Source organism: Meriones unguiculatus, chromosome X, assembly GCF_030254825.1.
Source record: "Meriones unguiculatus strain TT.TT164.6M chromosome X, Bangor_MerUng_6.1, whole genome shotgun sequence".
NCBI classification, from domain to species: Eukaryota; Metazoa; Chordata; class Mammalia; order Rodentia; family Muridae; genus Meriones; species Meriones unguiculatus.
The window spans coordinates 158,475,688-158,547,776 of record NC_083369.1 but is presented as its reverse complement, the minus strand read 5'-3'; the positions used below and the strand labels follow the sequence as shown (position 1 = coordinate 158,547,776).

Below are 72,089 nucleotides of genomic sequence, written 5' to 3'. Positions count from 1 at the left end.
ACATTGTCTACATCATTTTAAAAAGTGGCCCCATGGAAAGGCAATGAAAAAAGTAACACTACTACTCAATTTTCCTCTCCTCACAAGTGTAGCACTGGCAAAGGGCAACCACTGGCTGCCCCCTCAGACTGCATTCAGTCCCAGCTTCTCAAAGAGCAGGGTACCGGTTTCCCTCAAAATTAAACATTCATAGGCTACATGATCCTAAGGGAAATGAAGAGCACTGCCTGGCTTGATCTCCCCAATCTCTCTTGCAGGCTTCATATTATGGCAGAATACAAGACACCTGTGAGGAGAAGCTAAGGGCCCATGGGAAAAAAGGTTTAGAGCAGCCCGGACACTTTCTGTAGCTGCATCCAATTTGAGGGATTGCCAGCCCCACGTGCAAGGGAAGAAACAGGGCTGACAGGCTGTTTCCTCCAAGCATCAATGGCTTTTAGCTCTGCCTTGCTTCCAAGACAGGGTCTTGCAAGGTAGTTCTGGCTGGACTACCAACTCATGGCAATCCAACTGCCTCAGTAATGTGCATGAGGCCTGATTCCCTCTTTAAGTTCTGTTAAAAGTTAATGGGAAAATTCAAGAATATTCACAATAAAAATGTTTTGGACACCTGATTTTTGACAAAGACGCCAAAACCATTCAATGGAAAAAAGATAGCATCTTCAACAAATGGTGCTGGTGCAACTGGATGTCTACATGTAGAAAAATGAAAATAGATCCATACTTATCACCCTGCACAAAACAGAAGTCCAAGTGGATCAAAGACCTCAACATAAAACCAGACACATTAAATCGGCTAGAAAAACAAAAGTGGGGAATACCCTAGAACTCATTGGTATAGGAGAAAACTTCCTGAACAGAACACCAACAGCACAGGCTCTAAGAGCAACAATCAATAAATGGGACCTCATGAAACTGAAAAGCTTCTGCAAAGCAAAGGACACCGTCATCAAAACAAAGCGACTGCCTACAGATTGGGAAAGAATCTTCACTAACCCTTTATGTGATAGAGGACTCATATCCAGTATATATAAGGAACTAAAGAAGCTGAAAAGCAGCAAACCAAGTAATCCACTAAAAAATTGGGGAACGGAGCTAAACAGAGAATTCTCTGTAGAGGAATATAGAATGGAAGAGAAGCACTTCAAGAAATGCTCAACCTCATTAGCCATTAGGGAAATGCAAATCAAAACAACACTGAGATTTCACCTTACACCCATCAGAATGGCCAAGATGAAAAACTCAAGTGACAACACATGCTGGAGAGGTTGTGGAGAAAGGGGAACCCTTCTCCACTGCTGTTGGGAATGTAAACTTGTACAACCACTCTGGAAATCAATCTGGTGTTTTCTCAGACAAGTAGGAATAGCGCTTCCCCAAGATCCAGCCATACCATTCCTGGGCATACATCCAAAAGAGGCTCAAGTACACAAAAAGGACATTTGCTCAACCATGTTTGTAGCAGCTTTATTTGTAATAGCCAGAAGCTGGAAACAACCCAGATGCCCCTCAACTGAAGAATGGATGCAGAAATTGTGGTACATCTATATAATGGAGTATTACTCAGCAATGAAAAATAAGGAAATCATGAAATTTGCAGGTACATGGTGGGACCTGGAAAGGATCATCCTGAGTGAGTTGTCCCAAAAGCAAAAATACACACAGTGTATATACTCACTCATATAGACATACAACTTAGGACAAACCCACTAAAATCTGTGCATCTTGCCATGGACCAGCCCAGTCGGGCTCCTGTCGTCCACGGGAGAACAAGGCTTTAGACAGGAAGACACGGTTTCGGCGAAGAATTGACAGACAGAGACACCTTGATGGTTTTGACTCTGCTGCAACTTTACTGAAAGCAAGCTAGTATTTTTATAATGATTTCACAAAAGGCACCTTAAAATTGGCATACTTCCCAGAACATTCAGACTTTTACCAAGAATACAAAGTTTACATTTTAACTCAAAATGCATTCAGACATAAAGCAGTACCCACAAGTAATCTTGGCCTAAAAACCTTTTGATCAGAGCAAACAAAGGAAAAGAAACCTCAAATATAGTTTCATTATTGCTAACCAATGAAGAGGAAAGTCAGGAGCTAAGTCAGATGCCTGCCAAAGTCCTCTCTATATCAAAATCTAACTACACCTTTGTTAACCCTCCTCCCATATGTCCTGCCCAAGATTTATGATCTTCCTTAGGAACAAGGCACTGAAGGGAGGGGAAACTCCCGTCAGCTGCTCCTCTCATGCTATTATTTCTTAAGAAGGAGCCTATTATTATATCACTATTCTTAATGCCTATTAATACTAAATCTAATTCATTACTTTTTTTAAACTTATTTTTATTGAAGCCTTTAGCAATCTACTAATGATAAATTTCTTTATAAAGTTAGTTGTGCTGTTTCAGGTGTCACAGAGAAAGATCAAAGAATTTATTATTCCAGCCCCAGAGCCACAACTGAAGAAGCATAGAAATCTCAGAACACGTCTCTTTTCCAAGTGGGATGAGTTTGCCAGGGACCTTCCAGGGGGTGTATTTCTGGGGAAATCAGATCCCCCGCCCTGTAGCTTATGCTACTATGGCGACACTGGCGTGGGTGTAACACATCTAAAGAAACTAAGCAAGAGAGAGGACCCTAACTAAAACAGTCAATCCCCATCCTGAAAGGCAAAGAGGATGGACATCAGAAGAAGAAGAAAACAGGAAACAACCTAGGAACCTTCTACAGAGGGCTTCTGAAAGCCAGAAGAAGAAAACAGGAAACAAACTAGGAACCTACCACAGAGGGCCTCTGAAAGCCTCTGCCCTACAGACTATCAAAGCAGATGCTGAGCCTGATGGTCAACCGTTGGGCAGAGTGAATGGAATTTTACGTAAGAAGTGGAAAATAGTAAGAGCTGGAGAGGACAAGGTCTCCACAAGGAGAGCAAGAGAACAAGGAAATTTGAACACAGGGAACTTCCCAGAGACATGATCATACTCCAACCAAGGACTATTCATGGAGATAACCTAGAACCCGTGCAGAGATGTAGCCCATGGCAGTTCAGTGTCCAAGTGGGTTACATAGTAATGGGAAGAGGGACTGCCTCTGACATAATCTGATTGGCCTGCTCTTTGATCATCTCCCCCTGTGGGGGGAGCAGCCTTACCAGGCCACAGTAGAGGACAACGCAGCCACTTTTGATGTGAACTGATAGACTAAGATCAGAAAGAAGGAGAGGAGAACCTCCCCTATCAGTGAACTTGGGGAGTGGCATGCATGCAGAAAGGGGAGGGAGGGTGGGATTGGGAGGGGAGGAGGGAGGGGCTTATGGGGGGATACAAAATGAATGAAGTGTAATTAATAAAAAATGTTTTTCAATTGTCCTCACATACTGCTACATGTATCTATTTCATAATTGACTGTCCTCCCAATGCGCACACTCCAGAAGTTGTGGGGGTAGAACACCACAGAATTTCTATATCCAAAAAAATGAAAAAAACAAGAACAACCACAAACCCTCAGACATTTTGGACATTTAGGTAGGTTTTCCAAGAAACAATGTACAATGAGATCTGAAGAGCATGGAAGGCTCTGAGGGGTCTCCATGGAAAGAGACAGGTGGTGGAGCATATTTTACCAAAAAACACGGGCACTTGATACCTCCCTGCTTGTCTCATAAGGCATTTTGGGCCTTTTTCATCTAATCTTAGTCTCAAGCAGCCTGAAAAAATTACTCACAAGATTGTGGTATCTAAGAGCGACTCCTGATTTGGAGGGACCTTTTGACTGGGAGAACAAGCAAGCAGTGACCACATCTCAGCACTCTGAGTCTGAGGCACCCAGGGATTCTGGCTGAAATGCAGGTTCACCACTTCCCAGCCATCATCATCATATGCCATGGCAGAGAAAGAAAGGCAACTCCATGGCAGTGGGATCATGAGGTAGCTACATGTTTACCTCTCACTAGACAAGGAAACATAGATCATGCATCTCACCTGCACCCCACACTATAGATTCATCTCCTCCAGGAAGGACCTACTCTTGAGAGGTTTCACAGCCTCCCATTATAGTGACACCAAATGGGGACATAGTGTTCAAACATGAGCCTGTGAGGGACATTTTACGTCTAAATATTCACTCTCTATTCTGAACTCCTCTCAGGCAGGTTTTGTGGCCCTGTGTCTGGATCCCTTATTGATTCAAGAACTCACACAGTGATAAGCAAAAGTTTTCTAAGACTATCTTTGGCCCTCCCCTCAGCCACCTTGTGCCAAACTCACATCCCATTAAATGTACCAAGATACAAGCATGTTCCAACATAAACATTATTTAGTGGTGGAAATAGTTCTGAATGGGCTTCCTGATGTTGTTTGGAAATGAAATAGGATGCCTGTCTTCATCTTTACTCAGTCCTCAGGCCTTGTGTATACCTAGGGGTATGAGGGAAAAATCCTTAAAAATTGTTTGCAAATGCAACACTGTTACAATGTCACTGCAATTTGTATATGGTTGACGGTGCATTATTTTCTGCCTATACTTAAACACTTATTTGATTTTGTCATTATTTTTAATATTTTGAGCATGCTTCTCTCTGGAGTAGAAAAGGTTGTGGGTCTTCAGTTCTTTCTTATGGTGCCTAAAAAATCGTTCACACACTTATACACCTACATTCACACACAAATATGCATACACATAATACGCACATACACATACATATTTACATACATACTCACACGTATATACATACATATACTCACACATACACAAATATACCCACAAGTACCCTGAGTTTTTCTAGATTTGGTTTTGTTCTATTTTCTGTCTGGGAGTAAACTTGTTTTTTTTTTTTTTTTTTTTTTTTTTTTTTTTTTTTTTTTTTCTAGGACACAAGAAACCATTTCATTAGTAAAATTTAATTAGTATAGTACTGTATATTTCCAATACATTTTATTTTTTTATTTTTTATTTTTTTATCCATTACATTTTATTAACTCTGTATCCCAGCCGTGTCCTGATCCCACATTCCCTCCCATTCCCTCCCTCCCTCCCTCATCTCCACCGTGCCCCTTTCCAAGTTCACTGATGGGGGGGACCTCCTCCCTATTCATCTGATCCTGTTTTATCAGGTACCTTCAGGACTGGCTGCAAAGCCCTCCTCTGTGGCCTAACAGGACTGTTCCTCCCTTCGGGGTGGGGAGACCAAAGAGCCAGTCATTGAGTTCCTGTTAGAAATAGTCCTTGTTCCTCTCACTTTGGGAAACCAATTGGTTACTAAGCTACCACAGGCTACATCTGAGTGGAGGTTCTAGGTTATATTCATACATGGTCCTTGGTTGAATGTCAGTCTCAGAAAAGACCCTGTGCCCAGATATATTTGGTCCTTGTGGAGCTCCTATCCTTTCCCCATAAGACTAACTCCCCTTCTTTCTTATGATTCCCTGTACTCTGCCAAAGGTTTGTTCATGAATCTTTGCTTTGAAAACACTGCTAGTTAGAGTCTTTCAGATGCGCTCAGTAGACTCCTGTCATACGTTCAATGCACATCCCATCTGTCTTTCTAAACTAGGATTGATCGTCTTACCCCATGTCCGCTCAATTGATTATCTTTTTTAGGTGTATAGATTTCATTATGTTTATCATATCTTATAGGTCTATATAAGTGAGTATATCCCATGTTTGTCTTTCTCCTTCTGGGATATTTCACTCAGAATGATCTTTTCTAGATCCCACCATTTGCCTGCAAATTTCATGATTTCCTCTTTTTGATTGCTGAGTAGTATTACATTGTGTAAAAATACCACAATTTCTGTATCCATTCCTCCGTTGATGGACATCTGGGTTGTTTCCAGGTTCTGGCTATTACAAATAAAGCTGCTATAAACATGGTTGAGCAAGTATCCCTTTTGTGTACTTTAGCAAACTTTGGGTATATACCTAGCAGTGGTATAGCTGGGTCTGGAGGAAGCACTATTCCTAATTGTCTTAGAAAGCACCAGATAGCTTTCCAGAGTGGTTGTACCAGTTTACATTCCCACCAGCAGTGGAGGAGGGTTCTCCTTTCTCCACAACCTCTCCAGCATGTGTTGTAGCTTGAGTATTTCATCTTGGCCATTCTGATGGGTGTAAGGTGATATTTCAGGGTTGTTTTTATTTGCATTTCCCTGATGGCTAATAAAAACAGAATTAGAATCAATAAAGCAAACACAAAATGAGAAAACCCTTGAGCTGGAGAACTTGGAGAAAAATCAGGAACCACAAAATTAAGCATCACCAACAGAATACAAGAGACAGAAGAGAGAATCTCTGGAGCTGAAGGCACAGTTGCAGAAATGGATACTTCTCTCAAAGAAATTGCCTGCAAGAAGAAACTCGTAACATCACATACAAACAACTTAATGGCCCAACAGAAAAACCTAGTAAAAAAAGAAGCAGATACACCCAAGAGGAGCAGACAGCTGGAAATAATCAAACTAAGGGCTGAAATCAATCAATTAGAAACAAATAAATCTATCCAAAGAATCAATGAAACAAAAAGCTGGTTCTTTGAGAAAATCAACAAGATAGACAAACCCTTAGCCAATCTAACTAAAAAGCAGAGAGAAAGTATCCAGATCAGCAAAATCAGAAATGAAAATGGGGACATAACCACAGACATTGAGGAAATCCAAACAATTATTAGGTCATACTACAAAAGCCTATATGCCACAAAATTTGAGAATCTAAATGAAATGGATAGTTTTCTTGAAAGATTCCATCTACCAAAACTAAGTCAAGATCAGGTAGAAAGACTGAATAGCCCTATATCCCCCAAGGAAATCGAAGCAGTCATTAACAGTCTCCCCTCCAAAAAAAAGCCCTGGACCAGATGGCTTCAGCGCAGAATTCTACAAGACCTTCAAAGAAGTGCTAACTCCAATTCTCCTCAAGCTATTCCACAAAATAGAAACAGAAGGAACACTACCAAACTCATTCTATGAAGCCACAGTCACCTTGATACCTAAACCAAAGACCCAAAAAAAAAAAAAGAGAACTTTAGGCCTATCTCTCTTATGAACATTGACACAAAATACTCAATAAAATACTTGCAAACAGAATCCAAGAACACATCAAAGATATCATTCACCATGACCAAGTAGGCTTCATCCCAGGCATGCAAGGGTGGTTCAACATAAGGAAATCCATCAATGTAATCCACTACATAAACAAACTGCAGGAGAAAAACCACATGATCATCTCCCTAGATGCCAAAAAAGCATTTGACAAAGTCCAACACCCATTCATGTTTAAAGTCTTGGAGAGATCAGGGATTCAAGGCACATACCTAAACATAGTAAAGGCAATATATAGCAAGCCTATAGCTAACATCAAACTCAATGGAGAGAAACTTAAATCAATCCCTCTGAAATCAGGGACAAGACAAGGCTGTCCATTGTCCCCATATCTCTTCAACATAGTACTTGAAGTCCTAGCCAGAGCAATAAGACAACTAAAGGAGATCAAGGGGATACAAATTGGAAAGGAAGAGGTCAAAGTCTCACTATTTGCAGATGATATGATAGTATCCATGAGCGACCCCAAAAATTTAACCAGAGAACTCCTTCAGCTGATAAACACCTTCAGCAAAGTGGCAGGATACAAAATCAACTCAAAAAAAAAAAAAATCAGAAGCCCTCCTATATACCAAAGACAAAAAGGCTGAGAAAGAAATTAGGGAAACAACACCTTTCACAATAGCCACTAATAACATAAAGTACCTTGGTGCGACTCTAACCAAGCAAGTGAATGACCTGTTTGAGAAAAACTTCAAGTCTCTGAAGAAAGAAATCGAAGAAGATATCAGAAGATGGAAAGATCTCCCGTGCTCATGGATTGGTAGGATTAACATTGTGAAAATGGCCATACTGCCAAAAGCAATCTACAGATTCAATGCAATTCCCATCAAAATACCAACTCAATTCTTTACAGACCTTGAAAAAAAGATTCTCAGCTTCATGTGGAGAAACAAAAAACCCAGAATCTCCAAAACGATCCTGTACGACAACAGATCATCTGGAGGTATCTCCATTCCTGATCTCAAGCTGTACTACAGGGCAACAGTAATAAAAACTGCATGGTATTGGCATAGAAACAGAAAGGAGGATCAATGGAACCGCATAGAAGACCCAGAATTAAACCCACACACCTATGAATACTCGATATTTCACAAAGAAGCCAAATCCATTCAATGGAAAAAAGACAGCATCTTCAACAAATGGTGCTGGACCAACTGGATGTCTACATGCAGAAAAATGAAAGTAGATCCATATTTATAACCCTGCACAAAACTAAAGTCAAAGTGAATCAAGGACCTCAACATAAAACCAGATACCCTAAATCAATTGGAAAAAAAAAAGTGGGGAACAGCCTAGAACTCATTGGCACAGGAGACAACTTCCTGAACAGAACACCAACAGCACAGGCTCTAAGAGCAACAATCAATAAGTGGGACCTCATGAAATTGAAAAGTTTCTGTAAAGCAAAGGATACCGTCATCAAAACAAAACGACTGCCTACAGATTGGGAAAGAATCTTCACTAACCCATTATCTGACAGAGGACTAATATCCAGTATATACAAAGAACTAAAGAAGCTGAAAAGCAGCAATCCAAGTAATCCAATTAAAAAATGGGGAACAGAGCTAAACAGAGAATTCTCGACAGAGGAATATCGAATGGCAGAAAAACACTTAAAGAAATGCTCATCCTCATTAGCCATCAGGGAAATGGAAATCAAAACGACCCTGAGATATCACCTTACACCCATCAGAATGGCCAAGATGAAAAACTCAAGCGATAACACATGCTGGAGAGGTTGTGGAGAAAGGAGAACCCCCCTCCACTGCTGGTGGGAATGTAAACTGGTACAACCACTCTGGAAAGCTATCTGGCGCTTTCTAAGACAAATAGGAATAGTGCTTCCTCTAGACCCAGCTATACGACTGCTAGGTATATACCCAAAGTTTGTTCAAGTACACAAAAAGGACACTTGCTCAACCATGTTTATAGCAGCTCTATTTGTAATAGCCAGAACCTGGAAACAACCCAGATGTCCATCAACGGTGGAATGGGTACAGAAATTGTGGTATTTTTATACAATGGAATATTACTCAGCAATCAAAAAGGAGGAAATCATGAAATTTGCAGGCAAATGGTGGGATCTAGAAAAGATCATTCTGAGTGAAATATCCCAGAAGGAGAAAGACAAACATGGGATATACTCACTGACATAGACCTATAAGATATGATAAACATAATGAAATCTATACACCTAAAAAAGATAATCAATTGAGCGGACATGGGGTAAGATGATCAATCCTCATTTAGAAACACAGATGGGATGTGCACTGATCGTATGACAGGAGTCTACTGAGCACATCTGAAAGACTCTAACTAGCAGTGTTTTCAAAGCAAAGACTCATGACCAAACCTTTGGCAGAGTACAGGGAATCATAAGAAAGAAGGGGAGTTAGTCTTATGGGGAAAGGATAGGAGCTCCACAAGGACCAAATATATCTGGGCACAGGGTCTTTTCTGAGACTGACATTCAACCAAGGACCATGTATGGATATAACCTAGAACCTCCACTCAGATGTAGCCTGTGGTAGCTCAGTAACCAATTGGTCTCCCAAAGTGAGGGGAACAGGGACTATTTCTAACAGGAACTCAATGACTGGCTCTTTGGTCTCCCCACCCCCGAAGGGAGGAGCACTCCTGTTAGGCCACAGAGGAGGGCTTTGCAGCCAGTCCTGAAGGTACCTGATAAAACAGGATCAGATGAATGGGGAGGAGGTCCCCCCTATCAGTGGACTTGGAAAGGGGCACGGTGGAGATGAGGGAGGGAGGGAGGGAGTGGGAGGGAATGAGGGATCGGGACACGGCTGGGATACAGAGTTAATAAAATGTAACTGATAAAAAAAATAAAAAAATATAAAAAAAAGGATAGCAGTCATGCTTCCTTGGATCTAGTTTAAAGAAACTGAAATCTTCTTACCAGATCCCTCGATGCAAATGATGCAAATCCATCTTTCTATGGCAGGCTTAAGTGGCTGAGGATCTTAGAGCCAAAACATTTGGGTGGATCTCGGCAGCAACTGAGAAATACCGCCTTGGCTTCTGACACTCTGTGTGGAAGCTTTGGTAAAGTATCTTCTTGCAGGGAGTACCTCCTCGCTCAAGCATCAGAATCTCTACATGAATGTGAAAATCTATCATTGTATTTGTTAGTGCAGTTCAGCCATCTCCAAAGTTCAAATGTCGACTCTCTCCTCTCATTTTTTTTTCAGCCATTTTCTACATAGGCTTGATCTCCAACTGTGGTGTCTGATAAGAGTGCTTAAGCCATCCTTTATGTTCTCCAACTATCCATCACTCTCTATCCAGACGACCAGTTCTGGAAGGTTTAGACATAAGCACCCTGGGCATCAGAACACATGTGTTCTGCCATTTATGTTACTGGGTAATGCCCAAAGATTGTTCTCCCTACTGGAGAGTCCTACAAAAGAGTACCAAGGTGGAGAAAATAAAGCCAGATTCCACAAGCTGTAAAACAGCACAAGATTAAGATCCACAAAGAGACTAACAAAGGCAAAAACTCTGGTCCGAGGGGGGCCTGCAGAGACTGATGCACCAACCAAGGACCATACATGGAGAGGACCTAGACCCCCTGCTCAGATGTAGCTGATAGGCAGCTCAGTCTCCATGTGGGTTCCCAAGTAAGGGGAGCAGGCTGCCTCTGACATGAACTTGGTTTCCTGCTGATCACTTCCCCCTGGTGACAAGGCCTTCTAGGCAGTCCTGATGATACTTGATGAGCTAGGGTCAGTTGGCAGGGGAGGAGGTCTTCCCCTTTCAGTGGATGAGGGTAAGGCATGGGAAAACAACAGCAACTAACTTACTGATGCACAAATGAAATGAGTGAGTATATATACCAAAGAAGCGCTATGTAACTATGGAAGCTAGTTTTCATCCAAACCAAGACTTCACCAAGAATTACACCAGAATACTAGCAATACTATAACTGTCAGTGTTTGTTCACTAGTACCATTCTTAATTTTCCTTGAAAGGAAAATTTTGAAGTTTGAAGTCAGCTTCTCCACAGATGATAAACTTGCCATCATGAGCTTCCCTGAAAGTTTGTGGAAGTCAGTTGGAGAAAAGATGAGCTGCACCCCATGACAAGCCTCATGAATGTGAGTTCTGTTGGACAGCAGGGAGTAAGCAGTCATCTTCACATGAAATCAGGGACACAAAGCTTATTGAGGACAGCAGAAGCTCTTTACACACTTGGGTAGCCACGTGTTCCCAAGCATGAGGAGTGGGGACCGAGACAACTTTAACCGAAGTTAAGTTTATCAGCTCCACGTTGGCCAGCCAGTTAGCAGAACTGTTAAATGATAGTAAAGCAGGCAGCTCAATTTGCCAAGTATCTAGCCTGGATGCTTTTTTTTTGGGGGGGGGGGGAGTGATTGTTTATTTTCCAAAATTACTTTAAAACTGTGATGGTTATAACTCCATTACTACAACACATTGCTGAGACAATCAACTTACAAAGAGAAAATATTCAGGTTTGCCCACAGTTCAGAGATTCTGATCTATGACTGAGTGGCCTTATTGCTCTGGGTCTGTGATAAGGCAGCATGTTATAATAGAATCAAGCATCAGAGAAAGAACTCTTAGCTCACAAACAGGAAGCAAAAAGAAAGAGGAAGGAGTTTGGGCCCCGCTCCATCCTTCAGTCAGGCCTTCCTCCACGGCACAAAGGTCTTATGTGTGGTTTCACCTGCCTCTCTGTGGTACCAAAGCCTAGGTGTCAAGCCTTTAACACACAAGGCCCTAGAGACATTTCGATCCATAGGAAAAAGAAAAAAAAAAAAAAAAAAAAAAAAAAAAAGATCATGCATTCCATGGCAACTCAAACGATCTCACTTGGTAAATATTGTTTTCTTTGGAGTCTTCTAACCCCAGATGTCGTTTGTATGTCTTCATTCTGATTATTACTCAACAGTGGCAAAACTGTTTTTCTTCTTTCTATCTAGCTCTCCCATCTAGTTTATGGTCCTTCGTTGGCATTGGACAGAAGGGAGAGTAACTTTTCTCATGTGGCAAGGCTCTTCTGAGTGAATTCTCTTTTATGGTCAGAGTGATGGTGACAACGAAACAGGAAGGAAACACGGAGCCTGAGAAACCCTACGATGTACCAACGGTGCTTGCTCCACACTTCCACGGGCTCCCTGCCTAATCAAGTCTGGTCAAGCAGAACCTATAGAGACTTCTGGGATTTCTTCTGAAAATTTTACTTTGAGGACACTATACATTAACAAAGCTATTAGTTAAAAACTTAAAAGAACTGGGGCTTCAGAGATGGCTCAGAGGCTAAGAGCACTGGGTGTTCTTTCAAAGGTCCTGAGTTCAATTCCCAGCAACCAAATGGTAGCTTGTAACCGTCTATAATGACATCTGGCATGCAGGCACATATACAGGCAGAATATAGCATAAATAATAAATAAATAAATAAATCTTTAAAAAATTTAAAAAAAAAAAAAAGAAAATGATGATCCAATTTAGAATTGGAGTTGGAAGCAGTATCTTCAGAGATGGGAAGGGACCATGTTACAAATGACAGATACCTAGATAAAAATGGATTGAATTGCAGGAGAGTTATGGTGTATATGGAATAGTGTATGTTATTATTTTTTCTTTTAGCTGTGTACATGTGTGTGGGTGTTTGCTCCTATCAGTTTGACATGGTACAGTTGTGGAGCTCAGATGACAACTTGTGGGAGTGGATTCCCTCTTTCCTCCATGTGAATTCTAGGGATCTAATTCAGGTCATCAGACTTGTTGGCAGGTGTCCTTACCATTGAGCCACCTTGCTGGTCTTATGATAAAATTTTGAGGCATTTTATGTAACAAGCTATTATTGAAACACTCAAGACTGGCCCTCTTATTTAAAAAATTGTCAGTTGATTAATTTCTAAAGTGACAGGTTTAGAATTGATTATAATAACATTTTATTTTTGATATTATTAAAGAATCATTTAATGACTATGACATTGGGATCAGTTAGCATAAATGCTTCAATTACAGATCCACTCTCTCCTTCTTTAGTGTGCAAGTATGCACACAAACACTATCAGGACTCTTTAAAGAGACACAAACAGATCTGACATAAGAAGATTTGGCAAGTGGGAGCCCCTGAAGGTTAGATTTTTCACAGTCTTGTGTAAGTCAGCCAGGACTGACCATTTTGTGGGTTTAAAGAGATGGTTCAGCTGTAAGGGCACTTATTGAGCTTGTAGAGGACATGGGTTTAATTTCTAGCACCCACATGGTGGTTAAACTATCCATAACTACAGTTCCAAGGAATCTCATGCCCTCTTCTGATCTCTTTGGCCACCAGGAACATGTACATGCATGCAAGCAAAACACTTCTATAAATAAATAAATTTTAAAAAATTAAAAAGAAAACTTTTTTCTGTCTCCCAATTTTGTGATCTCTGCTTTATTTGTAATAACTCATTTCTTGTGTTGATTTATTTTCACTTTAGTGAAAGACAGTTACCATCAAAGGTATTTCTCATTAGGGGAAAAGGTAACAAATTCAGTAATGCTTCAGAAAATTTGGGACACTTTGATAGTCCTGCCTTACAGTGCTTAAGACAGATGACAGTGAATTGGAACTTGGGAGCCTGAAGAAGTGATGAAATGGTGAAGTGCACCTTTTAATTGTAGCATCTTTATTCTTTTTATGATTGAGTGTCGGGTATGCATGCCTGACTACGTTTGCCCTAGTGTCCAGAAGAGGGCATTGGATCCCCTGGAGCTGGAGTTACTAACAATTGTGACCCACCTGGTATCTGTGCCAAGAACCAAACTCAGGTCCTGGGAGAGCATCAAGTCGTGTTTTTGCAGAGAAATCTCCCTAAGTCGCAGCAGTTACTAGTCTTTAAACCTTACTAAATATAATTCCCGGAAAATGTTGTATTTTTTTCCTTATTATATTTTTAATGTAATAAGGAATGTACATGCAGGCTTATGTGCTATTGTGTGTTATGGGCACGAACATGTCGAGATCAGAGGAAAACTTCAAATGCTGATTCTCTTTCCATCTTGTGTGTCCTGTGGCCTGGAGTTTAGGTCATTGTGGTAGTCCTATTCACTGAGTCATCTCACAGACTTAAAAATATATTTGTTAAGTCTGATCAAATATTTTAAAAAATGTTTGCTTAGAAAGACAAAGGAGCATTATAGGGGTGCTAAGAAGTTGGCTTAGTGGGTAAAGTGTTTTCTCTACATGCATGAGGACCAGAGTTCAGATCACCACCACTCACATGAAAGCAGTTTGTGTCAGTGTGCACCTGAAACTCTTGGTGTGTGTGTTTGGGGGGGGGCATGATGGTTTGGCCAAATGAGCACAGGTATTTCTTAGGGACTTTTCAGCCAAAGAACAGCCACTTCCAGGTTCAGTGAGCGATCATAAAACAGGACTAAAAAGTGACTGAAGAAGATAACTCATTTACTTTGCAAATACTTACACACACACACACACACACACACACACACTATATATATGCATATGTGTAATTTAAGAGATCTTTAAAAACAAGAAATTTATAATGGGCATGGTGGTAAGTACTTCTAATCTCAGGATGTGTGGGAGGTTGAACACAGAGAGTTTTATTTTGCTAGCCTGTTTTTCATACTAAGATCTTGTATCAAAACAAAAAAAGTCAAATTAATTAGAAGTGAACTGAGTTTTTCCTTGAATCTCCTTGCTAAAATTTTGATAAATTTGCTTTGATGGAACTTAATAATTATTTCAGAAAAAAACTACCTAGCTATGGGGCAGAAAATTCTGTTAATTTCGTATACCTTGTCTACTCAACTCATTCATTCTTTCATGTAAACTCCATGTTTACTTGGTGCAAGTTTCTGGGCTTAAAGAGGATTAAAATATCGTCTTTGACTGCAGAGAGTTCAAAGAAATCAAATTGAAGTAGTGGGGGAAATTTTAGAATGATACTGTGAAAGATAGGAGCCTCTAAGTCAGGCTAACCCTCATACTTCCTAATGCTGTGACCTCATGTTGTGGTGACTCCAACCATAAAATTATTCTTGTTGCTACTTCATAACTGTAATTTTACTACTGTTATGAACTGCAGTGTAAGCATCTGTTTTCTGATGTTCTTAGACGACTCTTGTGAAAGAATCATTTGACCCGCCCCCAATGGACCTCAATCTACAGTTGAGAACCACTGCTGTTTCTTGGAAAAGTTAAGCTCAGTAGCCAAGCTTAAAAGATGAAGGAGGGGCAAGATGGCAGTGCCGGGAGGACTCTCATTCTGAGCAGCAGCACAGCAGGATCAGCACAGTGAACAGCAATCAGAACTCTCGGCCATAAAACACAGTCATTGTGTTTCCCAGGTGAGAGGATACCCCACCCCCACGGTGGGAGATTCAATCAGCTTTTAACTCACCCCGCTAAACCACGGAAGAGATCCCGGTTCCGCCAGACGCTTGGCTGCCGGCCGCCAGCCCCAGCCCCAGCCCAGAGCCACAAGCCAGTGTCTCTGATCACGGTCCCAGACTGAACCTTGGGCACCACACTATCAGAGACTGGAATTTTCAGTCGAGAGATAACCCCAGGGTATAGGAAACGATTGGGACCGGCCTTAGGTCACCCAGACATCCCCTGGAAAAGACTCGGGTGGGTTCCACGGGCACCCCAGAAGCCAGCCCAGAGCCAGAGCTGGGGACCCAGGTTCCGGCACAGAGCCCTGCCTGCCTGCGTGCCTGATTGGCCGCCAGAGATAGAAATGGCGGGTCTGATCTCAGAGCATTCAGCTCACCCCCAACCTGAAAAGGTCCCCGGAAAATTACCCAGCTTAGGGAGCCACTCAGACTCCCAAAAGCCGCAAAGGCAGACACAGGCAGTTTCTGCGCACCAGACAGCTGGCAGAGACTGAGCCGCCATCACACAGCTGTGCTCCAGGCACAGGCAAATTTCTGTGGCCAGCCAGCTGGCGGACACTGAGCAGTGTGCACCAGGGCAAAAAAAGACACTAGGAGTCCGTGTCTCCAGAGAATCCATGGGGAAGGAAGGAAACTGTACTGATCTAAATCACCCAATCCTTCCCTAGAAAAAGTCTAGCAGTCTAGTGGGGCCGAGGCGCCAGCACTCAGCTGTGCTCCAGACACAAGCACAAACAGTTGAGGTGCGCCTGATGTCCAACTGGGTCACAGCAGCTGATCATTAAATTTGCAACAAGAAACCCAGAAACAGGGCAGCTGCCCTCAGGACTTCCCTGGGTGAGAGGAGAACCCTCTCGACTAACAAAGTCCACAGTTACCACTCAGGTCTATATCCCTGAGGTGAGCAACTCCTGAAAAAACACCAGCCATCCAGGGACTATACCCAAAAAGCTGAGAAGACATCCTTCAGGAAAATCCAGCTTTCTGCAAAGGGGATTCTCTCCACCACAGGATCCCCAGGAACCACCAGAAAATAACCCCAAACTCCTAAGATAACACAATGGGTAGAGGCCAGCGTAAAAGCTCAAGCAACAAAAGACAGAGCAATATGGCATCTCCAGAACCCAGTTACCCAGGGGCAAGTAGCCCTGGACACCCCACCATAACTGAAATCCAAGAAGATGACCTAACAAGTATGCTCATGAAGATGATAACAGAAGAAACAAATAAGATTCGTAAAGACATAGAGGAAGATAAACTCAAACAGAATATTGCCATCCGTAAAGAAATAGAGGAAGCTGCAGCCAAACAGTTTATGGCCTTTAGAAAGGAAATGCTTAAAACACTAAATGAAATGATAGAAACAGAGTTGAAGGAACTAAAAGAAAAACAGGAAAGTACAATCAGACAGATGAAGGAAGTAAACAAAACAACTCAAGACCTGAAGATAGAATTGGAAAAATTAAAGAAAACACAAATGGAAGAAATAATGGAAAGGAAGAATCTAGGGAAGAAAACAGGAACTACAGAGGTAAGCATAACCAACAGACTACAAGAGATGGAAGAAAGAATCTCAGGTGTAGAAGATACAATGGAAGAAATCGATGTATCTGTCAAAGAAAATGTTAAATCCCAAAAATTCCTGACACAGACCGTCCAAGAAATGCAAGACAATATGAAAAGACAAAACCTAAGAATAATAGGTATAGAGGAAAAAGAAGACTCCCTTCTCCAAGGCCCAGAAAATATTTTCAACAAAATCATTGAAGAAAATTTCCCCAAGCTAAAGGAGAGGCCAATTAGAATACATGAGGCCTACAGAACACCCAACAAATTTGACCAGAAAAGAAAATCCTCCCGCCACATAATAATCAAAACAGTAAGTATACAGAACAAAGAAAAAATACTAAAAGCTACAAGGGAAAAAGGCCAAGTAACATATAATGGCAAACACATTAGAATCACACCTGACTTTTCAACAGAGACTATGAAATCCAGAAGGGCCTGGACACATATCATGCAGACCCTAAGAGAACACAGATGTCAGCCCAGGCTACTATACCCAGCAAAATTCTCAGTCCTCATAGATGGAGAAAACAAGATATTCAATGACAAAAACAAATTTCAACAATACCTACAAACAAATCCAGCATTACAGAAGACACTGGAAGGGAAAATAGAACCCAAGAAAGCTAGCTACATTCAAGAAAACACAGGAAATGAATAACCTCACTTCAGTAAAACAAAAAGCAACCAAGCACACAACTTGATGACCACAGCCAACATCAAAATCAAGAGATCTAACAGCCACTGGTCATTAATCTCTCTCAACATCAATGGACTCAACTCTCCAATAAAAAGACACAGAGTAACAGAATGGATACGTAAACAAAACCCAGCAATCTGTTGCATACAAGAAACACACCTAAGACACAAAGATAGACATTACCTGAGGGTAAAGGGTTGGAAGACGACTTTCCAAGCAAACGGACCCAAGAAGCAAGCAGGAGTAGCCATTCTAATATCTGATAAAATAGACTTTCAACCAAAATTAATCAAAAGAGATGGGTAAGGACACTTCATACTCATCAAGGGAAAATTCCACCAGGAAGACATCACAATCCTGAACATATATGCCCCAAATACAAGGGCACCCACATTTGTGAAAGAAACATTGATAAAATTTAAAGCACATATAAATCCAAACACATTAATAGTGGGAGACTTCAACACCCCACTCTCAACAAAGGACAGGTCAACCAAACAGAAATTAAACAAAGAAACAATGTCTCTGACAGAGGTCATGAATCAAATGGACCTAACAGACATTTACAGAACTTTACACCCAAACACAAAAGAATATACCTTCTTCTCAGCACCTCATGGAACCTTCTCCAAAATAGACCACATAGTGGGTCACAAAGCGAGCCTCAACAGATACAAGAAGATTGAAATAATCCCATGTATCTTGTCTGATCACCATGGAATAAAGCTGGACCTCAACAATAACAGAAATAACAAAAAGCCTACACACACATGGAAACTGAACAACTTGTTACTAAATGACAGCTTGGTCAGGGAAGAAATAAAGAAAGAAATTAAAGTCTTTCTAGAAATCAATGAAAATGAAGACACAGCATACCCGAACTTGTGGGACACAATGAAAGCAGTGCTAAGAGGAAAGTTCATAGCACTAAGTACCTTCAAGAAGAAATTTGAGACAGCTCATTCAAGCACCCTAATGGCTCACTTAAAAACCCTAGAAAAAGAAGAAGCAGACACACCAAGAAGGAGTAGACGGCTGGAAATAATCAAACTCAGGGCTGAAATCAATCAATTGGAAACAAATAAAACAATTCAAAGAATCAATGAAACCAAGAGCTGGTTCTTTGAGAAAATCAACAAGATCGACAAACCCTTAGCCAGGCTAACTAAAAGGCAGAGAGATACCACCCAAATCAACAAAATCAGAAATGAAAAGGGGGATATAACTACAGACACTGAGGAAATCCAAACAATCATTAGGACTTACTTCAAAAGTCTATATGCCACAAAATTTGAAAATCTAAATGAAATGGACAATTTTCTTGATCGATTTGACTTACCAAAGCTGAACCATGACCAGGTAAATCAACTAAATAGACCTATATCCCCCAAAGAAATAGAAGCGGTCATCAAAAGTCTCCCATCCAAAATAAGCCCAGGACCAGATGGCTTCAGCGCAGAATTCTACCAGACCTTCAAAGAAGAGCTAACACCAATTCTCTTCAAACTATTCCACGAAATAGAAACAGAAGGAATATTACCAAATTCATTCTATGAAGCCACAGTCACCTTGGTACCTAAACCTCACAAAGACTCAACCAAGAAAGAGAATTTCCGGCCAATCTCCCTTATGAACATTGATGCAAAAATACTTAATAAAATACTTGCAAACCGAATCCAAGAACACATCAAAGATATTATCCACTATGACCAAGTAGGCTTCATCCCAGGTATGCAGGGGTGGTTCAATATACGGAAATCCATCAATGTGATCCACCATATTAACAAACTGAAAGAAAAAAACCACATGATAATCTCCTTAGATGCTGAAAAAGCCTTTGACAAAATCCAACATCCATTCATGTTCAAAGTATTGGAGAGATCAGTCTAAACATAGTAAAGGCGATATACAGCAAGCCTATAGCCAACATCAAACTGAATGGAGAGAAACTTAAAGCAATCCCACTGAAATCAGGGACAAGACAAGGCTGCCCACTCTCTCCATATCTCTTCAACATAGTGTTGGAAGTCCTTGCTAGAGCAATAAGACAGTTGAAGGAGATCAAGGGGATACAAATTGGAAAGGAAGAAGTCAAATTATCACTATTTGCAGATGATATGATAGTATACGTGACTGACCCCAAAAACTCTACCAGGGGACTCCTACAGCTGATAAACACCTTCAGCAAAGTGGCAGGATACAAAATTAACTCAAAAAAATCAGTAGCCTTCCTGTATACAAAAGACAAAAGGGCTGAGAAAGAAATTAAGGAAACAACACCCTTCACAATAGCCACAAATGACATAAGGTACCTTGGAGTAACCCTAACCAAGAAAGTCAAAGACTTGTATGAAAAAAATTTCAAATCTCTGAATAAAGAATTAGAAGAAGATATGAGAAGATGGAAAGATCTCCCATGCTCATGGCTTGGTAGGATTAACATAGTAAAAATGGCCATCTTACCAAAAGCAATCTACAGATTCAATGCAATGCCCATCAAATTACCAACACAATTCTTTACAGACCTGGAAAGGAAAATTCTCAACTTGATATGGAATAACAAGAAACCCAGAATTGCTAAAACAATCCTCTACAATAAAAGATCTTCTGGAGGTATCTCCATCCCTGATCTTAAGTTGTACTACAGAGCAACAGTTTTAAAAACTGCATGGTACTGGCATAGAAACAGAATGGTGGATCAATGGAACCGAATAGAGGACCCAGAAATAAACCCACACACTTATGGACACCTGATCTTTGACAAAGACGCCAAAACCATACAATGGAAAAAAGATAGCATCTTCAACAAATGGTGCTGGTCTAACTGGATGTCTACAAGTAGAAAAATGAAAATAGATCCATACTTGTCACCCTGCACAAAACTGAAGTCCAAGTGGATCAAAGACCTCAACATAAAACCAGACACATTAAATCGGCTTGAAAAAAAAGTGGGAAATACCCTAGAACTCATTGGTACAGGGGGAAACTTCCTGAACAGAACACCAACAGCACAGGCTCTAAGAGCAACAACCAATAAATGGGACCTCATGAAACTGAAAAGCTTCTGTAAAGCAAAGGACACCGTCATCAAAACAAAGCGACCACCTACAGATTTGGAAAGAATCTTCACCAACCATTTATCTGACAGAGGACTCATATCCAGTATATATAAAGAACTAAAGAAGCTGAAAAGCAGCAAACCAAGTAATCCACTTAAAAAATGGGGAACAGAGCTAAACAGAGAATTCTCTGTAGAGGAATACCGAATGGCAGAGAAGCACTTAAAGAAATGCTCAACCTCATTAGCCATTAGGGAAATGCAAATCAAAACAACCCTGAGATTTCACCTTACACCCATGAGAATGGCCAAGATCAAAAACTCAAGTGACAACACATGCTGGAGAGGTTGTGGAGAAAGGGGAACCCTTCTCCACTGCTGGTGGGAATGTAAACTTGTACAACCACTCTGGAAATCAATCTGGCGCTTTCTCAAACAACTAGGAATAGCGCTTCCTCAAGATTCAGCCATACCACTACTGGGCATATATCCAAAAGAGGCTCAAGTACACAAAAAGGACATTTGCTCAACCATGTTTGTAGCAGCTTTATTTGTAATAGCCAGAAGCTGGAAACAACCCAGATGCCCCTCAACTGAAGAATGGATGCAGAAATTGTGGTATATCTACACAATGGAATATTACTCAGCAATGAAAAATAAGGAAATCATGAAATTTGCAGGTAAATGGTGGTATCTGGAAAGGATCATTCTGAGTGAGTTGTCTCAGAAGCAAAAAGACACACATGGTATATACTCACTCATATAGACATACAACATAGGACAAACCCACTAAAACCTGTACATCTAAAGAAACTAAGCAAGAGAGAGGACCCTAACTAAAACGTCCAATCCCCATCCAGAAAGGCAAAGAGGATGGACATCAGAAGAAGAAGAAAACAGGAAACAACCTAGGAACCTACCACAGAGCGCCTCTGAAAGCCTCTGCCCTTCAGACTATCAAAGCAGATGCTGAGCCGGATGGGCAACTGTTGGGCAGGTGAACGGAGTTTTAGGTAAGAACTGGGAAATAGTAAGAGCTGGAGAGGACAGGGTCTCCACAAGGAGACCAACAGAACAAGAAAATTTGAACATAGGGAACTTCCCAGAGACTCATACTCTAACCAAGGACTATTCATGGAGATAACCTAGAACCCCTGAACAGATGTAGCCCAGGGCAGTTCAGAGTCCAATTGGGTTACATAGTAATGTGAAGAGGGACTGCCTCTGACATAATCTGATTGGCCTGCTCTTTGATCACCTCCCTCTGGGGGGGGGGGAGCAGCCTTACCAGGCCACAGTAGAGGACAATACAGGCACTTTTGATGTGAACTGACAGACTAAGATCAGAAAGGAGAGGAGAACCTCCCCTATTAGTGGACTTGGGGAGTGGCATGCAAGTAGAGGGAGAAGGGAGGGTGGGATTGGGATGGGAGGAGGGAGGGGCTTATGGGGGGATGCAGAATGAATAAAGTGTAATTGATGAAAAATTTAAGAAAAAAGGGAAAAAAATAATTAAAAACCTTAAATGACTTTCAAAATTGGAGGAAAACATGGAGTTAGTCAATTGGCATGGAGCACGTCTCGCCCCTGGGGGCAATGGTCTCCTGAACCTACTCAGACCTCAGACACCACCACTGCTATTTCTAGAATTGACGCAGGATGTTCCAACGAGGGGTTAAGGCTTCTCATAATATTTCCTATAAGCCCACACCTGTTTGTCTATATCCCCCATTTTTATTCATTATTAGCCAGATAGAGCCAAGTAATTATGGTAATGATACTTGCTTTTTTGCCCAATGCTGGAATGCTGGTAAAGTTAGGTATGCCCTGGTTACTCGCATGCCTCACTGGGTGCCTGTGCCCATTGATGCCCCTCACGCTATGACTCTCTTCAGACAGAAAAGGGATCTTGGAACTACAGCCACCATTGTTACTACCATCTCATTGACGGCTGTTGGAGCTACCACCAGGGCATTAGCCATGAGTCATACTGGGCAGACTGCTCAGACCCTGAATAATCATTTAGCCAATGTAGCTCATGCCTTAGTTGTACATAAAGGAATTAATGCTCAACTAAAAGGAAGCTTGATGGTGTTCAATCAGAGGATTGACCTCTTGCAGGAGCAAATTGATACCCTATGGCAAATCGCTCAACCTGGCTGTCAATGAAAGTATGCTGGACTTTGTGTCACTAGCATACAACATGAGAATTTTTCCTGCGCTGCAAATCTGTCTAAACAATTGTCGAGCTATATTTTAGGTAATTGGACTGGAGAATTCGATACTACGATGGAGCAGCTGAGAGTGGCCATTGTCACAGTAAATTCTACAGGAGTGGACACAGGACTAGCCACAGGATTATCAACATGGATTGCTGCAGCCATGAATCATCTGAAGGAATGGGCGGGCATGGGAGTGTTAGCAGGCCTTCTGGTGTTGGTCTCCTTGGTTTGCCTGTGGTATATATGCAAGATTAGAGTCTCACAACAGTGTGATGCAGCCATGATCATTCAGGCCTTTACAGCCATTGAAGCAGGACATTCTCCCCAAGCATGGTTGGATACCATAAAAAGCTAAAATGATACGCTCAGGATGCGAGGCTAAGCACTGCACTCAGGGTCAGCCGCTTTGGACCCAGAGAAGAGCATGTCTGATTGCATGCGGGTTGATGCCCCAGGTCCCGCCTCTGAGAAAAAGGTATCGGACGGGTCTGATGCTCTTTGGGTGGATGACACCTAAATGAACATCTGTACAAAGTCCCAATTTATTTCTAATATCAGAGATCAGATCTCTACTCTTGTCTGATGCGTCTAAAACAAAAAGGGGGAACTGTAGAGAGCTGCGGAATGCTATGTCTTAAAGATGGAGCTGGTTTCCGCCTTCCACCTTCCCGATGGTGAGTGCTCTCTGTCACGAACAACTCCACATTTGGCTAAGGCCGAGGATCTGGCTTGCTTCCATGTATGTGGACCTATCTGCATTGCCCCCGTGGCACGCCTGGGTTGGCTACCCAGAGGCTATTTAAGCTGTGGGCTCGCTTTCCCCGGGGTCCGAGGATTGTTCAATGTTCCTGAATAAACTGCATTGAAAAAAAAAAAGAAATGGAAACAATGCAAATCTGAAAAAAAAAAAAAGAAAAAAGAAGAAGAGGCTGTGGTTTCCTCGAACGCCTCTATGGGGCCTGCAGTTACAGAGCTACGTCTTCTCATTCTGCTGCCATTGAGCACTGAGAACAAGAACAGTTTGCCCTGTGGCTTGAAATCTTGAAGGATACTGTATTTGTGCCATGCTGTGTCCTCAATCTTCTTCCTCAGTTATACCTAAATAAATCTTCACAGCAAGTTAAAAAAAAAAAAAAAAAAGATGAGAGAAAGGTCTAGGGCAGAGTGTGTGAAAGTCAAAAGCATGGAGTAAACAGTTATTCTAAGTGCTTGTATCTGTAAGGTTAGACTTTATTCTGTGGGACGTAGAGAATCATCAAGAGATTTCAAAAAGGAAGTGCCTGACTCATATTTTAATTTAAGACCACACAGTGATTGAAAGATAGCTTCAAGTGTACAAGAAAAAAAAAAATGCCCATTCTTTTAGAAAACTGTTGCTTTAAAGAATGTAACATGCAGAGTGGGAAGGAAATAGAGAAATGCTTATATATTTCCGAGATTTTTTTAAGGTAACACAGAAATATGAGGAATAATGAGAGAAATCAAGAAGTATTACATACCTAGCGCTATTGATTTCTTAAAGTAAACCTTGAATCAAATTGGTTTGGAAGATGTTAGCACTGCATTATAATATCCTTGAGGATAATTGCAAATGAGAATCTTTTGTTTGTTTATGAAACAGGATCTCACAATGTAGCCTTGGCTGGCCTGGAAGTTACTATATAGACGAGGCTGGCTTTTAACTCAGAGATCCATCTACCTCTCAGCTTTCTAAATGGAGGGATTAAGGGTGTGTGACACCATTCCAGGTCCTAAAAATTGGAATCTTAATATGAGATTCTAATGGAAATCAGGAGATGCTGAAAGAATAAAAAACCTCACAGAAGGAGCTGAGTAAGTGTTCTGGAATCAAGGGACTTTAAGTGATCTCAGCCATGGAAATTCATGAAGCTATACCAATTCTGTAGCTGAGACTCAGCTACAGTTGCAGATTTTGGATCTTTGCTCCATGACTGGCTTATCTTTCCTTCTCATTTGAAGCTCTGGGGAGGTATGATGCCTGCTGAGCTACTACACACTTTATTGCCTAGAGGTCTTCACGGTGTTACTATATGAGTTAGCAATCTTCACACAGGGTGCTAACATGTTGGATTAGTTACTTTTCTTAACACTGTGAGAAAATGAGTAGCAGAAACCACATGGGGTAGGATTGGTTTATTTCTGTTCATCTTTTTGAGGGTTACACAGTCCTCCATAGTGCGAAAGGCATGTTGGAGTTCTTGGAGGCAACAGTAATCTGAAGCTGCTTCCTTTGTCCTATGGATCAGGAAATAACACCTCTGATCCACCCTCAACCACTCACTTATTGCAACTCAATGGATACCACCTCTTAAAGGTTCCAACATACTTCCCTTATAGATCTCACAGCGAGGGACCAATTTTAAACACATGCTTGTGAAGGACAGTTCACAAGTAAAACCATGACACATGTGTTGGCTTAGATTGGATTGGGAGTAGTAATAAAATGCAGAGTATTGTGGCACCACACAGTCTGAGCCCTGCCTTCTTCCTTAGGGACAATGTGAGGACCTTCCTCCTGGGAAGGGTTTGTAAGTCATCTGAAGCCTGGGAAGAGGGATTACTGTTAGCACTGTTTTAGGACTTACCTTGAGGAGGTAAGTGAACTGACAGTGTTTTACTGTATGGAGGGAGAGAGCTATGGCAGAGGCAGAACATTAATGCATCATTAACAGGCAGATGGAGGCCCAAGAAGAAACTGTTTCAAGGTACCTGTGTGGAAAGGAGGGTAGTGTCATGGGACCTGAGCTGTGAAATTTCAAAAGGAGGAAGAGGTCCTGTATACAGTAGATAGTGTTGTGTGTAGTACATAGACCAAGAAAATTGATCACTGGTTTTGGAATAAGATCATTGTAGCCTTAAGGATAGCAGTCTGTATTTCATGATGGAAAAAAAACCCAAATGTCAGGAGTTGAAAGAATAAGTGGAGGTTCCAAGTAGAGAGGATGTGGCAGAGAGGGCATGCTTGAGGAACATAAAAAGATTATCTTTAAAAGATTAAGGGAAAAACATGTCTGTTTTTAATGACCAATATTTGGTTACATTTTGCCTAGGGCCAGATTCTAATATCATCAGGGTAGATGGAAATCCCACGTAATCAAGACTTTTGAAAGTAATGTGACAGCAGTTGTATTAGTTCTGCATCAGTTTAGTCTTCATTCAGTTTGTAAGGAAAACGGAAGTGATGTTTAAATTGGCATGAGACTATGATATTAGGCCAAGGTAAAATTGTTACTCAATACCAACCTTAATACAATACTGACAGGGACAATGGTTTATCACACGGAGGCACTGAACTTTGTGATAAAAGTGAGTAAATTTTGAGGACGTTGTGTTCTCACAGGGTGAGGTAAAATTCAAGAAGAAATTGCTAAAGATACTTAGTTTGAGGGCTGATGAGGTAAAGACCAGTAGCAGTCTTTGCAGAACACAGGTCCTGGAGAGGAGAAATAGACCATGGGAGGCAGGCTGGTGTGGACATGGATCACAATGGAATAGCAGAGTGGAGAGCTGACTTTGACTACATCTAATGGCCTCCCATTTCCTTTGAAAAATAAACTCTCCAAGCTTAAAAAGCTTAACATGAATGAAGACGAAGTGATGATCCTTTTAGAATAACTGAAACAGGTTGACTGAAGATTTCTGAATATAATGTAGGTAGCACTGAGAAAGACCAGGTGATGAACTCATGGCAGTGATCTTTTACCACATTGACTGATAGGGTAGTAGCAGGAAAAGTGGACTGTGATACTGATGAAAGGCCATGGCCATGGCTTTTCTGGTAAGGGGGGGTAGAAGGATAGGCTTATGAAGGAAATCAAGGGCATTTGGGGCATCTTAAGAGATTCTCGGGTAAGCTTGTCCTGGAAGAAGAAAAAAAAATCCCAAGGAAAGATTCAGAAAATTAGATGAACTTTAAAAGTGAAGTCTTCAGATAGTGTGTTCTATAAGAAGACAACAGGCATTTCTGCTGCAATGCCACAAATGCATTGTGGAGAAAACCTTGTTTTCCATACAACTGTGCAGTAGAAATAACAGGACCCTGGGAGTGTGAGGCTGGGGTAATTACTTAAGAGTGTGGAACTTTGTAACCACACAGCTATCACAGTTCTAATGATCTGCAAGCCTAGGTCAGTCCCCACTGGTGTTTGTGTTAGCATTGCACATGTCTGACTCTGCAGCCTTAGATTCTTCTTGAGGCTGTGTTCTGGACACCTACTTAAGTGAAATGAAAAGCCTCTTTCAAAACAAAACAACCCAAAACCCCAACAGGAAATACATGTGTTAGAATGGCTAAATTTTAACCATAACCTGAGAGTGTACCAGGTGTTGGTGTGGCTATCTAACAACAAAACCTCAAATTACTGTTATTGGGGATGCACAATGATATAGCCACTTTGGAGATGGTTGGCTGTACTAACACAGCAAACTATATGTTTATCCTACTTCCCATTAGCAGTATACCCAAATATTTACCTATCTCATCTGATTACCTAAACCTTCTCTGCTGGTCAATGTTTGCACCAAATTTACTGATGATCTTTAAAGTGGTAGCAACCAAGATATCTTTCAGTAAGTAGGGACAGATGGGATCAAGAGACCCAAGAAGTTTTATGTAATGGGATATGATCAACGACTAATGAAGTGAGCCCTCAGGTCATGCAGACATGTCGAATTTGAACTCTGTATTCCTAAGTGAAGGCAACCTGTCTAAGAGGACTAAGTAGAAAGGGTAAAAGAGTAGAGGTAGTGAAAAAATGTGGTTGTCCAAGAAATGGGATCAAATAGACTAAGTATAGAGAGTATTTTCAGACAGCAAAAATATCTTGTGTGCTTGTGGTACTGTAGTTGTGGATACATGGCATTGTGTCTTAGGCAAACCATTGAACTTTATAATACCAAGAACTGTAATGAACACAAATTTATAAAATCATTTAGGAGACAGGCAAAAACTCCAGGGTAGAATGGAGAATGTGATTTTGGTTTTTTACGTAGCGTTTCAATGTATTCTGGCTAAACGCCTTACTGCTGTGCTATATTCCTAGCCTGTTTTAATTTTTTGATACAGGGTCTATATAAGTTGCCCATGTAGTCATTGATTTTTCAAGCTGCCTCCTTCAGTAGACTAAGTAGCTGGGTGACAGGTCAACACTACCAGGCCCAGCTTGACAAAATAATCTAGGCACCTTCCACCCTTTCTCATTTTCTTTGTCCTCTCCACTCACCTTTCTCCTTTGTACTTTTTGATGCAGCAGCAGCTCTCACACTGTGAGTCACAACAGCTTTGGGGGTCAAATGAGTCTTTCACAGGAGTCACATATTAGATACCCTGTATATTTACTTTATGATTCATAAATGTAAGAAAAATACGGTTACAAAACAGCAATGAAATAATTTTATGGGTGGGGTTCACCACAACATGAGGAAATCTGTTCAAGTGTTTCAGAATTAGGAAGGTTGAGAATCACTGTGACAGGGCCTCATGTAGCCCAGGCTGTTCTTGAAGTCACTATGTGTAGATGAAAGCAACTTTGAATTCCTAATTTTCTGCTTCTAACTCCCAAGTGCTGAAATTGTAGATGTAAACCACTCTACTCAACTTGATAAAATAATCTTCATTGCTTAACATATTTGAAATATCCTCAGGGAAGGGGAGAAAGTATTGTCCTCAGTAACTTTGAATTAATGAATTCTAAGTGAAGGCAAAGCAAACTGTATTTTGAACTCTAGCTGATAAAAGTCACATCCTATGGGATTGTGGGCTAATTTTCTAATGCCAATTCTGATTCTGTTAACTTCCCATACTGCTGGACATATGTGCTGGAAGTGAATGGGTGAATCTGTACTCATATAGGAAACCTTCTTAACACCTCTAACCTGTTTCCCTTGTCTTGTTGCTCTGATGGCTTAACATAGTGGCATGCTGTGCACTTTAGGGATATACTTGTTAAAATATCAGATCTTTCTGTTTAAGGGCTTTCCATATTGCTAAGCTTTTAACATTTATCAGAGTATTGAGAAAAGCTGTGTTATAGACCAAGTGACATCTTGATTATGCTAGCACGATTCCTATATTTAAATGTAAGTGAACTAAGTCATAATTAATTAATATATTCTGTTGTAGTACAGGCCTGGTTAGGATTTAGTATTTCTGAGGTGGAATATTTGCAGGTAGTTGCCAAAATCTAGACTGTGGGTCTAGGAAGGAGTGCTTTAAGTGGGAGTAAAAAGCCCATGATTGGGGTGTCACCACAACATTAGGAACTGTATTAAAGGGTCATAGTTGTGTAAAGGTTGAACTGGCCTAGAGCATTGTATGTGTTATGCAAATACTCTACCACTGAGCTACACCTCCATCCCCTCTGTGATTTTTAAAATTTAATAATGAATCAACACATTTACTTTTTCACATTTACAGACTTTTCTAAAATGTTTTACAAGAGCATAATAAACAAAGGCTCTTAATTCTCCAGGAACCTAATTGTTTGAAAGATGTCTTTAAAAGCTGGGGAGAACTTGGACTGGACTCTGGAGGTAAGCAATGAAGGCAAAGGGACAGAATCATTGTGTGTGTGTGTGTGCTTTGAAATTTAGAAGCAATTTTATTTAAGATCTGAAATACGATTCCCAAAGTATCAACTTTTCAGAAAACTGTGGCTACAGAACAATGCATTGCCTCTATCATGTTAGAACGTGCATTAGACTCAAATACAGAAACCTGGAAACAAACCACACTCTTTCAACAATTTGAGCAATGATAGCATGAATGCCTAAGGTACAGCAAATAATGGATTTGCAGAGGATGGGCTGTTCACGTCAAGCACCACAAGAAATAAGAGCACAAATCCATGGGTTTTCAGGCATACACATTTAAGTTGAACCTTTGGCACTAGGAACCAGGGCATCTCACCATGTAGCATTAACACGTGTTAGGAAACTGTGTAGTGTCAAAAGGGATAGAACCACCAGTATCCAAGCAATGTCGTCAACTAGGCAATAAAATGTTCTACTGAATTTCTTCTTTGTCTAATTACTGCATACACTGGTAGCAACTGTTACATGAGGAAAGGTGTCAGGAGGCACTCCTTTTATTTCTTCTTACAACAGAACAGGAAACCAACCTAACATAGGCCCTGTTTTACACTGAAAGTTTTTTTTTTTTCAATGCAGTTTATTCAGGAACCTTGAACAATCCTCGGACCCTGGGGAAAGCCAGCCCACAGCTTAAATAGCCTCTGGTTAGCCAACCCAGGCGTGCCACGTGGGCAATGCAGATAGGTCCACATACATGGAAGCAAGGCAGATCCTCAGCCTTAGCCAAATGTGGAATTGTTCATGACAGAGAGCACTCACCATCGGGAAGGTGGAAGGTAGAAACCAGCTCCATCTTTAAGGCATAGCATTCTGCAGCTCTCTACAGTTTCCCCTTTTTGTTTTAGACACATCAGGCAAGATTAAAGAACATCAATTCTACACTGAAAGGACTAAACAAAAGTGTTTACAGAGAGCAGACAATGGCGAGTGGTCAGTAGACCTTCACAGGGCTTTGCGGTGATACTCAGCAGAAGCCACTTGGTAATCTCTGGCAGTAAACAGCGAAGCAGAATTCTTTGCCAGATGCTTAAGGAAATCATGCAAATAGCCCAGCAGTAATGACAGGCTTTTCTCATCGAGGGGCATATAGGCCAACATTGCCCCAATTCTCACAAATAATCTCAGTAGGTGTGGTGCCCCATAGATGTGCGACACTGGTGCATCAGGGTGAGCCAACAGGATCTCAGCATACTGGGGCCTTTCAAACTCGTAGAGCAGCTGAGTGCCCAGCATCACATTGAAATACTCTTTTATCCCGCCCACAACTTCATCAACTGCATACTCCATATTGTCAACGCTGGGACTTGGTACACTTGGCATACTCCTCAAGAATGGCATCTACATTCTCTTTAGCAGGGAGTTGGAACAACTGCTTCTGCCTAGTAACCAAGTCCCAGTCCTCCACCAGCCATGGCTTTAATTCTTCAGGAATCTTCACTTCCACTTCCACATCCACTCTGTTCTTCTTCAATGCCGCCTCACTCTCCACAGTGGCATCGGCTCGTGCCCTTTCCTTCTGTGGGGGCTGGGGCATTTCGCTGCTACTGCCACCATCTCCATTGCCAGGAGTCTTCTGCTGGTTCTTCCTTGTCTTCTGCACTGAACCAGAAGGTGGGTTCTCAGCAGGGCGACCCCCCTCCCATCATCCTGGAACAGCTGGTTCAAGATTCTCTTCCTGGTAACCAGCTGACTCCTTTCCTGAGGCAGCTCCTCTTATCTGATGTCTCTGCATGTTGCTTCGAATTGGTTTCTTAGAGTTGTCTTCTTCAGCAGGTTGTTGTCCACGAGTTTCAGAAGCCTGCTTTCTGGAACTCATTCAACCCTGTTTCTAGTCCATCCTACACTCTTCTTTCTTTCCCTTCCAAGGATTCCTAGCAATTTCCAGGGCAGAGGCTTACAGATCTCCTAGGGTGATCTGGAAGGATGAAGTGGGAATACAACCCTGTATTCTGCAAGCAGGAATGCAAACAGGTTTGGCAACCAGGGTCAGATCTCCCGATCATTTACTGCACAGCAAAGATAGCTTTTCTGAGGATGACCTGAGAGGAGAATCCAGTTCTTTGCAGCAGCTGACATGTGATCACTGCCGCTCCTCCAAACTTAAACAGGGGGAAAAGGTCACGTGATTCAGCTAGCCAGAAGAACAAGGGAGCAAAATCCATATGGAATGCTGAGCTAGCTGTTCTGTTGCTGAGTTCTAAGGATAAAACCCGAAGAGGTGGGCTGAGGCTAGCAACAACATTTTGGATGCTGCATTAAGACATCAGATCTCATTCTATAATCCTGTGGGCTATTTTCTTTTTCTTTGAGGCCAGAGTTTCTCTTTGAACGTACTGGACACCTGGCTGTCATGGAGTTCGCTTTGTAGACCAGGGTGGCCTCCAACTCATAGAGATCTGCCTGCCTCTGTGTTTGTAAATTTCTGACCAGTCTACATTACCTACCATTTGTGATCTCAACTTGTTATTAAGAGTTTAAAATTTCAAAGGCAGACCATGGCCTTAATCCCAGCATTTTGGAGACAAAGACAGGTAGATCTCTGATACTGAAGCCAGCATTTTCTACAGAGGGAGTTTGAGGACAGCCAGGGGGCTGTGGAGAGTCTGAGAGAGAGAGATAGAGACAGAGAGAGAGAGAGACAGAGAGAGAGAGAGAGAGAGAGAGAGAGAGAGAGAGAGACTTAGAAAGAAAGGGCAAGCTGAGGCAGTTGAACACATAAATCCAAGCACTCAGAGGAGACAGGCAACTCTTGAGCCTGGGATACACAAGGGATGGCATCTCAAAAGAAACCTAGAGTACTGAATAAGTGCTGAATCTTACAAATGAATTATGCAAAGACAGAAATAGAAGACCTACTACTATAATATTGTTCTTTATGTTGTAGCAATTAAAATGCCCCCCACAAAAATGATGTTATTGTATTCCAGTAACTATTGAATCAAGCATCATACCCTATTCATAAATATTCACGAGCTAGCAAAAGCATTAAACCTGGATAATGAAATTCTCCTGCTTTCAGATTTTCCTGGGACTCCTGGCCTAACATGGGTTAGGTCAAGGAGAGACTCCCTAAGATTGTATGCATTAGCCAGTGAGGACAACTTGAGTCATCTACATCACTAGGAGATTCAACACCCAAAAGAGGGTAAGAGTCTAACTTACTTTAGCAGATACAGCAAAAATTTAAGACTGCGGATGACTTAATTTCCAAACAGGAAAAAAAAAAGAAAAGAAAAGAAAAGAAAAGAAAAGAAAAGAAAAGAAAAATGAAAGGCAATGGGAGCTTGACCTGGAACAATTTTGAGACACTAATATTTTATTACCTACTCCTTTAATAAGGACCCCAAAAAATATCTCCTCAGGGCTAAAAGTGTATTCATCATTTCAAAAAATTGCCCCGTGGAAGGGTAATGAAAAAAGGATCACTACTATTCAGTTTCCCTCTCCTCACAAGTGTAGCACTGGCAAAGAGCAACAACCTGCTTCCCCCTCAGACTGCATTCAGTCCCAGCCTCTCAAAAGTATCTATGTCCAGAGCAGGGTGCGGGTTTCCTTCAAAATTAAACATTCACAGACAACAGGATCCTAATGGAAATGAAGAGTACTGCCTTGCTCGACCTCCTTAATCTCACTTGTAGGTTTCATATGGCGACCGAAAACAAGACACCTGTGGGGAGAGGCTAAGGGTCCGTGGGGAAAACTATGGCTTAGAGCAGCCAGGACCCTTTCTGGAGCTACATCCTGTTTGGGGGATTGCCATCCCCACCTGCAACATAAGAAACAGGGCTGACAGGCTGTTTCCTCCAAGCATCAACAGCTTTTACCACTGCTTTGGTTTCAAGACAGGGTCTTGCTGGGTACCTCTAGCTGGACTGCCAACCCGTGGCAATCCTCCTTTAGTAGAGTGCATGAGCTCCCATACCAAGGTGCAGTTCTGTTTAAAGTTTCTGGGATAGAGCAAGTCTATTCCCAATAAAAACATTTTTTTTTTCCAATAGTCTAACATACTGCTACATCTATCTCTTAAACAGACTGTTGCCTTAGGGGATAAAATAAATCATCACCATCCTTATCCTCCTAAAGCACACGCTCCAGAAATGGTAGTCGAACACCACAGAACTCACACCTCGAAAAAAAAAAAAAAGAAAAAAGAAAAAAAAAGCAATAAACGATAAACAAAAACAGCAGCCACGGTGGACATTTGACTAAGTTTTTCGAGAAGCAGTAAACAGTGAGTCCAGAGGAGCACAGAAGACTCAGAGGAGTCTCCATGGAAACAGACAGGAGGAGGATCATCGCCCTACCAAAAAGACGAGGCCCTAAATACCACCCTGCTTGGCTCAGAAGGCATTGTAGGCCTGTTTCCTCAAACCTTAGTCTCAGGCGTCCAGAAAAAAATGACTCACAACTCTGTGGTGTGTGAGAGTGACTTAGGCCTATGACTAATTTGGAGGAAAGTTTAGGCTGGGAGAACAAGCAGGCGGTGAGCACATCTCAGCACTCCGCGTCTGAGGCACCCAGGAATTCGGACTGAAAGGCAGGTTCACTGCTACCCCACTGGACAGTCCCAGGGCACAGGGCTCTGCGACCTCAATCTAGGGCTGCCCTCCCAGCCTCCCTGCCAGCATCTGGAAGACTGTGCTCAAGGCCAACCGGGAAGCTGGAGTGCTATTTCCAGGGATGCTCCGCCAGAGTCCTGACCCTGCCCTATGGAAGCCTACCACAACCCCGCTCCTACCGCCCCGCCCCTCACCCCCCACCATGGGTGTCCTGCGTGTCTTTTGGGCTGACTCCTGTCACTCACTGGCCGGCCCCGGGCAGCAGCGGGTGAACAAGGCACCGCACGGGAATTGGGGGCCACGGCGCGTCCAGGTTTGGGCCCGTGGCCCTGGCAGGCAGCACAGGCGGCTGAGGCCCACAGCAGTAGCAGCCCTACACTGACCGCTTGGTGCAGCTCCTGGCGCTGCCCACTGGGTAGGGATCAGCACCAAGAGGGCTGCCAGCTGCGGGGGCAGGGGCTGGGCATCCTGGTAACTGAGGACAGCAAAGAGCCCGCCCCTGACTGAGGTCTTGTCCAATCAACAGCCTCTCCTCCCGAAGAACAAACGAATTCTTCCCGCCGATTCGTCAGTGGGACCTGTCAGTCGGAGAGTGCTCGCCCAGCCCCCCTGCAGAATGCCTGGGGCACGTGACTGTGACGGAAGACTTGGCCCATGCACACCAGTCCCAGGTGTGCCCGTGGGCGAGCTTTTGCCTCCTAGCACCCTGGCAGGCTCGAGGATCCCACCTTGGTACTCTCACTCGAGCAACCCTTTCTGTTTCGAGCTGGCAGCACTTGTCCTCTCGCACACACTTAGGGATTGTCAAAGGTAGGGCATTTGTTTTCTTCACCGCCTCTGTCTGTGCTTGGGGTCGACTCGAGTTCCCTGGTGAGGAGGATACTGAGGCGCCCAAGAGAGGCTGAACCAAGGTCACACAGACTTAAGACTTGGTGCTGATAGGGTCCTCGCCTCTTCTCGCTCCAGGATTAAAGAGGGTTTTCTAAGCGTCTTCCAACAGTGCTTCTCCCCAGTCCAGAGGCACAGCCTTCTGGCCTCTTAACTTTTGCCCTCCTCTTCCCCACGTTAATTTTGCGTAGACTTAAATCTGCATGCGGCCCAAGTCTCAGCACATAGGGGCCCCCTTTTGCCCCAGAGCCCCGGAGCATCCCTTAAATTCCTAAGACACTTATCTTTTGCCCTATGCTCTCATGACTTGTCTCCATGGCAAACTAGAGTTCCCTGAATATGGCCATCCCTTGTTCTCCATAGTAGGCCCTGCAAAACCTGCACTCCCTGTGCAGGATCCGTACTGCTCCCTCCCCCAAAGTGACTCACAGACCACGGTTTGATGCAAAAGCAAGAGGCAGTTTATTCTGATCGCGATGGGGGTCGTCCCTTCAAAGCAGGAGACGACTCCAAGCATACAAAGCACAGAGTTTTTATTCCCAAAAAATCAGGCCTTTACATTGATTAGTTAGCAGAAAAGATAGCAGTTATGCGGTTGGCAGCTGTAGCGGGGAACTCACAGCTCCAAGGACAGTCCTCCCCTCTTCTCCCATCTCTAGGTTCTGTAGCAGGCCACTTACAGCTTCAAGGACAGTCCTCCCCTAAATTGCCTGACTTGCTCTTTCTTTTTAGCTGGCCCTTATTCAAGGTCCAGTTGTTTTTCTTTCTAATTTGGGATGGTCCCATTTCTCATTCCCCCCTTTTTCTTTGGCATAATTTTAACCCTAAAATTACAGGCTAGATTCAGCCTGCATCTCTAATTGCTGATACTGCTGTCTAAGCATAAGGACCTGAACGGTACTGATCCGTTCTCTCACTCAATTGACTAGCTTATTTAGAATGCAGGGGCCAAGAGTTACAATCAGGAGAAGAATTAGCAAAGGGCCTAGCAAGGTGGAGATTAAAGTGGTCATCCATGGAGAGGAATTAAACCATCCTTCAAACCATCCTAGGCTTTGGGCTCATTCTCGCTTTCTCTTTTCTAAGCCCTCTTTGACCTTATCTAGGGTCTCAGTGACAACTCCAGTACGGTCGACGTAGAAACAGCATTCTTCTTTTAGGGCCGCGCATAAACCTCCTTGTTGCAAAAACAATAAATCTAAGCCCCTTCTGTTTTGTAACACCATCTCTGATAATGACTGTAAGGAATCTTTGAGCTCTCTAATTGTGCTTTCTAATCTTTCTATGTCCTCATCAACAGCTGCCCTAAGCTCATTTAACCCGCTATGTCGGAGGGCTATAGCCGACACTCCAGCTGCTGTCCCTACTGCTCCTAGCCCGACCCCAAGCATTATGGCTAAGGAAATTCCCAGGTCTCTTTTTGTTTGTATCAGCGGTTCCCCCACAGAGTCCCAGTATTGGAAGGGCTCTTCATACGGGTGATAGGTGACTCGGGGGATTACCTGGACCAGGACACAGTAGTCAGATGAATTGACAAGCACCTGAGTACTGACACAAGTAGTGATCCCTGTCGCACAGGCCTACCATCCATCGATTGGTGGTATGAGGTACCCAGACAGACCTGCAACATCATAGGTTTGGTTGCATAAAAACTGATGACTGGGGGGAACTTTACCTACACAGAGTCCTTGCCCTGAAACGGCAGACAGGGAAAGTCTAGTCTCCCTTTGCGTCCAGCGGCAGGCTGTTGCCTCTTGGGAGTTACTTATCTCATCTGTAAAGGCAATTTCTTTATAATATGGGGGCACAATTCCAAAGCATAACCAACAAGACTCAGTAACCTTGGGGTTGGTATTATTTAGGGCCTGAAAGGCCCCCTGTGCTAGGGAAGTAATGTATGGTCCAGGAGGCTTAGGGGAAGAAGAATCTTTCCCCATTTTTGAGTTAGGAGTCAGTGAGGGGGTTGCTGGACGTGGGGCTATAGTCTGGGGGTCCTCTTTCACTGGGGGAACCAGGTGAGGGCCAGCTGTATTTGGCCCTACTCCAGCAGATGGGGCTGTTATTTTTAATTTGATGGTGAAAGTAACCCATCATCATATGTTTCCTTATATATTCGTAGGCCCCAAGTGAACCCCGTCACCCAGTTACTTGAAATCTGTTTTCCAGCGTCTGTGAACCGGATTAGCAGGGGGTGGCACCAGGTGGTACATATTGGCTGATTAGTCCACCTATTGTTTGGTCCCCAGTCTGGGGGCTGGGCATGACTGTAATTAGCTTTAACATCAATGTAATCCCAACTGGAGGTAGGCTTCCAGTAAGTATCACCAGTGGTTTCACACCTCCAATTCTTGCAGTAGAAGTCATTTTTCCCCCCACATTTGTTTACCATTTTAGGTTGTTGGTGGGGCCCTGGACATACATAAAAGGTTAGGACTCGCAGCATACTGCGGTGGTTGGTGGTCCCGCAGCACCCCCCCCCCCCAGGGATCTAAGCCCCTTCTCTCACTAAAAGACCCACATCTATGGTCCCCAGGAACCACGTTGGGGTCTAGGTGGCTTTGCAAATCCCAGTTAGCAGGTGCTCCTAGAGCCATTTTACAAAGGTCAGGGTACAAGTCCGGCCACCATGTGAAGGGTGGGGCTATCTTTGAAACAGACCAAATTATAATATGTCTCTGATTAGTTACTTCCCAAGTCAAAAGTTTGGGCTGGTGAAGACTGGAGCCCAAGCAAGTATTGTAAGTGCTTAACAGAGCCAAAAGCACCAGCAGTTTGTGGATATCACCCACGGCTAACATTCTTAACAAGTTTAAGTGTTAAGGGATTGTCACTGGGCTGGATTTTCCAGTCAGAAGTGGAGTCCTCTGGAGCGGGTTTGACGTGTGATGCGTGGATCCAAGCAGCAATGCCTTCTACCTTCACAGCCGTTGGGGTGGTGAGCAGGATGCAGTAAGGACCTTTCCACCGGCGTTCCAAATTTTGACTACGGTGTCGCCGTACATAAACCAAGTCTCCAACTTGGAACTGATGTGGCACCTCTAAGGATCCTGGCGCATATGCACTGCCAACCTTGTTCCAGATTTCTTTTTGAATAAGCTGCAGTCCCTTTAACCTGGACAACAAGTCAGAGTTACCACTAGTTATGTCAAGAGGGTCTCCCAGGAGAGTCAAGGGAGCAGGAACTCCATACAATAGTTCAAAAGGCGTGAGATTCAACAAGGAAGGAGTATTCCTGACCCTAAAAAGAGCCAGAGGGAGGAGTACCACCCAGTCACCTCCACTCTCCATGGTCAATTTAGTAACGGTCTCTTTTAGAGTTCTATTTATGCTTTTTACCTGTCCTGAACTTTGGGGTCTATATGCACAATGTAATTTCCAATTAGTCCCCAAAAATCTGGCTACCTCCTGATTTACCTGAGCAACAAAGGTTGGCCCATTGTCTGACCCGATTACCTTTGGAACTCCAAACTGGGGAAAAATGTCTTCTAAAATCTTCTTGGCTACAACCAGAGCAGTCTCTTTCTTAGTGGGAAAAGCTTCCACCCATCCTGAGAAGGTATCTACAAAGACTAGAAGATATTTATTTCCATACCTGGCCGGCTTGATCTCGGTAAAGTCCACTTCCCAATGCATTCCAGGTCTAGTTCCCCTTAACCGTTTTCCCGAGCTTTGGAAATTCTTTCCTACGTTTACCTTTTGGCAAGGGATACATGTCTGAGTCACTTTTTCAGTTAGAGCAGTGAGGTTTAGTATTCGGTAAGGAGATTGGAGAACAATTTCAGTCAATTTCCTTGCCCCTAAATGAGTCCATTGATGCATTTGCGCTATTAGTCTCTTAGCATCTTCCTGTGGCAAAATGACCTTACCTTTGGAGTCAACTCCCACATTAGCATTGAATGTCCCTTGTTTTCTCTGTATTTGCTCCAGGTCATCCTCTGAGTATTTTAGCTGTTCCTTTTCTGGCAATTCAGTAGTTAATATCATTGGAGCAGGACTTCCTCTAGCAGCTGCTTTAGCCTCCTGATCAGCCATGTTATTTCCCTTTGCTGCCTTGGAATTTCCCTTCTGATGTCCCAGGCAGTGAATTATGCTTACCTTGGTGGGCAGTAGTAAGGCATTGAGCAAGGCCAAGATTTCATTTTTATTTTTAATTTCTTTACCAGCTGACGTCAATAGGCCTCTCTGCTGGTAGATGGCCCCGTGCACATGGGCCGTAGCAAAGGCGTACCAGCTGTCAGTGTAGATGTTTATCTTTTTGTCTTTCCCCAAAGTTAATGCTTGAGTTAAGGCAATTAGTTCTGCTCGTTGAGCAGAGGTGCTTTCAGGCAGCGCTTGGGCCCATATTACCTTGTGTCCATCCACCACCGCTGCTCCCGCTTTTCTTTTTCCATTTTCCAAAAAGCTACTCCCATCTGTGTAATATGTCACCTCAGCATCTGGCAGAGGCTGGTCTTTTAAGTCCTTTCGCCAACCCTGTTCTTCCGCCAACACCTGCAAGCAATCATGCTCTGGGGGCTGAATCTCTGGATCTGGTAACAGGGTGGCAGGGTTTAGCCCCGTTGCTGGGGCAAAAGTAATCCTGTCATTATTCAAAAGCAAAGTTTGATAATGAGTCATGCGCGCATTCGTGAGCCAGCGATCAGGTGGCTGTCTGACAACACTCTCAAGGGCATGAGGGGCATAAACAGTAAGATCTTGTCCCAAGGTCAGCTTGTCAGCATCCTTTACCAATGCGGCGACTGCTGCTATTATCCGAAGGCAGGTCGGCCATCCTGCTGCTACTGGATCAAGCTTTTTAGATAGATAAGATACAGGTCTCTTCCAGGGTCCAATCTTTTGAATTAACACCCCTTTAACCATTCCCTGGTTCTCGGCCACATAGAGATGAAAAGGTTTAGTGACATTAGGAAGTCCCAAGGCTGGAGCTGACATTAAAGCCTGTTTAATATTATCAAATGCAGCCTGTTCATCTTTTCCCCAGGAAAAAGAGTCATTGCCCTTTGTAAGGGCATACAGAGGGGCTGCCATTTCAGCGAACCCAGGAATCCATAATCGGCAAAACCCCGCTGTACCAAGAAATTCCCTCAGTTGTTTTGTAGTTCATGGAGGGGGAATATGAAACACAGTCTCTTTTCTAGCCTCCAATAACCATCTTTTTCCTTCCTTTAGTATATACCCCAGGTAACTGACCTGTTTCCGGCATATCTGGGCCTTCTTTGCTGATGCTCTATAGCCGAGTTCGCCCAATTTTTGTAACAGTTGGCCGGTGGCTTTGAGACAGGTTTTCTGACAATCTGCAGCTAGTAAGATGTCTTCCACGTACTGGAGAAGCGTTACCTGAGTATTTGTGGCCCGGAAGTGTGCCAGGTCTCGGTGCAGGGCTTCATCAAATATGGTAGGAGAATTCTTAAATCCTTGGGGAAGTCGAGTCCATGTTAGTTGGCCCGAGACCCCGGAGTCGGGATCTTTCCATTCAAAAGCGAAAATGTCTTGGCTGGCAGGGCTAAGTTGAAGACAAAAGAATGCATCTTTAAGGTCTAGAACAGTATACCAGGCTCTGTCAGGGGGAAGGGAGCTCAGCAGGTTATACGGGTTGGGGACTGTTGGATGTAAGTCCATAACCTGTTTGTTAACTTCCCTCAGGTCTTGCACAGGCCGATAATCGTTGCTCCCAGGCTTCTGGACCAGCAGTAATGGAGTATTCCAAGCAGATTGACACCTTTTCAAAACCCCTAGGTCAAGGAGCCACTGTATATGAGGGCGAATCCCATCATGGGCTTCCTTAGACATTGGATACTGCCACACTGCAACTGGGGCTGCCTGAGGTTTTAGCTCTATCTGGACTGGCGGTTGCTTTCTTGCTTTCCCTAAGCCAGCTGTTTCAACCCAGGCCTCAGGGTATTTTTTTACCCACCAGTCAATGTCTTTTTCCCCCTCTTTTAAATTTTTAAATAGCCGGTATTCATCTTCCAAGTGAATTGTAAGCACGTGAATAGGATCCCCTCTTTTATCTGTAACCTGTGGGCCTTCTGGGTTAAAATAGATGTGGGCTCCTATTTTGGTCAGGATATCCCGTCCCAGCAATGGGTATGGGCAGTCAGGCATGACTAAGAACGAGTGGGATACCCGGCCCACTCCAAGGTCCACTGTTCTTCGGGTAGTCCATGTATATTGCTTACATCCAGTTGCCCCTTGAACCCATGATTTTTTTTCTTTCTTAGCCCCTGAGTCTTGCAACAGAACTGAATGCTGAGCGCCAGTATCCACTAGAAAATGGACTGGCTTCCCCTCCACCTTGAGGGTTACCCTGGGTTCGGGGACGGGAACCGAACCCCGTCCTCCCTAATCGCTGTCATTGTTTAAGGTCAGGACCCTGGTCCCTGTGGCTCGAGAATTCAGCTGCTTCTTCTTCCTTTTGGGGCAATCCCTCCTCCAGTGTCCCATCTCCTTGCAGTAGGCACACTGGTCCTTAGACAAAGGGCCCTTACGGTTGCCAGGAACTCTCTCCCTTTCAGTACGACTTTCCTGAACTACGGTGGCCAGAATCTTAGTCAATTTTTTATCCTGCCTCTTCTCTCTCTCTCTCTCTCTCTCTCTCTCTCTCTCTCTCTCTCTCTCTCTTATCTCCTGTTCTTTCTGTTTCCTTTCTTCTTTTTCTTCTTCTGTTTCTTGACTATAGAAGACTTTCTCTGCTACTTGCACTAAATCCTTCAACGACTTATCCTGCAGACCTTCTAATTTCTGAAGTTTCCAACGAATATCCCTAGCTGACTGATCTATGAAAGATACAGCCACTGTTGCCCTGTGCTCATCTGAAGCAGGGTCATAGGGAGTAAACCAGCGGAATGCATCCATCAGCCATTCTAAGTAGGCTTCAGGAGATTCCTCTGGCCCCTGGACCACTTCTCTTACCTTAGTCAAATTGGTGGGTCTTCGAGCAGCCCCACGGAGACCCGCCATTAGAGTCTGGCGGTAAACCTTCAAGTGCTGCCTACCTTCTGGTGTATTGTAATCCCAATCAGGACGAGAGAGAGGAAACCCATTATTAATCTTGTCGGGGAGAACTGTAGACCTCCCATCCGCCCCGGGGACATTCTTCCTTGCTTCTAGAAGAACTCGTCCCCTCTCCTCGGTAGTCAGGAGTGTCTGTAAAAGCTGTTGGCAATCATCCCAAGTGGGCTGGTGAGAGAAAAGGACAGATTCAAACAAGTCAGTCAAGGCTTGGGGGTTCTCAGAAAAAGGGGGATTGTGAGCCTTCCAATTGTAGAGATCAGCTGTGGAAAAAGGCCCGTACTGAAAGGGGTATTGCCCATCCCCCTCTGGAAATCCATAGGCTCGCAACGGGAGAGCCACCGAGTCCAGCTGGGTTGCTCTGCGACTTCGTGTTCCAGCTGCTGGGCCCCGTTCATTCTGAGCAGTGTCAGCTGGTGAGTGCAGGGGGACCTCTGGCGGTGTCTGCGGAGGCGCCGATGGTGTCTGCGGCAGCAGCTCTGAGGGACCAACAGCTCCTGATGAGGGACCTGTGAAGGGACTAGAAAAGTTGCATGCTAGCCCCGCCTTAGGCCCCGAGGGAGAACTGACAGCCTCTGGGAAACTGACAGGGGAAATGGTCGGAGGTCTGGCAGGAGAACCGGCCAGGGAACTGGCAGGGGTAGGGGCCATGGCTGGTGGATAAGGGGGCAGAAGGTCAAAAAGGAGGAGGTCTGCTCCTGGAGAAGTGAGCACTTTCTTTTTCTCCTCTTCCTTAACCGCACAAACAGTTGTTGATGGAGTCTCTGTGGGGAGAACAAAGGGGCGCACCCAGGGGGGTGGATGGCGAACAATATCCTCCCAGGTTAGGACATAAGGTACCTGATCAGGATGGTCCCCCTCTGCTTGGAGAGTCTTAGTCTTAACAGCAAGAATCCTGTCAAGGTGAAAGGTGCCCTCCGGTGGCCATCCAACCTGAAAAGCAGGCCATTCCGAGGAGCAAAAGGCTTGCCACTTTGCTTTTCTAACTTCCACTGAGAGATTATGTGCCCTATATTTCACTTCTGAGAAGTGGTCAAGGGTGAGAGATAAGGGTGTAGCCACCGTCTGGCCCATAATGAAATCGTCCATCAGAAAAGTCAGAGAGGCAACAAGAACAGAGACAAAAAGAACCAAACAAGCAATCAGACAAGGACGCCCTTGTGGGTGATACCACAGTGCCCTAACGGAACGGCTCCCCAGCCGGTCCCTACAAAAATCAGACTCAGACGGGAGGAGGACCGACTCTGATCCAACCTCCCAAAAAACGGAACCTGGAGCGTCCTCCAGCTTCCTGGCTTTTCGATTATCTGACGCGCCCGTCAATCGAAATAGCCTAATCAGACAACCAAGAGGGTTCAGACAGGCGCCTAACCAGAAAAACAGAACAAAACAGAATCTGCAGAAACCTGAGGTCAAACGAACAAAATGACTAACCTGTTTCAACCTGACCTCCGAACTCGGTCTGGTGAGGGTCGGGGAAGGGTCATGCAAAACCTGCACTCCCGGTGCAGGGTCTGTACCGCTCCCTCCCCCAAAGTGACTCACAGACCGAGGTTCGATGCAAAAGCAAGAGGCAGTTTACTCCGATCACGATGGGGGTCGTCCCTTCAAAGCAGGAGACGACTCCAAGCATACAAAGCACAGAGTTTTTATTCCTAAAAAATCAGGCCTTTACATTGATTAGTAGCAGAAAAGATAGCAGTTATGCAGTTAGCAGCTGTAGCGGGGAACTCACAGCTCTAAGGACAGTCCTCCCCTCTTCTCCCATCTCTCGGTTCTGTAGCAGGCCGCTTACAGCTTCAAGGACAGTCCTCCCCTAAATTGCCTGACTTGCTCTTTCTTTTTAGCTGGCCCTTATTCAAGGTCCAGTTGTTTTTCTTTCTAATTTGGGATGGTCCCATTTCTCAGCCCCTAACCCTGGGCATGGCCTCAAGATTAGGATACCAAGGGCACCACAGCACCTGGTCCAACACCATATTATCGCAACTAGCTCTGACAACTTTGAGCTTTAGCTTCTCAGAGACTTGGTTGCTCTGCCTAGAGGTTGAGGATGAACAAGAGGCAGATTTAAGAAGCTCGTAGAGCTTGCTTCCAACTGTATCTAAAGTTTCAGAGAAGCTAACAGCCTTCCCCACCTCTGTGGTTGCCAGACTTGCATGTGGTGGACAGATGTAAGTTCAGGAAAAATATCCATAGACATTACAGTGAATAAATAAATAGATAAATGAGGCAAATACCAAACTGATTGTGGTTGTCAGCATTTAAAATCCTAGCGCTGAAGTGACCGAAGGAGACAAGATCAAGAGTTTGATGTCAGCCTGGATTACAAAACAAGTTGGTAAAGTTGGTAACTTTCCTAGGCTACACAGTAATAGTGTCAAAAACAAAATGGGGCAGACAAAATGGCTCAGGGGACAACAGTGCCTGCCACACTAACGTGACTACAAAGGTGGATCCCTAAAACCGATGGTAGAGGGCCTGCAGACAGGACTCAGAGGTTAAATTCCTGATTTCAAATCCCAGCACCCACATGGGGGCTCAGGACCATCTAGAATGAGATGTTCTGGTGTGCAGGTGCCCTCTACCGGTATACACATGTATATACAGACAGAATATTGTATACATAATAAAGAAATAAATCTTTGAAAGGAAAATAAATACATGGAGGGAGAGGAAATTGTCCCCTGACTCCAGCACTCTCTCTGATGTGTGTTTATACGTGTATTTATGCAAGTATATGTATGTACACACCCAGAAAATAATATAAGAGAGAACAAATCCTATTCTGTTGCTAAGGGCTATAATACTTTTGCAGTTCAAAGAGACTGGGATATTCTCCAGGAAACTAAGTGTTTGATATATGTCTTACAAAGCTGGGGAGAACTTTGACTGGAGTCTGCAGATAAGCAATATAGGTAAAGGACAGAATCTTAAACAGGGGAAAAGGCCGTGGGATTCAGCTAGCGAGAAGAATCAGGGAACATATTGCATATGGAATGGTGAGCAAGCTATTCTGTTACTTAGTTCTAAGGATAATACCTGAAGAGGTGGGCTGAGGGTAGCAAAAATATTTCAGATGCCATAGTAAGACATCAGATCACATTTTATAAGCCTGTGGGCTATTCTGAGATTTCAATTTGTTATTAACAGTTTACAAGTGCTAAGGGAGCCCATGACTTTAATCCCAGCACTTGGGAGTCAAAGACAGGTAGTTCTCTGACTTTTTTATTTTATAATATTTATTTTTTATATTAATTACGGGTCATTTACTTTGTATCCCATCTGTAGTCCCTTGCCTCATTTCCTCCCAATCTCATCCTCCCTCCCTCATCTCCTCAACATGTCCCTCTCTAAGTCCACTGATAGGGGAGGTCCTCCCACCCTTCCATCTGATCCTAGTCTATCAGGTCTCATCAGGACTGGCTGCAATGCCTTCCTTTGTGGCCTAGCAAGGCTGCTCCTCCCTCAAAGGGGGCGGGTCAAAGAGCCTGCCACTGAGTTCATGTCAGAGACAATCCCTGTAACCTACATGGATGCTGAGCTGCCATGGGCTATGTCTGATCAGGGGTTCTAGGTTATATCCATGCATGGTCCTTGGTGGGAGAATCAGTCTCAGAAAGGCCCCTGTGCCCAGATATATTTGGTCCTTGTGGCGATCCCATCCTCTCCATGTCTTACTAACTCCCCCTTTGTTCATGATTCCCTGCACTCTGCCGGAGGTTTGGTTATGAGTCTCAGCATCTGCTTTGATATACTGCTAGGTAGAGTCTTCTTTCAGAGGCCCTGTATGTTAGGCTGCTGTCCTGTTTCTTGTTTTCTCCTACTTCCCATGTCCATCCCATTTGTGTTTCTAAGTGAGGATTGATCAACTTATCCCAGAAACTCCTTTTTTTTTTTTTTTTTTTTTTCTTTTTTTACCATGTCTGATCCCGAGTTCTTTGTTGTGGTTCTTGTTAATTCACATTGTTTCTCTCATGGCTCCTGCTTTCATTGATAACTCTATTTGGCTTCTTTAGAGAGATGACTGTGAACTCTTGATCTTTTTTTTTAATTTTATTTTTTCTTATCAGTTACATTTTATTAACTCTGTATCCCAGCCGTGTCCCAATCCCTCATTCCCTCCCAGCTTTTTTAGCTTCTTTAGGTGTGCAGATTTTAGTATGTTTGTCTTATCTTATAAGTCTAGTATACTTTTCTAAGTGGGTATATACTGTGTGTGTCTTTCTGCTTCTTGGATACCTCGATCAGGAAGAAGATCTCTGATTTTGAATCCAGCATGGTGTACTGAGGGATTTCGAGGACAGCTAGGGGGCTGTGAGTAGTCTCAGGGAGAGAGAGAGGGGGGACTTAGAAAGAAAGAGCAAGCTGAGCCAGCTTAATACTTAAATCCAAACATTCTGAGTATACAGGCAATGCTTGAGCCTGGGATACACAAGGAATGGCATTTCAATAAAACCTACAGTACTGATTAAGTGCTGAACCTTACAAATGAATTATGTAAAGACAAAGACAGAAGACCTTGTACTATAATATTGCTCTTTATGTTGTAGCAATTAAAATGCCCAGCACAAAAGTGTTGTTATTATATTCGGGTAACTATTGAATCTAGCATCATACTCTATTCATAAATATTCATGAGCTAGCAAAAGCATTAAACATGGATATTGAAATTCTTCTGCTTTCATATTTTAGTGGGACTCCTGTCCTAACATGGGTTAGGTCACGGAGAGACTCCCTAGGATTGTATGTGTTAGTCAATGCTGAAATTTTGATTAATCTATATCACTAAAAGATTCAATACCCAAAATGAGTTGAGAGTCTAACTTACTTTAGCAGCTCAGCAAAATCTGAAACCAGTGGATGACTTAATGTCCAAACAAGAAAAAAAGAAAAGCAATGGGAACTTGACCTGGAACAATTTTGAGACACTATTCTATTATTATCTCTTCCTTTAAAAACTCCCCCCAAAAAACTTTATTTCCTCAAGGCTAAAACTGTATTCCTCATTTTACAAAAATGGCCCCATGGAAAGGCAATGAAAGAAGGAACACTACTACTCCATTTTCTTCTCCTAAAAAGTGTAGCACTGGCAAAGAGCAACAACCTGCTGCCCCCTCAGACTGCATTCAGCCCCAGCCTCTCAAAAGTATCTATCTCCAGAGCAGTGTGCAGGTTTCCCTCAAAATTAAACATTCACAGGCGACAGGATCCTAATGGAAATGAAGAGTACTGCCTTGCTCGACCTCCTTAATCTCTCTTGTAGGTTTCATATGGCGACCGAAAACAAGACACCTGTGCGGAGAAGCTAAGGGCCCGTGGGGAAAACCATGGTTGAGAGCAGCCAGGACCCTTTCTGGAGCTGCATCCTGTTTGGATGATTCCCAGCCCCACCTGCAAGGGAAGAAACAGGACTGACAGGCTCTTTCCTCCAAGCATCAACAGCTTTTACCACTGCTTTGGTTTCAAGACGGTCTTGCTGGGTACCTCTGGCTGGACTGCCAACCCGTGGCAATCCTCCTCCCTCAGTAGAGTGCATGAGCTCCCATACCAAGGTACAGTTCTGTTTAAAGTTTCTGGGATAGTTCAAGACTATTCACAATAAAAACGTTTTTCAATTGTCCTCACATATTCCTACATCTATCTATATCCTAACTGACTGTCTCTTTATTGGACAAAATTAAGCATAGCTACGCTTATCCTCCGAAAGCGCACACTCCAGAAGTAGCAGTGGTCGAACACCACAGAACTTCTACATCTAAAAATAATTGAAAAAAAACAAAAAACAAAACAAGAACAACAAAACCCTCAGTTATTTTGGACATTTAGTAAGGTTTCCAAGAAGCAGTAAACAGTGAGTCCAGAAGAGAACAGAAGGCTCAGAGGGGTCTCGATGGAAAGAGACAGAAAAACAACGACAAAAACAAAAAAAAAAAACAAAACAACAACAACAATCCACTATAAACAATAAACAAAAAGAGCAGCCATAGTGGACATTTGACTAGGTTTTTCAAGAAGCAGTAAACAGACCAGAAGAGCATAAAAGTCTCAGAGGGGTCTCCGTGGAAAGAGACAGGAGGAGGATCATCGCCCTACCGAAAAAACCAGACCCTGAATACCACCCTGCTTGGCTCAGAAGACATTGTAGGCCTGTTTCCTGAAACCTTAGTCTCAGGCGTCCAGAAAAATTGACTCACAACACTGTGGTGTGTGAGAGCGACATAGGTCTATGACTGATTTGGAGGAATGTTTAGGCTGGGCGAACAAGCAGGCAGTGAGCACATCTCAGCACTCTGCATCGGAGGCACCCAGGGATTTGCACTGAAAGACAGGTTCACCTCTATCCCACTGGCCAGTCCCAGGACACAGGGCTCTTGGACCTCCACTGGAGATGGATGCTCAGTCAGAATCCTGACCCTGCCCTATTGAAGCCTGCTACAACCCTGATCCTGCCGCTCCGCCCCTCAACCCCCCTTCACACACACACCATGGGTGTTGGGGCAGGTCTCTTTGCCTGATTCTTGTCACTCACTGACCTGTCCCAGGCAGTGGATTCCAAAGCCCCCTCCCCGCCAATGGAACTGGGGACTGAGGTGCATCCAGGTTTGGGCCCACCGCCTTAGCAGGCAGCACCAGCAGCTGAGCCCCACAGCAGTAGCAGCCCTACCCTGAACTCTTGTTCCAGCTCCTGGAGCTTCCCACTGGGTATGGATCAACAAGAGGGCTGCCAGCCAAGGGATCAGTTGCCTGGCACCATCATAGAAAGCACCTAGCAGAATGCCTGGGACATGTGACTGTGACGAAAGAATTGACACATGCGCACCATTCTCAGGTTTCCCTGTTCAGCTCCCAGCAACTTGGCAGGCTAGAGCGCCCGATGACCTCAGTGTGCTCAACTGAGCAACACTTTCTGTTGAGCTGGCAGCACTTATCCCCTCACACACACTTAGGGAAGGTCAAAGGTATGGTATTTGTTTCCTTGCCTGCCTCTGTGCTTCAAGTCTTAGCACATAGTGGCCCCTTTTTGCCCCAGAGCCCCCGAGCATCCCTTAAATTCTTAAGACAGTATCTTTTGCCCTATGCTATCATGACTTGTCTCCAAGGCAAACTAGAGTTCCGTAAATATGGCCATCCCTTGTTCTCCACAGCAGGCCCCTAAACTTGAGCTTGGTCTCAAGATTAGGATACCAAGGGCACCACAGCACCTGGTCCAACATCAAAATATCCCAACTAGCTCTGAGAACTGTGAGCTTTAGTTTCTCAGAGATCTGGTTGCTCTGTCTATAAGATGAACATGAATAAGAGGCAGATTTAAGAATCTCTTGGCGTAAGCAGTTTCTCAGGAAAAATAATCCATAAGCCACTCTCAGGCTGCTGATTCTGAAGCTTCTAACACTCTTGTTTTGAATGGAAGCCCATTAAGAGAGAAAATTCAGTGATGAGGAACACTTGCTGTTCTTGTAGACAACTTGCGGTCTGTTGCCAGCCACAGCTGAGCAGCTCACAGTAACCTGAAACTCCAGTTTCATGGGATTCAACACCATTTTCTGGCCACCATATACACCAGCACACACGTGGCATATATGCACACAGACACACGTGTACATGTAAGCATACATTTTATTGTGTTCTTCCTGGAAAGGGCATAGTAGTACACACCTCCAGTCTCTTGATGGGCAGAGGATAGCCAATCTCTAAGTCTGAGGTATACATAGTGAAGTCCACGCAGGGAAGGACTGCATAATGAGACCTCGTCTCTAAAATAATAAAGACCAGATGGGTCTTTTTTTCCATAGAGGACGTTCATATTCTTCCTAGGCCTGGGTCCTTTTACTGACTCCACAATGGAGATTGTCCAATTCTCTGATAGGGTTCAAGCCCATCGATTTTACATAGGGGGATGATTAAAATAACTTGAAACTGCCAAAATTGGTGGTGCCTGTCTCTAATACCAGCACTCTGGCAGGCAGGGGACAGGTGGATCTCTGTGAAGTCAAGGACAGCATGGTCTACAAATCGAGCCCAGAATTCCCAGGGCTACATGGAGAAACAGTCTCTAAAAACAAACAAACAAACAAACAAACAAAATAACACAGAAGCCAATATTGGCCTGGAGAGTGCTCCATGCTTAATGCTCTTCCAGATGACCCAGGTTTAATTCCCAGCATTCAGTGGCTTACAATTGTATCTACAGTCCCAGAGAAGCTAAGACCCTTTCCTGCCTCTGAGGTTGCCAGACTTACATTTGGTGGACAGACCTACCTTGAGGCAAAATATCCATATATATTACACTGAATATATAAATATATAAATAAGGCAAATATCAAACTGACTGCGACTGTCAACATTTATAATCCTAGCAATGAAGTGAAAGACGGAAAGAAGATCAAAAGTTTGATGTCAACCTGGATTATAAAACAAGTTAGAGACTTTCCTAGGCTACACATTAATAGTGCCAAAAACAAAACGGAGCAGACAAAATGGCTCAGGGGACAACACTGCCTGCCACACTAACATGACTACAAAGGTGGATCCCTAAAACTGATGGTAGAGGGGCTGCAGACAGGACTCAGAGGTTAAATTCCTGAGTTCAAATCCCAGCACCCCCATGGGGGCTCAGGACCATCTAGAATGAGACCTTCTGGTGTGCAGGTGCCCTCTACTGGTGTACAGGTGTACATGCAGACAGAATAGATAAATAAATGTATCTGTAAAAAGAAAAAAATACATTGAGGGAGAGGAAGTTGTCCCCTGACTCCAGCACTCTCACTGATATGTGTTTATACGTGCATGTATGCAAGTATATGTACACACTCACCTGAAAAAAAAATAAAACAGAGCAAATCTTCTGTTGCTCAAGGACTATAATACTTTTGCAGTTCAAAGTGACTGAAATATTCTCCAGGAACCTACATGTTTGAAATAGGTTTCATAACGCTGGGGAGAACTTTGGAATCTGGAGATAAGCACTAAAGGTAAAAGGGACAGAATCTTAAGCAGGGGAAAAGGCCATGGGATTCAGCAAGTGAGAAGAATCAGGGAACAAAATGGATATGGAATGCTGAGCAAGCTATTCTGTTACTGAGTTCTAAAAATAAAACCTGAAGAGGTGGGTTGAGGCTAGCATCAACATTTCAGGTACCACAGTATGGCATCAGATCTCACTCTAGAATCCTGTGGGCTATTTTCTTTTTCCTTGAGACAGGGTTTCTCTTAGAATGTGTGGTAGCCCTGGCTGTGGTGGAATTCATTTTGTAGACCAGGGTGGTCTCAAACTCAGAGATCTGCCTGCCTCAGTCTGTGTAAATTTCTGACCACTGTAAATTATCTGCCATCTGATATCTCAATATGTTATTAACAGTTTACAGATGCTAAGAGAGCCCATGACTTTAATCCCAGCACTTGGACGGCAAAGACAGGTAGTTCTCTGATGTTTGTCATTTTATAATATTCATTTTTATATTAATTATTGGACATTTAATTGGTATCCCATCTGTAGCCCCTTCCCTCATTTCCTCCCAATCTCATCCTCCCTCCCTCATATCCTCAACATTCCCCTCTCTAAGTCCACTGATAGGGGAGGTCCTCCCACCCTTCCATCTGAACCTATTCTATAAGGTCTCATCAGGACTGTCTGCAATGCCCTCCTCTGTGGCCTAGCAAGGCAGCTCCTCCCTCAAAGAGGGCGGGTCAAAGAGCCTGCCATTGAGTTCATGTCAGAGACAATTCCTGTCCCCCTTACTAGGGTAACCTACTTGGATGATGAGCTGCCATGGGGTACATCTGATCAAGGGTTCTAGGTTACATCAATGCATTGTCCTGGGTTGGAGAATCTGTCTCAGAAAGGCTCCTGTGCCCAGATATATTTGGTGTTTTTGGCGATCCCATCCTCTCCATGTCTTACTAACTCCCCCTTTGTTCTTGATTCCCTGCACTCTGCCCGAGGTTTGGTTATGAGTCTCAGCATCTGCTTTGATATACTGCTAGGTAGAGTCTTTCAGAGGCACTGTATGGTAGGCTGCTGTCCTGTTTCTTGTTTTCTCCTACTTCCCATGTCCATCCCATGTGAGTTTCTAAGTGAGGATTGATCATCTTATCCCAGAACCTCTTCTTGTTTACCTTCTTTAGGTGTGCAGATTTAGTATGCTTGTCCTATCTTATAAGTCTAGTATCCATTTCGAAGTGGGTATATACTGTGTGTGTCTTTCTGCTTCTGGAACACCTCACTAAGGAAGATCTCTGATTTTAAATCCAGCATGGTGTATGGAGGGAATTCGAGGAAAGCAAGGGGCTGTGGAGAGTCTGAGAGAGAGAGAGAGAGAGAGAGAGAGAGAGAGAGAGAGAGAGAGACTTAGAAAGCAAAAGCAAGCTGAGCCAGCTGAACACTTAAATCCAAGAACTCTGAGGATATAGGCAACTCTTCAGCCTAGGATACAGAAGAAATGGCATCTCAAAAAAACCTAGAGTGCTGAATAAGTGCTGAACCTTACAAATGAACTGTGCAAAGACAAAGACTGAAGACCATCTACTATAATATTGTTCTTTATGTTGTAGAAATTAAAATACCCAGCACAAAAGTGATGTTATAGTATTCTGGTATCTATTGAATCTAGCATCATACCCTATTCATAAATATTCATGAGCTAGCAAATGCATTAAACATGGATAATTAAATTCTCCTGCTTTCAGATTTTCCTGGGACTCCTGTACTTACATGGGTTAGGTCAAGGAGAGACTCCCTAAGATTGTATGCATTAGTCAATGCTGACAACTTGAGTGGTATACATCACTAAGAGATTCAAAACCCAAAAGAGGATAAGAGTCTAACTTACTTTAGCAGATACAGCAAAATCTGAAACCAGTGGATGATGTAATGTCCAAACCAGAAAAAAAGAAAGCAATGGGAGCTTGACCTAGAACAGTCTTGAGACACTAATCTATTATCATCTCTTTCTTTAACCCCCCCCCAATAAACTTTATTCATCAAAGCTAACATTCTCTATATCATTTAAAAAAAATGGCCCCATGGAAAGGCAATGTAAAAAGTAACACTACTACTCAATTTCCCTCTCCTCACAAGTGTAGCACTGGCAAAGTGTAACCACTGGCTGCCCCCTCAGACTGCATTCAGTCCCAGCTTTTCAAAGAGAAGGGTACGGGTTCCCCTCAAAATTAGACATTCATAGGCTACATGATCCTAAGGGAAATGAAGAGTACTGCCTGGCTTGATCTCCTTAATCTCTCTTGCAGGCTTCATATTATGGCAGAATACAAGACACCTGTGAGGAGAAGCTAAGGGCCCATGGGAAAAAAGGTTTAGAGCAGCCCAGACCCTTTCTGTAACTGCATCCTCTTTGATGGATTGCCAGCCCCACCTGCAAGGGAAGAAACAGGGCTGACCGGCTCTTTCCTCCATGCATGAATGGCTTTTAGCCCTGCTTTGCTTTCAAGACAGGGTCTTGCAATGTAGCTCTCGCTGGACTACCAACCCATGGCAATCCAACTGCCGCAGTAGTGTGCATGAGGCCTGATTCCCTCTTTCATTTCTGTTAAAATTTAATGGGATAGTTCAAGAATATTCACAATAAAAATGTTTTTCAATTGTCCTCACATACTGCTACATCTATCTATTTAATAATTGACTGTCTCTTTAAGGGACAAAATTAAACATCACCAAACTTATCCTCAAAAAGCGCACACTCCAGAAGTAGTGGGGTTTGAACACCACAGAATTTCTACATCCAAAAAATGAAAAACAACAACAACAACAATAACATCAACAAAACCCTCAGTCATTTTGGACATTTAGCTAGGTTTTCCAAGTAGCAATGTACAATGAGACCTGAAGAGCATGGAAGGCTCTGAGGGTTCTCCATGGAAAGAAAGAGGTGGTGGAGCATATTTTACCAAAAAGCACGGGCCCTTGATACCTCCCTGCTTGTCTCCTAAGGCATTTGGGGCCTTTTTCATGTAATCTTAGTCTCAAGCAGCCTGAAAAAATTACTCACAAGATTGTGGTATCTAAGAGCAACCCCTGATTTGGAGGGATGTTTTGACTGGGAGAACAAGCAGGCAGTGACCACATCTCAGCACTCTGGGTCTGAGGCACCCAGGGATTCTGGCTGAAATGCAGGTTCACTGCTTCCCAAATATCATCATCATATGCCATGGCAGAGAAAGAAAGGCATCACCATGGCAGTGGGATCATGAGGTAGCTACATGTTTACCTCTCACTAGACAAGGAAACATAGATTATGCATCTCACCTGCACCCCACACTATAGATTCATCTCCTCCAGGAAGGGCCTACTCTCCAAAGGTTTCATAGCCTCCCATTATAGTGACACCAAATGGGGACCTAGTGTTCAAACATGAGCCTGTAAGGCACACTTTACCTCTAAATATTCACTCTCCAACCTGAACTCCTCTCAGGCAGGTGTTGTGGCCCTGTGTCTGGATCCCTTATTGATTCAAGAACTCACACAGTGATAAGCAAAAGTTTTCTAAGACTATCTTTGGCCCTCCCCTCAGCCACCTTGTGCCAACCTCACATCCCATTAAATGTACCAAGATACAAGCATGTTCCAACATAAACATTATTTAGTGGTGGAAATAGTTCTGAATGTGCTTCCTGATGTTGTTTGGAAATGAAATAGGATGCCTGTCTTCATCTACATTTACTCAGTCCTCAGGCCTTGTGTATACCACGGGGCTATGAGGGAAAAATCCTTAAAATTTGTTTGCAAATGCAACACTGTTACAGAGTCACTTCAATTTCTATATGGTTGACAGTGCATTCTTTTCTGCCTATACTTAAACACTTATTTGATTTTGTCATTATTTTTAATATTTTGGGCATGCTTCTCTCTGGAATAGAAAAGGTTGTGGGTCTTCAGTTCTTTCTTATCATGCCTAAAAAATCATTCACACACTTATACACCTACATTCACCCACAAATATGCATACACATAATACACACATACACATACATATTTACATACATACTTACACATGCACACATACATAAACACACACATACACAAATATACACATGAGTACCCTCAGTTTTTCTAGATTTGGTTTTGTTCTATTTTCTGTTTGGGAGTGAACTTGTATAGTAAAAACTTATAATGAGAAAAAGATTTTCTAGTTCTGCTCTTCCCAAGAGATAGGCATAAATGCAAATTATTGTGAATGCTAATTATTACAAAATGACCAGTTTGAATGTGTTCCCATCTCCCTTAGTCTTTCCTCTAGCCCTTCTCCCAGGGAGGCAAGTCTCAGAATAGGCCAAGTTAAGGATTTAGAATAAATAGTGTGAATTAAGTTCATGGCAGTGATAATCCTTGACAGAGAGCATGGTAACTGGGTGAGTGTCCTCCAGAAGGAAGCAGACCCACAGGGAAGGGCAGAGGGAGAGGGAGAGAAGTGTGTGATTTTCTGTGTGGTGAAACAGTGGCAATAGGATAAAGAGGCAGCAGCCATCTTGTGAGCAGAACTGAACAGTGTCAGCAGTGATGCTTGAGCTTTGCGAGCCTTTCCTCCTTCTGCCCTCACTCCAGCTGGGTGTTGTCATCACACAGGTAAAGTGTCTTCAGCCAGAGGCTACTCTTTCCTCTCTGCCCTGCCTGTGTAGGGAGTCACATTTCTGTGTCTAGCATTAAGCTGGATTACCTCTGTCTTTGTATTAGTCCCCTTTGTAGCTTTCCAAAAGGAAGAACGTGATTATAATCATTATTTACCAAATCCATTCATTCTAATGGGAAATGGGGCACTTCTATCATACTCTTCAAATTCATTTTCCTTGTTTGCATGGAATCATACTATGGAGTCCAGGCTCATCTTGAATTTGCAATCCTCCTGTCTTAGCCTTCTGCATGCTGGGACTACAAGTAAGCACCACCATGCTAGACTCAATTTCATTCATCTTGTCATTTATTGTAATATTTATGTGAGGGCAGTACTCCTTCAGGTCAAGACCTTATCCACTAAAGCTATTAAACCTATCAACAGTGCTTCTGAGCCAGGCATCTGCTCGCCTGATCTGTGTTTGACAGCTCATTTAATTAGTTCCAAAGCTTTCTGTGCAGAAGAGGAGCCAACTGACAAGCATTTGGGGTTGGTGTCCTCAAATGCACAGAGTTCTTTTGTTTGGGTGTGTGTGTGTGTGAGGTATATGTGTGGGTGTGGTAGCAGTATACAAAATTTGGAGGTCACAGTTGATCTTCACCATCTTGGAGACTTACACAGGCTGGGACCTTCCAGGTAGGAGCCCAAAGGTTACAGGTGAGTGAGTCGGATCTAAACTCAGGCCCTCATATTACACAACAAGTATGAGCCATCTCCCCAGTCCTAGATGTGTAAGATTTTCAATCATAAGTGTTGATGCTGCCTGTACCTGCTTAACATACCTATTATACAGATGGAGGGACTGAGGCAGAAAAGGAGTCAGAGAAACTCTCTTAGTTAAGGATTTAACCACCATATAGTAGGATTCAAAGTTTGATTTTAAAACATGAAACTTTATTAATTCAGCTCAGGAGTGGGCTGCAATGTATAACACTTTGAAAAGCATATGAATTATAGAATTATTTCTGGGAAATTCATTCCAGCACACTAAACTAGATTCCAATTAGTTAAGTCCGTCCAGATTGACTCTGAAGAGGCACTGTCATGTTCTTAATAAATGTTGATGTCTCGCTAAGAATAGGGAACAAACACGTATTAAAATACTTAAAATGAAAAAGAGCTGGCTTTGTTTAGGTTGTCAAGTGTCTGACTATTTTTTAACAAGTTGTCTTAGTCAGGGTTTCTATTTTTGTGGAGGGACACCATGACCACAGCAACTCTCATAAAGGAGAGTGTTTAACTGGGGCTGGTTTACAGTTCAGAGGTTTAGTCCATTATCATCATGGTGGGAACCATGAGAGCATGCATGAAGACATGGTGTTGGAGAAGGAGCTGAGAGTTCTACATCTGAATCCAAACACAGCATGAAGAAAGACAGAGAAAGACACTGAGCAGAGGTTGAGCTTCTGAGACCTCAAAGCTCACCCCCAGTTACATGCTCCCTCCAAAAAGGCCATACATCCTAATAATGCCACTCCCTAGGCATTCATATATATATATATGTATCTCTCGGGACCACCAATGAAGCAGTGGGCTTTGGGTAGCTTCGAAAATTTTACTAAACAGATTCTTCACAGATGCCACCACATTCCAAATGAGTGTAAGACAATTTAGAGTTGAATTCAACTCACCAAGGTCTGATTGTCCTAAAAAAGGCAATATGAAGAAAGTTTTTGGTGAAAACTACAAAATAAAAATTTTGATAGAATTCAAATTCAGGATAACACAGACTATAATCCTAATTTTGGCCTAATATGCCTGGACTCTAGGGCCAATTCCCAAATATCACAAAAATAAATGAAAAGGTTAATAGAAAATCTGGTCTACATCTAATTTAATACAGATATTCTTGGGTCTGATTTCTATAATTTACTGTTTTTTTTTAATCTGGTTGTCTTCTGATCTCCATACATGCAAATGTAGCAAGTGCATGTCTAAATACACAGAGACACACTCATTTCTTCCTCAGTTTGCAGACAAAAAAAAAAAAAAACATAAAAAAAACAAAAACAAACAAAAAAAAACAGCAAACAAACAAACAAACAAAAAAACACTGACTTTTAACAACATGTCTGTTTGACTGAACTGGCTCCTGCCTGCTGTTGTCCAATCTCTTTTTCTGCAGTGCCAGGGTTGAACCCAGGGTCTCGCATATACTCTCCTGTGAGCAAGTGTAACACCACCATGAGCTACAGCCGCAGCCCTCCCGCCTTGTTTACAGTAGTGGGCCACGTCATCCCTGGGTTTTATACTTTTCATAGGGTGGTGGCAAGCAAACAATAGACCAGGAGAACCTGCACAAACTGTTCTCTCTATAGGCCTACCCTGTGCTGGCACCAGAGTACTTTCCTGTAAGTAATTCAAGGGAAGAAGAGAACTCAGGACCAAGCACAGCAAAGCCTCAAACCAGAACATACAAGTACATATAGAGGTTTGCTATTCCCTGGGAAACTAACCAGACAAGTGCCTGGATATGTACACACCTGTGTTCAATTGTTTATAGAACAGGACTCAGATGATCTATTTAACAAACGAAACCAACACTGTTTATATTTGATAGGGTAAAATTCCCTAAAAATGGCTTCAAAGATAGGATTTTAAAATTCTGTTCCCCTCTTCTCTATATGAGGTATCTTTTGTCTCCTCTGGTTTTTGCTAGAAGGAAAGAGCACTGTGTACATTTTCTCATCACCCCGCTGTGCAGGCTAGAGCTCAGGATCATGTTCACAGCTCACATGATGTCCTAGCGTCCTACATGCATTCCTCCCTGCTTCCATCCTTAAAAGAAAAGAGCTCAGCAGAGTGGCGCCAGAAGTGTTATGCTGGCAGCAGGTGATGGATGCAATGAGGGTGGAGATTGACTGTGTGATGTTGTTAAGCTATGGATCTATTTGGAGGATGTTTAAGGAGGGCGATTAGAAAACACCTGAATATAGTGTGCAACTCAAAGCTACTTCTTATTTATGATTTTGAATACCAAGGAGAGGGAAAAATAGATGATATATATAGGACTGTAAGAAAACACACTGGTCTGACGGTCAAGATTCCCAACATTTGATGCTTTCTGTGACTTGGGTTAACCTATTTAATACTTTGCCCAGCATAGTTACTATAGGGTCTCTCAGGTGGCATGGTGGCTCACACCTGTAATCCCAGCATTGACTAGGTAAGAGGATCAGTTCAATGCCAGCTTCAACTACATGTAAGAGGTCCTGTCTCAAAATAAATAACACCAAGATCAAGAACAACTGAAAGCAACCTGTGTAAATATCCAGCCTCTGTATTGATACTTAGAGATTTTGCTTTTAGACACACTTCTGATTTGTTATTATAAATAGCTCAAACACGCAAAGCACATGCTGCTGCACACACTGAATAAGGCAAAGCTGCTGTGAGGAGCAGCATTCTTAAACACCATCACTGTGGTACAACAGGGCTTACACGAGGAAGCTGGTCCTCATCTACTTTTGCAGCAAGTGGCATGACCTTGACACACTCCAGTCATGTAGCAGAAGCCCATCTAAACCTCTATGGTTCTCTTTCAGATTTATTTATTTTAAAAGATATATCTTATTGTTAATTATGTGTATGTGTGTATGTGTGTATATGCATATGTGCATCTGTTAGTGCATGTGCCAGTGCAGTTCAGCAGGGAGCATCAGATACCCTGGAGCTGGCGTTATTGAGAGTGTGAACATCCTATTATGTGTGGCGGGAAATGAACTTGTGAGCCCCACAAGAGTGATACATGTTTTTAACCATTGACCTATCTCTCCAGGTTCTGTTAATTTTTTTTTTTTTTGTTGTTGTTGTTTTTGTTCTTTGAGATATGGTCTAATGTCTCTCAGGGAGAAATTGAAGTTGCTATGAAGCACAAACTGGCCTTGAACTCCTAATCCTCTTCACTCCACTTCTGAAGTCCTGGGATTGCTGGTGTGTATCATCGTACTTGGTATATACGATGCAGTTTATAAATGTAATTGCAAATCCATATTCAATGAAACTCTCTAATTTAGGGTTAGTATGATGTACAGGAGACAGAAACACAGGAGTCTAAATGAAGCTATCCATCTGAGCTTGCACACATTCCATTGTAACGGGTGTCATGTATCACTCATGTATCTGTTGTCTGTTGTTCTGTGGAGATCACAGTGGATATTCACAGCAGTTTGACCTCAATTGCACAGTTACTGAAAGTTTTTTCTCTTATGTTTACCCTCAACATAGTGAGCTCAACAAAAGAAAAAAGAAAAAAAAAAAAAAAAACATTAACTGTCTAGCGGACACCTTTCTGGAAGAATGCTCACTTCCTGTTCAAGAGAATGACTGGTGTCTGTCGCTCAATAGATGTTGGAAGACATAAGGAAGCATATCCTCAAGGAACTTCTATTTCAGAAGGTAAAATCTGTCAACATGAGAAAGTCAGTGATCAATGCTGTCTCAATTTGGGTTTTATTGCTGTGAAGAGACACCATGTGCATGGCAACTCTTATAAAGGAAAACATTTAATTGGGGCTGGCTTACAATTTCAGAGGTTTAGCCCATTATCTTCATGGGGGGAAGCATGGCAGTGTGCAGGCAGACGTGGTGCTGGAGAAGTTGCTGATCATTCTTCATTTTGATCCACAAGCAGCAAAGAGGAGACTGGACTCCACACTGGGTTTGAGCTTGAGCACAGGAGACCTCAAATCCCACCCTCACAGTGACACACTTCCTCCAACAAAACCACACTTTCTCTAACAGGGCCACACCTCCTAATAGTGCCACTCCCCTTGGGTCAAGCATTCAAACACAGGATTCTATGTGAGCCATACCTATTCAAACCACCACAAAGACCAAGTCATATGGAATCAAGAGCTACAAGGTAGATGCAAAGGTGTTTGGATTGTAAAAGTGGAACCTGGGACTGGCTGGGCAGGGAACAGACTTCCATAGGAGTCTCAGAACATGATTCATGGATGAAGTGCATCTCTGAAGAAATTTAGCGCAAATAAAAAGAAAACTGGGCTTTTGGTACTAATATGGAAAAGCCTGATCAATGTATGAAGAAAGAAAGCAAGGACTGGGGATACCCATCCCCTTCCTTTTGCTTCATATATTAGACTTTATCCTTCAACTCCAGGTAGATAGCTATAAATTCACAGAGTAGCCAGTCACGCTCCACACCATTTGTTGAGGGAATGTTTTATACTCTCTCTTCCCTTACTTATCTGTAAGGGAAGAGAAGGGAATTGTAGTACTTACAGAAGAAAAATGAAAACATTGAAAAGAAATGTGTTACTTTTCTTTCTACCCCCTCACTTTTTGACCAAATTACTTGGCTGGAAAGTGTTAGAAGGGATGAGAGCATGTTAGGGGGTGAAGAAAATGTATTCTGTGTAGGGCCAGAAAGTGCGATTTAGTGTACAACAGCCAAAAGTTTAGATGAGCCCTGCACATCAAGCAAAGTCTGACATGAGGGACCAGTTCCCACAAGGTGGGTGGCATATATGCACATACAGGTCCAAAAAAAGTGTGTCAGTGCCCAGATCAGATGACAGAGACATTTATATGTGGGATGTATTTGTCCATTTTGCTATAAGACAATGAGGGAATAAGGCAATGAGGCTGGGAAAATTTAAAGAACATACATTTCCTTAGCTATGGTCCTGGAAGTCCAAGTGTATGGACTTGGCTTTTCTGTTCAATTCTAGGGTAGCTTTCTGGCTATACTTGAAAAAGGTAGACAGTATAGTAGGAGCACATATAGAAAGCCAGTTTTTCTCTGTGGACTAGAGCCCACTCTCAAGGGAATGAACCAGGATTCCATGGTAACATCTTTAATCCCTCCTAAGGGCATGACACAATGACATATTGACCTTTTACAAGACTCCCATCTCTTAAACATTCCACCTCTCTTTAAAACCACCACATTGAGACCAGGCTTCCAACATGTGGTTGGAAAAACCAAAACCATACCAAAACCAAAGCAAGGAGAAGGCATCAGAGCCTGGGAAGAGTTTCTTAAGTATGTGACTCCTCTATTGAACAACAACAATTTTTTAAATTCCTACCTCTGTTTCAAACGTTCAAAAGTTGGTAAAATCTCTCTCTCTCTCTCTCTCTCTCTCTCTCTCTCTTTCTCTCTCTCTCTTTATATATATAGTGTTTTTTTCAAAACAGGGTTTCTCTGTGTAGCCTTGGCAATCTTGGAACTCACTCTGTACAGGAGTCTGGCCTTTAACATGAGAGCTGCCTGCCTATGCCTCCCAACTGCCTAGATTAAAGGCCTGTACCACCACTGCCCAGCATATAAATGTGTGTGTATATATATATATCCAAATATATCTTAATATATATTAAAACCTTTATATATATATATATGTATGTATATATATATATATATATATATATATATATATATATTTCAAACCTTCAGAGCTGCTTTTGGAAAGAGGATGAAACTATTTTATTTAGAGTATTCCATATTCCATAGTTAATTTGCTATAGGAAATGAAACCCAGAATATTCCAGACAGCCTCTGGGGTTTCAGGATATTGAGCTGACCAGAATTCTCTATTCCAATCTATGGGATATTTTAGATTTACACAAATCCATTGTACAAATATCTAGAAATCATTTGTTTGTGTTCCAAGTGGGGAAAGCACAGCAGTGATTGTTAGCCATGATAAAAGCTTACCTAACACTTGTCATTTTTTGAGACCCAATATTAATTACATTTCTATTGTGCTTAAACATGATGTCATGCTAACTTATGGAAGAAAGAGTTTATTTGGGTTTAGCGCTCCAGTTTAACCTTACATAACTTAAGGTTTATGAGTCTGTGATGGCAGAGCAGAGGCATGGGCACAAGCAGAAAGCATGGCAGCAGGAACAGGAAGTTGAGAACACACTTCATGTACCACAAGCATGAAGAAAAAAGAGTGACCTGGGAAGTAGAGTGAGGCATTAAGCACTCAACACCCACTCCTAGAAATATACTTACTCCCAAACCTCCTCAATGAGAGTCATCAACCAGAGACCAAGATTTGGGGGCATTTCTCATTCAAATCTCCATACAGAAAGCTCAGGATCTCACATGCACAAGGCAAGTGTTATGTCTTCAGCAATGTAATCTTTTTAAAGACATTTAAAACATAAAAATGTCTTGTTGTTTTTGTTTTATGAGTATGTGTGATTTGCCTGCATTAAGGCTAGAAAAGAGCATGAAAATCCTTCAAACAAGTTATAGACAGTTGTGAGCCACCATGTATTGTTGGGTATTGAACTGTGTGTCCTTGGCTGTAATGCAACTCAGTATGTAGACCAGGCTAGCCTTGAACTCACAGATCTAACTGCTTCTGCCTTCGAGTGCTGGGATTAATGGTGTGCACCACCACCACCCAGCTATTTTTTTTTTCAGAGTTTCATGTATTTCAGGCTGACTTCAAACTTGCTATTTAGCTGAAGATGATGCAGAGTTCTGATACTCCTGCAATCAACCTACCAGTTGTGGGCTAGCAGGCATTTACCACTATGCCTGATTTCTGCAGTACCAGGAATCAAACTCAGGGTTTCATGAATGTTAGACAAACACTAACAATGGAGCTACATTCTCCATCTTATAAGATTTACTGATTGATTGACATATAATTCACACATTAATTTATGTGACAATTCTGGCATAACTGGTGCTTTGTTTTACCCAAGGTAGGTAGAGACAAGCAACAACAGCGTTGGGCTCCTTGGTGACCCAGGCAAACAGGAGATAGATCAACTGTAATTGGTTGGCACTTTCAGCTCTAGGAATTCAGAAACTTCAGACCACCTACGGGTGACCCACTGGCAAGCCCTGCCTCACACAGGTGTTTTTGTCATCCTGTGAAGTATTTATAAGCACAATGATTTGTGATTTCATGCCCATCAGTTTGTTATTATTCTCCACCTGGCACTGTTCACTCTCCTACAGTGGTTGTCTGGGGTATATACCTTTGCAATTTCTGTTTGAGAAGATGCTTTGGCCACATTGTTAGAGCTTCAGCAGTTATTAATCATGAGAGCACCAGTTGGCACCACAACAAAAAGAAGCTGAATGCTTGTTCAGCATACTCAGGAAACATTAAGTCCATTTGATTTGTACCTATTGAGTCAGTAAAGAGTGAGACAAGCCACGGAGGCACAGAAAAACTGGTCCTTGGCCGACAGAGTTGAGTTGAGCGAGGCATAGAGACCTTAGAACCAAACATCGTAGGGTCAGGGTGAAGTACAGGCATAGGCTGGCTGTCTGAGTTTGCTTTCTTTTGCTGTGAATAAACAAAATGACCAAAAGCTGATTAGTGGAGGAAAGGGTTATCTGGCTTACACTTCTGTTATAGTCCAGCCTTGAGGGAAGTCAAAGGAGGATGCAGAAGGCAGGAACTGAAGCAGAGACCACAGAAGAACACTGCTTGCTGGTCCACATGTCAGCTGAGTTTCAATAAACTTTCTTATACAGATCCAAGTTCTCTAGCCTGAGGAACATGCCAAAGGCCCACAGTGGACTATGCCACACTACATCAACTAAAAATCAAGAAGAATGCCCCACAGACTTGCCCACAGGCCAACCTGATGGCAATTCCTCTGTTGAGATTTCCTCTTCTTAGGTGTGTGAAATTGAGAGCCAAGATGAGTCATCACACACAGTTATGGACTTGGGGTCATTTTTATATCTGGATTTTAAAAGCAGGTTCCCAAATGAAACTGTGAACATATTCTCTGGGTGTATATCCCTTATATGAGATGGAAGAATCATGACATTCCAAGGACGTTCAGTAATATTTGTATCTCTTTTCATTTATCTCTCAGATATTTCTCAAGCAATTTTACTCTTTGAGATGAAATTAGTTATTAGTCTTGTCAAAGCCTCTCTGCATGGAAGTGAGCTGGATTAGCAGTTTACTTTTAATAGACATTATGGCAAAAATGACAATGTGTCACCTCATCCTGGGTTTGGTTCTGGTGCTGTTTTATTCTTGATATGCACACTTTGGTAAAATCTGCTGTCATTTTGAAGAGGACCACTCTGAGGGCCCCTTCTGGCCAATAGCTAGTAATGATGTGGTGTCCTTATTATTCCTGGGTAAAGGAATCCGGCCAGTGACCATATCTCTGAGCTTGTCATCAGATCCTTCCTAAGTCAAGTGGTAAGGTGGCTCACAGCCACAGCCAACACACTTTGAATGTCTGAGATAAGCTCATTCAAGCAGAAGACACAGGGAAGGTGTGGTGGTTTGAATGAGAATGGCTCCCATAGGCTCGTATCTTTGAATACTTAACTGGTCTCCAGTTAGTGGAATTGTTTGAAAAGGATTAGGAGGTTCCATATTGGAGGAAGTATATCTCTGGTGTTGGGCTTTGAGTTGTCAAAAACTCACACCAGCCCCAATCTCTGTTTTCCTCTTTCTCTGTTTTCCTCTCTAGGTCTCTGGCTCTCTGCCTGCAACTTTCAGATCAATTTGTGAGCTCTTCTACTATTTCTCCACCACAAAGCCTAACTCTCTGCTGTCATGCTTCCTGTTCTGGTGATCATGGACTAACGCATTAAAACTGTGAGTAAGCCTGTAAGTATAAGCGTTCTTTTACACGAGTCACCTGAGTCATGAGTGGGTATTTTTCTCTCTCTCTCTCTCTCTCTTTTTTTTTTTTTTTTTTTTTTTTTTTTTAGCAATAGGTCAGTTACTAAGTCAGGAGAAACCTGCTCCACCGATATGTTTAATAATAAATCGTATGTCACTGACTTTGGGGGTGTTTGCTATGCAGCAAGTACGGATTCCCATGTTAAAAAAAGGGCATAATTTTTTGCTACCAAACAAAGAGGCCTATGATGAGAATTAATGCGCTCATAAAATGATTAGACATCTCCAGAAGCCCTTCCTAAATGCACAAGCATTTCCCCTTCCTGCCCTTTGACCATCTATCTGTCTTGGTTGGTATTCCCAAAGTGGCTCCTTTTGCCCCCAGGAACTTCGCAGGGACTCCTCATCCTTTAATTAAATAACGAAAGAGTAACTGTTTTAAGAGAGAGACTTCTCCTTCATGTATGGTTTCCTGAGGCCCTTTATGGACCCACTAGGAAATCCCTGGCTAAGCTCCCTGTGGCCCAGCAGGGCTCAATTGCTCTCCCTGGGTGTAAAGCAGGCTCGCTGAGTCTGAGGGAATGGCTCAAGGAGAGAAGCAGGGCTGAGCATGCACCTGAGAGGCTGCCAAACAACCAGCAGGCAGGCGCACCTGGCACCACCCCCTCAGCTGGCGCCACCCCCGCGCAGCCTCTCCACAGCCTGCCTGCCCACCGGAAACAGACGGGAGAGCAGCGCCCCTCGCAGGCTCTCTGCTTCTTTTCCCCACCTCACCCAGGCCCGCCTGCCAGCGCCCCTTGCTGTCCCACCACTCCAGGTCACCTTGTCGCCAGGGCCTGGTGGAGGCTTCCTCACGCCCCCCGGCCCACCCCCAGCGGTTCTCCTCCACCGCTGCGCTACGACTTCCGGGACGCGCAGACTAGGCGTCACAGTGACAGCGCCTCTGGGCATCACAGTGACAGCGCCTCTGGGCGTCACAGTGACAGCGACCAGGGAAGCACAGGAGGAAGCGGTGACTAGTGGAGGAGCAGCTCTCTGAGTGGCTGCAGGGATGTCTGAGCAGCCTCTGCCACCAGCCAACAGTGGGGCCTCTGGCTCCGGAGATGCCCTGCCCGCGCCCATGGCCTCCAGCATCGACTCCTCCCAGGCTGGCTCACCAGGTGGAGGCTTAGGAACTGAGGTGGCCTCCATGCTGCCCCACCCGCCAGCACTCATGCCGCCCCTGGCCACCGCTGCAGAGGCCAACCTCGCCAGCGCTCCGCCTGGCCAAGCCATGTCCCTGGCTGGGCTGCAGGTATTCCGGGATCATCTGCAGGTGTTCAGGTCCCGGCCCTGGAGACTTCGAGTAGTGCGTCGGCCTGTTTCTGAGCAGGAGCCACAGAGCGTTTGAAGAGCCTCTACCCGGCCGTGGACCAGAAGAAGACTCCACTGCCCAGGTCCTGGAGCCTGAAGGACAAGTTCAGCTACATCGACCTCTCGGGTGCACTACAGAGGTACAGGATTCCAGGTCTCACTTAGAGATCAGACAGTGCTGGGTGAGGCTCTGGGCTAGGGAAGGAGCTGGGATTCTTAGGTCCAGAGGGGGATGATTTGAGGGAATCCCCGATGACGGGACACATCGCCCCTTTCTATTTACCTGAGATAAATATATTGGCCAGGGTTGGGTTACATTTTTCTCCAGGTAGAGAGGGTCAGGTTATCTCCTCTTATGCAGTGGCGGTACGTGACAGGATTCCAAGGTACAGTTTCTAATTAAGTGAGAGCCTACATACATAGGAGGAAGAGCCTAATCAGTTGGTTATTTGTCCCAAATTACGCCCAAGATTGTGTAGGGGTACAAAACGAGAAGGGACCCAAGCTGGCCAATATTGTACCTTACTGAAAGCAACTGGGAAAGTGAGAGGGGAACCTCAGGATTCCCTGTTATTTCAGGGAGCAGAACTGCCCCCTCCTCTATACCAAATTGGAAATGTCCTGGGTTTCCAGGTGGTGTTACATAAAGTTTTGTTGAAAACAAGGGTTTTAAAAGATAGCAATTAGCCTTTTGAAGAAAACTGGCTCATGTTTTGCACCTGCAGGTAACATACTTAGCCACCTTAGGCTTCTCCTTTCCATTCCAACTTTTTCGAGATTAAAACAAAGCTTTAAACAATTCAATTGTGTCGAAAATTATAAATGACAGGCTTGAATTGTACCTCAGATTAATTGCTTGCATCAAATTTACTTGTGTGGAACAGGCAAAAAACAATGCAGTGATATCAGTTTGGATACACATCCCAGAGTCTCTAAATCTACAGCAGAAGAGTGTTTACATTCTAAGCAGGCCCTTTTTGATTGGCTCTAAAGGAAGAGGGTTCTTCAGTTCCTGGTGATATGTAGGTAGAGTATACAAATCTGTGGCAACATTCAGAAAGAATGAACAACTGGGGTTTGAGAAGAACCTTGAAAAATCAGCTACTGTTTAAATGAGTGTGGCAACAGAAATCTGCTGAATGATTTGGTTGTAAAGAATCTATACAAAGATGGGCCTTGTAACATTTCTTCTTGTTGTCATGGATCCAAAGAAGTACTTACTATTTCGAACATTATATTCCGTTATCTAAGTGGCTGAAAATTTAAAAATACCAAAGTTTTTTTGTTTTTTGTTTTTTTTTTTCCTTTTAGTGAGGACATTTTGTTGATTTCCTTGTGGATTATTACTTAATTTTGTTTTTAAATTGGTGTGAACAGTGAGTACTATGCTATGTTTACTTTTGTTTTGGCTGCCACATTGCTTTTGATAGATTTGACAGAACTTCATTTTACATTTGTGGTTTATGGTAAATAAAAAGCATCTAAAGGCAGAGATTGTGTATGGGCGGTTAGTGAGCAAAGAATCCTAGCTTTCCTGAATCCCAGCAGTCACTGGTGGTACTAACTGTTAGGAGACAGGGCCTCAGTGTCTCCTGAGTGCTGTGGGAGTTGATCTGGATAGTCAGTAAGAAAATTTCTGTGGTAGCTTAACTCTCAGGATTGTGGCTAATTTGGCATTGTAACATTCCTTGATTGGTTGTATTTACTTCTTTTATGTAAAATTAATCATCTAGGCCAGAGACAAATGCATGCTTATGTGGTTGGGGTTTGATTGTCAGTTTTCCTGTGGCCTTTTTCTTACTTTCTGTTGTGTAACACTGATATTCACTTTCTGGAACATTGTTGTTTCATAAACATGAATCATGAAGTTTGGAAGAACAGATTTGTTGTCATCCTTTTCTCCAGTTTTTATCTCCTTTTTCTCTCATTTCGCATGTTACAAAGACAGTGTCTCTCTTCTAAACCATCATGGAGTCTTGCTATTTTAAAGTCTGTGTCTTTTCTGTTGTTAACATTTTTTTTTTTTTGGTTAATTGTTTGTTTGTCTTTTGAGGGACACCAAATGCACTGGACAACTTTACTCAAGAGCAAAAAGGAATTGTTGCATGTTAATAAAACTAAAAATTCACAACCAAGATTAGATGTTTTATGTGATGTTTCCTTGTGCTGCATAGCTTTTTTAACGTGAAATATTACTCTTTGCATTTTTTGTATTACAAAATTGTAAACGTTTGATCAAACTTGTTTTCCAAAAATGATGATCTTTAAACACATTCTGTGTTTAAAATTTTATTCAAAATTGGAAATGCTGATCCAATTTAGATGTTGAATTGGAAGCAATATCCTCAGAGATGGGAAGGTACCATGTTAAAAATGACAGATACCTAGATAAAAATGGATTGAATTGCAGGAGAGTTACAGTGTATATGGAATAGTGTATGTTATTTTTTTTCTTTTAGCTGTGTACATGTGTGTGGGTGTTTGCTCCTATCAGTTTGACATGGTACAGTTGTGGAGCTCAGATGACAATTTGTGGGAGTGGATTCCCTCTTTCCTCCATGTGAATTCTAGGGATCTAATTCAGGTCATCAGACTTGTTGGCAGGTGTCCTTACCCATTGAGCCACTTTGCTGGTCTTATGATAAAATTTTGAGGCATTTTATGTAACAAGCTATTATTGAAACTCTCAAGACTGGCCCTCTTATTCAAAAAATTGTCAGTTGATTAATTTCTAAAGTGACAGGTTTAGAATTGATTATAATAACTTTATTTTTGATGAATATGAAAGAATCATTTAATGACTATGACATTGGGATCAGTTAGCATAAATGCTTCAATTACAGATCCACTCTCTCTTTCTTTCGAGTGCAAGCATGCACACAAACACTATCAGGACTCTTTAAAGAGACACAAATAGATCTGACACAAGTAGATTTGACCTGTGGGATTACCTGAAGATTAGTTTTTCACAGTCTTGTGTAAGTCAGTCAGGACTGACAATTTTGTGAGGTTAAAGAGATGGTTCAGCAGTAAGGGCACTTATTGAGCTTGTAGAGGACATGGGTTTAATTTCTAGCACCCACATGGTGGTTAAACTAACCATAACTACAGTTCCAAGGAATCTCATGCCCTCTTCTGATCTCTTTGGCCACCAGGAACATGTACATGTATGCAGGCAAAACACTTCTATGCCTAAATAAATTTTAAAAAATTAAAAAGAAAACTAACTTTTTCTGTCTCCCCAATTTTGTGATCTCTGCTTTATTTGTAATAACTCATTTCTTGTGTTGATTTATTTTCACTTTAGTGAAAGACAGTTGCCATCAAAGGTATTTCTCATTAGGGTAAAAGGTAACAAATTCAGTAATGCTTCAGAAAATTTGGGACACTTTGGTAGTCCTGCCTTGCAGTGCTTAAGACAGATGACAGAGAACTGGAACTTGGGAGCCTGAAGAAGTAATGTAACGATGAAGTGAGACTTTTAATTGTAGCATCTTTAGTCTTTTTATGTTTGGGTGTCGGGTATGCATGCCTGAGTGCATATGCCTTGGTTTCCAGAAGAGGGCATTGGATCCCCTGGAGCTGGAGTTACAAGCAATTGTGACCCAGCTGGTGTCTGTGCCAAGAACCAAACTCAGGTCCTTGGAGAGCATCAAGTTGTGTTTTTGCAGAGCAATCTGCCCAAGTCACAGCAGTTACTAGTCTTTAACCCTTACTAAATATAATTCCCAGAAAATGTTGTACTTTTGTCCTTATTATATTTTTAATGTAATAAGGAAGGTACATGCAGGCTTCTGTGCTATTGTGTGTCATGGGCATGTACATGTGGAGGTGAGAGAACAATTTCCAATGCTGATTCTCTTTCCATCTTGTGGGTCCTGTGGCCTGGAGTTTAGGTCATTGTGGTACTCCTATTCATTGAGCCATCTCACTGACTTAAAAATATATTTGTTAAATCTGATCAAATATCTTAAGAAATGTTTGCTTACAAAGACAAAGGAGGATTATAGGGGTGCTAAAAAGGTGGCTTAGTGGATAAAGTGTTTTCTCTACAAGCATGAGGACCACTCAGATCACCACTACTCAAATGAAAGCAGTTTGTGTTAGTGTGTGCCAGAAACTCTTGGTGTGTGTGTGTGTGTGTGTGTGTGTGTGTTTGTGTGTGTGTGTGTGTGTGTGTGTGTGTGTGTGTTTAGGGGGGTGATGGGTTGGCCAGATGAGCACAGGTATGGCTTAGGGACTTTTCAACCAGAGAACAGCCAGTTCCAGGTTCAGTGAGAGATCATAAAACAAGACTAAAAAGTAATGGAGGAAGATAACTCATTTACTGTGCACACACTTGCACACACACACACACACACACTATAAGGGTAATATAAGAGATCTTTAAAAGCAAGAAATTTATAATGGGCATGGTGGTAAGTACCTGTAATCTCAGGATGTGTGGGAGGTTGAAGACACAGAGTTTTATTTTGTCAGCCTGTCTTTCATACTAAGATATTGTATCAAAACAAAAATAATTCAAATGAATTAGAAGTGAACTGAGTTTTCCCTTGGATCTCTTTGCTAAAATTTTGATAAATTTGCTTTAATGTAACTTAATAATTATACTCAGAACAAACTATTGGGCAGAAAATTCAGTTTATTTCGTATGCCTTGTCTACTCACCTCATTCATTCTTTCATGTAAACTCCATGTTTACTTGGTGCCAGTTTCTGGGCTTAAAGAGGATTAAAATACCGTCTTTGACTGCACAGAGTTCAAAGAAAATAAAATGAAGTAGTGGGGGAAATTTTAGAATGATATTGTGGAAGATAGGAGCCTCTAACTCAGGCTGGCCCTCATACTTCCTAATGCTGTGACCTCATGTTGTGGTGACTACAACCATAAAATTATTCTTGTTGCTACTTCATAACTGTAATTTTACTACTGTTATGAATTGAAGTGTAAGCATCTGTTTTCTGAAGTTCTTAGGTGACTGCTGTGAAAGTCATTTGGCCCCGCCCCCAATGGACCTCAACCTACAGTTGAGAACCACTGCTGTTTCATGGAAAAGTTAAGCTCAGTAGCCAAGCTTAAAAGATGAGAGAAAGGTCTAGGGCAGAGCATATGAAAGTCAAAAGCATGGAGTAGACAGTATTTGGATCTGTAGTATTCTGTAGGACTTAGAAAATCATCAAGAGATATCAAAAAAGGAAGTGCCTGACTCATATTTTAATTTAAGACCACACAGTAATTGAAAGGTAGATTCAAGTGAACAAGGAAAAAATGCCAATTCTTTTAGATATCTGTTGTTTTAAAGACTGTAACATGCAAAATGGGAAGGGATAGAGAAATGGTGATATATTTCTGAGATATTTTTTAAGGTAACACAGAAATATGAGGAATAATGAGAGAAATCAAGA

General features: G+C 42.8%; 1 protein-coding gene and 1 pseudogene across 1 annotated transcript; both read right to left on the bottom strand.

Moving 5' to 3' along the window:
• Nucleotides 1–30,597: 30,597 nt before the first annotated feature.
• Nucleotides 30,598–31,536, bottom strand: LOC110544693 (mortality factor 4-like protein 2; annotated as a pseudogene).
• A 6,102-nt stretch (nt 31,537–37,638) lies between these two features.
• On the bottom strand, nt 37,639–66,546 carry LOC132650006 (uncharacterized). Its single transcript, XM_060374770.1, is given in 6 exon segments — nt 37,639–39,037; nt 39,098–41,306; nt 41,892–42,033; nt 42,397–43,046; nt 43,368–43,480; nt 66,489–66,546. Coding segments are annotated over 6 exon segments (4,326 nt in total). The 3' UTR covers nt 37,639–37,883.
• Nucleotides 66,547–72,089: the final 5,543 nt, after the last annotated feature.